The sequence below is a fragment of the Rutidosis leptorrhynchoides genome, chromosome 6 (assembly GCF_046630445.1).
Source record: "Rutidosis leptorrhynchoides isolate AG116_Rl617_1_P2 chromosome 6, CSIRO_AGI_Rlap_v1, whole genome shotgun sequence".
In the NCBI taxonomy this organism is placed as follows: Eukaryota; Viridiplantae; Streptophyta; class Magnoliopsida; order Asterales; family Asteraceae; genus Rutidosis; species Rutidosis leptorrhynchoides.
Genome location: NC_092338.1, coordinates 133,305,666 through 133,377,754, shown reverse-complemented (window position 1 = coordinate 133,377,754; position 72,089 = coordinate 133,305,666). Strand labels below are relative to the sequence as shown.

Below are 72,089 nucleotides of genomic sequence, written 5' to 3'. Positions count from 1 at the left end.
TAAATGGTGTTTAGGTGTAGAAATTTACCGTTTTTCTTGAGTAATTCCTTGATAGCATCCTTCTCAACATGATTTTAGTAAAAGATTTGATGATTAACGGTTAAAAATTGTGATTTTGAGAGGTTTTTTTCGGGTTTTTTCGCTGTATGTTCGTTGTATGTGTGGGTGGTAGTGTGGACTGATCTGTTCTTTACGTTTTATTTTTTTCTGAGTTTTGGTCCTCCCGCGAGTCGCGGTGTTTGGACCCTTCAAACTCCGCGACTCGCGAAGTTTGTTTTTTTTTTTTTTTTATAAACATCTTATACTAATTAAAACAATTAAGTAATTAATTTTAAAATTTTGTTTCCCTTGTTATTTAGGACGAGGTCGTTTCGGATCGATGTCCTAGTCCGTCCTTCGACAAAATTTTAAAATTTGTGTTTTTGTAGCGATTGTTTTAAAAGCTAAGATTTTTGGGTTTTTTAATGTTTTTGGCATACTTTAGTTCAATAAGATTAAAAATAATGATAATAAAAGTTCTCGTCCCTCCCTCGGGTAAAGCAATTTCGGTTTAAAGACCTAGTCTTCAACTTACGACGAATTTTAAAAATCATATTTTTAACTTAATGAGATAAAGTAAATTTTTGTTTTTAAATTCACACAATTTAAATATAAAATTCAAAATTAATATTAAAAATTCACACCAAACTTAAAATTTGAAATGCATAAAATTAAAAATTCATATTTTAAAAATAAAAAATTCACACCAAACTTAATTTAAAAATTCATATTATAAATTCACACCAAACTTATATTAATTTTTTAAATATTTACAATTTTAAATATATTGTTTTTACAAAGTTTACAATATTAATTTAAGATTTATATATTAATTTTAAAACATGGTAAAAATAAAATTAAAAATCTTTTTGGCTTTTTATCCCACTTTAATCAATCAAATATTATCAAAAATATGCGCCCCTCTTTTCGGTAAAGTAATTTCGGTTCCAAGACCTAATTTAACTCATGACGAATTTTTGAAATATTTTGGATTGATTGATTAAAGATATTTATACCTTAAGAATAAACGTTAAATTTCGCAGTGATGTAATAAATTTTTGAATGATATCAATAATTTCGGTCGCCAAACCTAATTTTATTCAATACCAATTTAATACTTTATAGCGAACAAATTAGCGTTTATTATCAAAAGGTTAAAAATAAAAAAAAAAAATAAAAACTGTACAATCATACCTGTGAAATAGATTTCTTAGTTATATGATCTATCCCATTCATAAGATAGTCGGTTTAATTAGTTTTCCATGGCTACATAGGCGTAACCTAGAGCATTCAGTGTCTTTTCTTCTAAACATATGAACGGTCCGTCTCTGCATAAAGTAACAAATTCGGTATTTTAATAGGTTTGATTATTTGAACATTTACCTCCATGTGACCATTTTCCGCATTTGTGACATCTTTCTAGGTTTCGTGCTCTTCTTTTCGCTGCGGATTTTGATTTTCCTTTACCAAATTGTAACTTATTATCTTCGCATTTGGATTCTTTTCTAACTCCGTCCATTCTTTCTCTGATTACTGATACTATTTCACTCGGTAGTGTGTCATTATTACGTTTAGTGATCAAAGCGTGTAGCATTAGACCATGGTTTAGTTCACAGGCAGTCTTCATTTCCTAAAAAAAATAAAAATTCAGAATGGGGGGAGAAGACTAGTTCTTTAGGGTCTGCTAGGGAAAGACCATTCGGGTTCCATTTTCGAGAACTACACGAAAACAGACAATCTAACTCTAACAGAAATACATATTATCCTTTAAAGACTTGATTCTCCCCACACTTAGTTAGCTGTGGTGTCGAAATTGTGATTAACTTCGTTGTCGACTTCCATCGGACTATCTATGTAGTGTTTAACTCTGTGACCATTAACTTTAAATTCAATCTCATTTGAATTTATTAATTCTATCGTTCCGTATGGGAAAACTCTTTTAACTATGAATGGTCCAGACCATCTCGATTTCAATTTTTCAGGAAATAGCTTGAATCGTGAATTGAAAAGAAGAACTCTGTCTCCTTCCTTAAATTCTTTTGAACTTCTGACTCTTTTATCATGCCATTTCTTCGTTCTTTCTTTATAGATTAACGAATTTTCGTATGCTTCATGTCTTAATTCTTCTAATTCATTTAGTTGACTTAATCGTAGACGTCCGGCTTCATGTAAATCAAGATTACATGTCTTCAAAGCCCAAAATGCTTTGTGTTCAATTTCTACTGAAAGATGACATGCTTTTCCATAAACAAGTCTAAAAGGTGTGGTTCCAATTGGAGTTTTGTAGGCTGTTCTAAAAGCCCAGAGTGCATCCACCAATTTAATGGACCATTCTTTCGGATTTGATCCTACGGTTTTCTCTAGAATACGTTTTAAAGCTCGGTTGGTATTTTCAACTTGTCCACTTGTTTGTGGATGATATGCGGTGGAGATTTTATGAGTTACTCCATATCTTTTAAGAACTTTCTCAAGTTGATTATTACAGAAATGAGTACCCCGATCACTTATTTAAGCTTTCGGTGTTCCAAACTTTGTAAAAAGACGTTTTAAAAAGTTGACTACAACTCGTGCATCGTTAGTTGGGAGAGCTTGTGCTTCTGCCCATTTAGATACATAATCAATGGCTACGAGTATATATAGATTATTATGAGATTTTGGAAATGGACCCATAAAGTCAATACCCCAAATGTCAAATACTTCACATACTTGGATGACATTTTGTGGCATTTCATCACGTTGACTTATTTTTCCGGCTCTTTGACAAGCATCACAGGATTTGCAAAGAAGGTGTGCGTCTTTGTAAATTGTAGGCCAATAGAATCCAGCATCATAAACTTTTCTTGCTGTTAGTTGAGGCCCATAATGCCCTCCTGTTGGTCCTGTGTGACAATGGTTTAATATTTTACTAGCTTCATCTCCAAATACACATCGGCGTATTATTCCATCGGGACAACTTTTAAACAGGTGTGGATCTTCCCAAAAATAGTGTTTTATATCACTGAAGAATTTCTTTCGTCTTTGGTACGATAATCCTTTTTCAAGGAATCCACAAACTAAGTAGTTTGCATAGTCTGTAAACCATGGAATTTCTTTATAATCTATCTTCAATAGATATTCATCAAGAAAGTTGTCTTTTATGGCCGATTCATTTAGAACTTCTAATTCGGGATTTTCAAGACGAGAAAGATGATCAGCGGCGAGATTTTCTGCTCCTCTTTTATCTCGGATTTCAATATCAAATTCTTGTAAGAGTAAGATCCAACGGATTAATCTTGGTTTAGCATCTTGTTTCGAAAATAGGTATCTAAGAGCAGAATGGTCGGTATAGACCACCGTTTTTGCTAGAACGAGATATGATCGAAATTTGTCAAAAGCAAAGACAATAGCAAGTAGTTCTTTTTCAGTAGTTGTATAGTTCGTTTGTGCTCCTTGTAACGTCTTACTAGCATAATATATAGGTTGAAATCGTTTTTCAATCCTTTGTCCTAAAACGGCTCCCATTGCAAAATCACTTGCATCGCACATTAGTTCAAATGGTAGATTCCAATTTGGTGTTATCATGATCGGCGCATTAGTTAGTTTCTCTTTAAGAATATTAAAAGATTTGATACACTCATCTAAAAAGATGAATGGAGCATCCTTTTCTAGGAGTTTATTCATAGGAGTGGCAATTTTAGAAAAATCTTTTATGAAACGTCGGTAAAAACCGGCATGCCCTAGAAAACTCCTAACTCCTCTAACATTGGTGGGATGTGAAAGTTTAGCAATTACATCTACTTTAGCTCTATCCACTTCAATTCCTTCTTTTGAAATTTTATGTCCAAGAACGATGCCTTCTTTAACCATGAAATGGCATTTCTCCCAATTAAGTACTAGATTTGATTGTTCGCATCTAATAAGCATTCGTTTAAGATTAGCTAGACATGATTCAAATGTATCACCGAAGACTGAAAAGTCATCCATGAAAACTTCCATGCATTCTTCTATCATGTCGTGAAAAATCGCCATCATGCACCTTTGAAAGGTTGCAGGGGCGTTGCAAAGTCCAAATGGCATGCGTTTGTAAGCAAAAGTACCATAAGGGCACGTGAATGTGGTTTTCTCTTGGTCTTCGGGTGCTATTGGAATTTGAAAATATCCGGAAAATCCATCTAGAAAACAATAGTAACTATTTCCGGCTAATCTTTCCAACATTTGATCAATGAAAGGTAAGGGAAAGTGATCTTTTCTGGTGGCGTCATTTAATTTTCTATAATCAATACACACACGCCATCCTGTTACAGTCCTAGTAGGAATAAGCTCATTTTTCTCATTTGTAATGACAGTCATGCCACCCTTCTTAGGCACGCATTGAACTGGGCTTACCCGTGGACTATCAGAAATTGGATAAATTAGACCTGCATCTAGCAGTTTAATAATCTATTTCTTAACTACATCTTGCATATTAGGATTTAGTCTTCGTTAGCATTGCACATACGTTTTATGACCTTCTTCCATAAGGATTTTTTGTGTGCAATACGAAGGACTTATTCCTTTAATATCATGAATCTTCCATGCAATGGCTGGTTTATGAGCTTTCAACACAGAAATGAGTTGTGATTTCTCATTTTCAGTAAGAGAAGACGATATTATTACAGGTAATTCAGATTCACCATGTAAATAAGCGTATTCCAAATGGTTTGGAAGTGGCTTTAACTCTAATTTCGGTGGTTCTTCTATCGATGATTTGTATCGATATCTGTCTTCTTCTTTTAGCATTTGAATTTCTTCTGTTGTTGGTTCATATCCATTAGCTATAAGTGTAGCTAACATTTCAGCTTCATCAATTGGTTCATTACCTTCTCCTAAAGAACATTCTCCTGTTCCTTGTAATTCTGGAAATTCTTCTAATAATTCTGCATGTGCATCTATAGTTTGAATATAATAACATGTATCATCTGCAGATTGTGGTTGTTGCATTGCTCTATCAACTGAAAAGGTAACACTCTCGTCCTCTATACTTAGGGTCAATTTCTTACCGAACACGTCTATCATTGCTTTAGCCGTATTTAAGAATGGTCTTCCTAATATGAGAGGAACTTGAGAATCTTCTTCCATGTCCAAAACAACAAAATCTACTGGAAATACTAAAGTACCAACTTTAACTAGCATGTTCTCCATTATCCCTCTAGGATATTTTATTGATCTATCGGCTAGTTGTATGCTTATTCTGGTTGGTTTCAATTCTCCAAGGTCTAGTTTAGCGTATAGTGAATACGACATTAGATTTATACTAGCACCTAAGTCTGCCAAAGCTTCTATTGAACTAAGACTACCCAGAAAACATGGAATTGTGAAACTTCCTGGATCAGATAATTTTTCTGGTATCTTATTCAACAGCACTGCTGAACAATTAGCATTCATAGTAACAGCCGAGAGTTCTTCCATTTTCTTTCTATTTGAGATTAGATCTTTCAAGAATTTAGCATATCTAGGCATTCCTGAAATCACATCAATGAAAGGAAGATTTACATTTATCTGTTTAAACATATCCAAGAATTTGGATTGCTCGGCTTCAAGTTTCTCTTTCTTCATTTTACTCGGGTAAGGAAGTGGTGGTTGGTATGGTTTAACATAAGGTTTAGCCTTAACTGTGTTATCTTCATTAACCTTTTCAACTACCGGTTCTTTTTCCTTATCTTGATCAGGTTGTAGTTCTTGTGGAGTAGGAATAGCTTCATCAGAAGTTACAGGTATTTCAGGTGGTTTAAGTGTTGTACCACTTCTTGTGGTAATGGCTTTAGCTGTTTCATTCTGGGGGTTAGCATTTGTATCACTAGGTAGACTTCCCGGTTTTCTTTCACCTATTAACCTTGCTAGGTTACTTACTTCTTGTTCCAGATTTTGAATAGAAGCTTGTTGATTTCTAAATGCTTGAGCATTTTGTTCATTAGTTTGTTTTTGAGATGTGAAAAACTGCGTTTGAGTTTCAACTAGCTTCGTCATCATATCTTCTAAATTCGGCTTTTTATCATCGGTTTGTTGTGGTGGTTTGTTTTGAAAATTAGGTCTTTGCTGGTTGTAAGTATTATTGGATACTTGTTGATTGCTAGGACCTTATTGGTTGTTGTATGGAATATTTCGGTTATAATTCTGGTTTTGATTGTAAATTGGTCTTGGCGGTTGATAATTATTCTGATAATTATTTCCAGGCCTTTGGTTTATGTATGAAATATTCTCTCTTTGTTCCATTGTTAATTCAATACTGAGACAATCTTTTGTCAAATGTGGTCCTCCACACTGCTCACAACTAATTCGTATTGAGTGAATATCTTTAGTCATCTTTTCCATTCGTCTCTCGACAGCATCTATCTTTGCGGAAATGGAATCTAAGTCATGGCTAGAATCGGCTCTAGCTGCTTTAGATGATCTAACGATATCTTTTTCTTGGTGCCACTCATGTGAGTGGGAAGCAGTGTTATAAATAATTTTGTAAGCATCAGTTTCGGTTTTCTTCATAATAGAACCACCAGCTGCTATATCTATGTCTTTTCTTGTAGTGATGTCGCATCCTTGGTAGAATATTTGTACTATTTGACAGGTGTCTAAACCATGTTGCGGACATCCTCTTAACAACTTTCCATATCTTGTCCACGCCTCATATAGAGTTTCATTTGGCTTCTGTGTGAACGTAACAATTTCTACTTGAAGTCTTACGGCTTTAGATGCAGGAAAGAATTGTTTAAGAAATTTTTCAACTAAAACGTCCCATGTATCAATCGCCCCTTCAGGTAACGATTTCAACCAATCTTTGGCTTCTCCCTTTAAAGTCCAGGGAAATAACATGAGATATATCTGTTCATCCTCCACTTCTCGGATTTTAAATAGTGTGCAGATCCTATTAAAAGTACGTAAATGTTCATTTGGATCTTCCTTCGGCGCACCACTAAATTGGCATTGATTAGTCACCATGTGTAGAATTTGTCCTTTGATTTCATAATCTGGCGCATTAATGTCTGGATGAGTAATTGCGTGACCTTGGCCAGTGCGTTTAGCTCTCATTCGGTCTTCCATACTTAAAGGTTCCAGATTCTCCATAATTGAATTTGTTGAATCGGAATCACTAGAGGATTCTGATTTAATGGTTCGTTCCTCAACAATCTCTGTTTGAATGATTGGTGGTTCCGGAGGAAAGTTTAGTGGTTCAGGATCTACGAATTGTTCCTGAATATTCTCCGGATTCTCAATTGTGAGGTCGGGTTCAAAAAATAGATTATCGAAAATTTGAACTGGAGTACTTGGTCGACTGGATGACGATTCTAAAGAAAAATCAACGGCAGTAATATTTGCTAAATGTCTTGATCTAGTTACAGGTGGTGATCGTACAAAAGGTGGTGAACGTCTTGCTCGGTGCATTCACTGAATATCCTATTAGATTTTAAAATGAAAGAAAAATTATAATAAGTTATCCAATCAATAGACTTTTCTGATTTTGCCCACGTTTCGAATAGCCAAAAGATGCAGCAGAGGGGCAGGATTCGTTTGGTCTCAATATAATTGAGGACTGTTTGGCTCCAATAACCCGGTCCACGTACAAATCCAACTATTACTACGAACCAGAAAATTTTGATGTCTATCAATTTAACCGCTTAAAATAAATTTTCGTAATTTTAAGAAATTTAGATAAGAAGTAGAATAAAAATCTATGTCCTAAAAACTAGAATAGCGAGAAATAAGAAAGAAAAAGAGTTCGTCAGAAAAAGGTCGAAAAAGAAAAATAGTTGAAAAATAAAAGGTGACGGAAAAATAAAAGAAACTTATAAAACTTAAAAATACTTGACTAACCTAACCTTATTACTGCAACTAACTTAAAATTATAATCGCAAATTGAGATTACTAATTGGAATGATAATTGATACATAGGTAAAAGTCGTCTAAAAATATTAAAGCTTACAAGAAAAACTAAATCCCAAATGGAAATAACTTAAAAAGAAACTAAAACTTAAAAAGGCGTCGCAAAATTCTAAAGCACCTAAATCTTAGTCTAAAGAAAAAGCACTTAAGGAATTCTACGGCAAAGCCTAAAAATCTAGAAGTAAAAATAACTATGGCAAAAAACTAAGTTTAAAACTAAATATGAGCGAAAAATACAAATATTACGCTAAAACGATTAAAAAGGGACAAAATATAAAAATATACAAAAAGTTGTAAAAATTAAAATTTTTGTAAAAATATTATTTTTATATTATTTATTTATTAAAACTACTAATTTTACAATTTAATTAAACTTAATAAACTAAATATACAAAATAATAAATAAAACTAAATTAATTAATTTAATATAAATAACCTAGTTAGGTTTTAAAGTTAATAATAATAATAAATACCCCGTATTAAATGCAGATTAGGGCTTATTGTCAACTGTGTCAGACGGCTCCGCGAGTCGCGGTTATCAAAGCAGAAAACTCCGCGAGTCGCGGGGATCCAGAATTCAACTCAGGTACAGTTTTAATTCGACGTTTTTTTTTTTTATATTTAGCGTTGCGCTTTCGGCGTTTAAGAGTTCCCCGGCAGCGGCGCCAAAAATACTTGATGTTAAAGCAAAGGGGTACAAAATAGTTATATATTTACTACGAAATACTATTAAATGCGATACAATTTTACACAAGATATTTATTTATTTAGAGAATGGATATACTTAAACCTTGCTACAACACTTATAGGCAGTGTACCTAATCGTACAGTAGTGTAGTTTTTAGTAAGTCCGGTTCGTTCCACAGGGAATCTTTTTAAACAAAGCTTAACGCTATATTAGTTTACTTTTATAAAAATACAAATATATATATAAGTAATATTATTATTATAAAGGGGGGTTTTTACCGTTTAATGACCGGTTTGTCGATTTTAAAACTTTAGTCGCAGTTAAAACCAAATGTAAAATATTAAAAATAAATACAAGACTTAAATTAAAGCGTAAAGTAAATAACGATAATGAAATTGCGAATAATAAAAATGCGATAAAATAAACTTGCGATAATTAAAAAGTACAATAATTAAAAGTACAATTAAATACAATAACAATAAAAAAGCGATAATTAGAAGTGCAATTAAATATAAAATAAAGGAAATTAAATATGAAATAAAAGAATTATGCTTATTTAAACTTCCGTAATCATGATGTTTGACGTGTTGATTTTAGTTTTATGCCCATGGGTTAATTGTCCTTTGTCCTGGATTATTTAATATGTCCGTCTGGTTTTTGTCCATAACAGTCCATCAGTCATAAATATAAAGTGCGAGTATCCTCGTCAAATTATCCTTATACCCGAAGTTAAATATTCCAACTAATTGGGGACTTAAACTGTAACAAGATTTTAATACTTTGTTTAATAATTACACCAGGATGTCGACTGAGTGTAACCCAAGGTTTTAATATTTTGTTATCAATTATGCCAAGTGTCCTTTTACATAATTTCACCCCTGTTTTAATTATTCTAGTGGCTATTAATCCATTCCCGTGTCCGGTTAAATGAACGATTATTCGTACATATAAATACCCCGCCCATCGTGTCCGATCGAGTGTATATGGTAATTTATAGGGACGCCCAATTGTAAATCTTTATATTAACATTAACAAACTATCATTTAGTTAAACAAATATAAAGCCCATTAATAGCCCATAGTCTAATTTCCACAAGTGTCGTTCTTTTGTCCAAACCCCAATTATGGAACAAAGCCCAATTACCCAATTTTAGTAATTAGCCCAACATCATGATTACTTCGGATTAAATAAGCATAATAATAACTTAGCTACGAGACATTAAATTAAAAAGGTTGAACATAACTTACAATGATTAAAAATAGCGTAGCATTACACGGACAGAATTTCGACTTACACCCTTACAACATTCGCTAACATACCCTTATTATTAGGATTTAAAATTAAAATTAAAATTAAAATATAAATTATATATATATATTTACGTATATATTGAGAGAGAGAGAGAGATATAATGATGATGAAAAATGATCAGAATTCGGTTGGCTTTATAGGGAATTTCAGAATTTGGGGCTCCGCGACTCGCGGCCTTTTTTGCCTTCAAACTCCGCGAGTCGCGGAGTTTGTAAATACAGCTCACAACTTTGGAGTCTTTCTTGCCGACGGATTTTTATTATTAATATAATATATAAATAATTATAAGAATTATTTAAATATTATATTATATTTATGTGCATAGTTGACTTGTAATTTTTAGTCCGTTGCGTCGAGCGTTGAGAGTTGACTCTGGTCCCGGTTCCGGATTTTCGAACGTCCTTGCGTACAATTTAATATCCTGTACTTTGCGTTTTGAATCTTGTACTCTTGTAATTTCGAGACGTTTCTTATCAATAATTGGAACCTCTTTGATTGTCTTTTGTACTTTTGAGCTTTTTGGTCGTTTGCGTCTTCAATTCGTCGAATCTGTCTTTTGTCTTCACCTTTTATTATTTAAACGAATATCACTTTTAAATAGAACAATTGCAACTAAAAGCTTGTCTTTCTTGAGGAATAATGCTATGAAATATATGTTCGTTTTTAACATTATCACATACTTATAATAAAATCATGTTAACTATATATATAACCATATATATGTCATCGCATAGTTTTTACAAGTTTTAACGTTCGTGAATCACCGGTCAACTTGGGTGGTCAATTGTCTATATGAAACCTATTTCAATTAATCAAGTCTTAACAAGTTTGATTGCTTAACATGTTGGAAACACTTAATCATGTAAATAACAATTTCATTTAACATATATAAACATGGAAAAGTTCGGGTCACTACATCCATAACCACTCACTCGCACGGTTCATAACACGGTTGATCACCCTAACCATACGAGTGAAGGCTCACTCGTGCGAGTGATGAAGAACAGTAGCAGCAGCTGTTTAAATGGGTTTCAACTCAATATGTACAACATAAACATCAATACATACAGTAAATTAACACATATCATCATATATTCACTATATGATAAGCCTACATCATAAACCCGATCATTATCGACGCTAAACGAGTACAAAACAAGACATACACAATAAAATCCCTTCTTATGACCAAAATAAATTTTGGTCTAGATTCTTAAAACCTTATCATTGTAAAGTACTCTTCAATATGATTCCAACGATATTTGATTCATCAAACACGGAGTTACGGTTTGAAAGTTACGCCCTTTTCAATTTTACCAAAAGCTGACCAGTGCTCACTCGCGCGGACGAGACCTCACTCGTGCGAGTGAGTCCTCAACCGCGTGGTTGAGCCTCAAATGCGTGGTCACTCGTACAAGTGACCTGTCAGAAATGTGGGAGCTGTTAGAACATTCCAGCTCGCTGTTTTCGCATTTTTTGACCCAGAATCATGATTTTTGCAAGATCTAACACCAAAACCACTTCCAAAACATCATATAAACCATATATAAGCTATTACTAACAACAATTGAGCATAACAAACACTTAAGATCAAGAATCAAGCCTCAAAACCTAACTTTTACTCAAGAACACAAAAACCCAATCTAAGCAAGAATCAATACATGAATCAAAGAGAAGCTTACCTTAAATTGACCACAAAATTACAGAGAACAAGAAGATATGAATAAATTGAGCTCTAGATCAAAGATTAGATTTTAGGGTTTTTGATTAGATGAAGATGAAGGTACGGGTTGTTTGGTGAATTTTCTAGAAAATGCAAGAAATGAACTGCACTAGGGTCATCTAAATGGGTTTAATTCTCACACTATGCAACACACGGGTATTTATCAGTTATCTGATATCTTTCGTACATCATTTGGCAACCCAAATGAAGTCCAATTTAAATAAACAAACATGTTCTGTGACCTTTGTCACAAACTGGTCCTAACCTCATCATTATTTAATAGTAAATATTAAATGAAAATAAAAGCATATAATAACACAATACTAATTTAAGGGCAATTTAGTAATCTTACAGCTAGGCCTGATTGAGGATGTTACACTTAAATATAATCGTTTTATATATATAATATATATTTATCAGAATGTATTAGAGTAATTAATATGAGTCATTTATTAATAAAAAATTTATATTAAAAATTATATATAATAAAAATATACTTCTATATATCTTAAGTAATAAAATTTATAAAGCTCACTTAATGTCATAAAAATATAGTGGTATGTATTATAAATGTAATTATATTACGTGTGATAAAAATATCTTTGTATCACATATTTATTTGATAAAATAATATTAATAATAATAATGAGTAAAAATTATATTACTTTGTGATAATAATAATATTAATTATAATAATAACAATATTTATATTTACTAACGATAATAATTTTGATAATTAATAATAATCTTTTATAATAATACTAATGTCATAATAATCATATTACTAATAATGATAAAAATATTATAATCGTATTATTAATAACAATTTTAAAACTTAACTAAGTATAGTTCATTTATGTGCTAGCGTTTATTTTAACTTCTTAACGTACTAATTGACATATCTAAATATCAATCGAATCAATAAGCGAGTGTTACAATCGTTTACTTAATTAATTTAAAATCAAATATATCTAATATACATAAACATGTTTTAAATACACGTTGCAAGTTATCTATATATTTAACAATCAATATTCCAACTCACGTTAATTAATCAAAGACATTTTAAATAATCAAGTTCCATTATAGCAAAAATCGTTTTCGTACATTTGTAACTAAATTAATTGATTAATATGAAATTTAGTCTTCCACTAACTTTTGTCTAACCTACATCAATTGACATATTTATTCTTACTTGTAAGTCACTTTACCATTTTTTTTCCGAATACCGTTAAAAAGAATAGATTTCTTAAATCATAGTGGACCTCACAACAGAGACTCGTAATCATAATTCAATGTATCTGATAATTCAATCATTTGGAATTATCTTTTAACTTCGTAAGTAAATATATCCAATAGGTATTCAAACCAAGATGTTTAATGTACGGTGACATATACCCTAAACATTTATTAACGCTCTCTAGTTATAATATATATATATATATATATATATATATATATATATATATATATATATATATATATATATATATATATATATATGTATATATATATATATGTATATATATATATATATATGTATATGTATATATATGCACAAAACAAGTTACATATATTGGTCCGTGAATCGTCGGGGTTCGGTCGAGGTTAAAGAATGCATGAACATAGTTTAAAATTTTTGAGATTCAACTTAACAAACTTTGCTTATCGTGTCGGAATATATAAAGATGAAGTTTAAATTTGGTCGAAAACTTCCGGGTTGTCACACAATTTAGTGGTTTTGGGTTGACTAATTTTCATAACTTTGATTGTAAATAACTTTTTTTTTGTGTTATATAATATATGATGAAAGTTATGCCAAATAAAAGCACATATAAAACTTAATTTATTCATATGAATTTCATCATTTATTAAGGAGTATAACACAAAACTAAAATTATTTAAAGTTAACGTTAAGAAAAAAAAGTCAATCCAGTTACCCAGAACTATTAAATTGAGACGGAGAGAGTAGTATATATTGTACAATAAAAAATTTTGTTGTTCAAAACAAAAACATATTGTACAATAACAAAACAATATAATTTGTAAAGGTTACGACCCTAAAATCGAATTCAAGAGATGCACGAGCCACGTGCTCTTCATATCTCGAGAATCTATAGCCCCTCACAAATATAAAGGGTTCACTACATGGGTATCTCCAAGTTTAAAATGAAAACCATGGTCAGAATTTAGCTAGCCACTATTTTTAAGCTTATAAAGGACTCAAATTTTCTTTATAATCTGATGTGGAACGTGTTGTTACGAACTCCCCCATCAGAATTCATACCTCATGAGATGCACGAACTGTATGCACGTCACACCTCAACCCAGGAGATGCACGAGCCTTTTGCATGTTACACTCCAAAAGGCTACCTTAGGAGATGCATGAGTCGGGTGCCCATCACACTCTGAGAGACTAAGACTCTAATAACTGAAAAGTCCCTCAAAGCAGAGACAAGAGATTCACAAACCGCGTGCTTGTCACACCACGAGTTTATCGCCCCTCACAGATAAATGAGTGGATTAATTGGTTTTCTTCAATATTGATTAGCCACTAGTTTTAACCTTAAGATGTACTCCAAATTTCCTTCACACGATATGAGACGGGTAGTTATAGTTTTCTTGACATAAACAAGGGTAAGGTGGATTGGATTTAAACATACTCTTGTGTATTCAGATTAATGTATTTGTTATTGTTTCTCTTCGACTATGTAGGCATTTTTATAATATAACTATCCATACTAGTGCTTTATTAGAATATATGATACGGAGGATTATCGGTATCATTCAAGTTATATGTTTTTGTGATGGGCGTGGAAATTTTGAAAGTGAAAATGGCCCATTTATTATAAAATTTGTACTGTATAAGACATAAATATGAGGATATTCTATGAGTAAGTCACTTCGTCATCTTGGAAAAAAATTTCACTCCATCTAAAGACTACCAACTCCCAAACCAAACAAACGAGAACACATGCACATAAGAAGATGAAAACAAGCATGAAACCAATAACATATACTTAATGGAATCCCCTTCGTCGTCCTTCATTTACTTCATATAATGGAGCTAAACCTCGATAATTCATCATCAAAAATTACCTTTAGAGTTGTCAACTTACATTTCACCATCTTACACTTGACCGAGCAATCATGGTTAGAACCCCGACCTTTTTGTTTTCTAGACTTCTTACCTGAACCCGAGCCTCCAAAGGAAAGCCATCACCATCAAGACCTTGATCAACAACCACCGGGCTCGCATCTAGTGCGTCTTTCTGGAGCTGACCATGGAATAAAATGTAGATCTTATATCTGATCTGTGAAATGAAAAATTAGCCTAGTGGTTGGGGTATGCAAGTTATGACCGCAGGATCCGTCCGTGCAACAGTCACATCCACACCTTTCTCAACTGGACTGAGAACACCCGGAGCAGAATTCCTTTGCACGAGTAAAGTTTTAAAATCAACGCTAACACTCGAATAAAATAAGATGTATCAAAGGCCTTCAGGCCTAGCGGTATCAAAGAGTCTTAACTTTGAGGTTATGAGTTAGAGTTCGATAGTGAAAAAAAATGAGCGTGTGCGTTTGTAGTTAAAAAAGTGCTTTCAGTCAATGATGCTGCTTATAATACTGCTGATACAAAGTAATGATCACATAATAATCGAAAGAAAAAATTACTTGAATGGTCCATGCATTTTACACCACGTTTCGCCGAGAGTCCCTGAATTTCTATTTTGACTTGACTGGTCCTTGTGATTTACAAATGTTAGGTACGTGGTCCCTCTGCCAAACGTCCGTCCAAGTTAACCGTTAATATTAGCATGTGCCAAGCACATGAGGGTAGTTTTGTCATTTTACCTCAAAAGTTACTTGAGTGGTCCCTGTGTTTTACCAAACATTTGAAGCAGAGTCCTCGTGTTATTTTTTGACTTAGGTGGTCCCTGTGTTTTACACAATATTTCATGTATTTTCGATTCGTGTTTTCATGTTTCGGTTCGCGTTTTCGGTTCCCATTTTCGATTCGAATTTTCGATTTCATTTCGTGTTATCGAATCGCGTTTTGGGTTCGTTTTATCATTTCACATTTTTTCCCATTTTCGTTTCGTGTTTTCGTTTCACGTTTTCAGTTCTTTTTTCTGGTTTGCGTTTTTGGTTTTCGATTCACGTTTTCAACGCGGATTTTCGATTTCACTTCTCGTTATCGAATCGCGTTTCCGAATCCCGGTATCGTTTCACATTTTTTCGAAAATGCCAATCGAAAACTCGAACCGGAAAAGAAAACATGAAACGAAAATGCGAAAAAGGTGAAACGATACCGGGAATCGAAAACGTGATTCGATAACGAGGAGTAGAATCGAAAATCCGCGTTGAAAAGCGATTCGAAAGCGCAAACCAAAAACGCGAACCGGAAAAGAGAACCGAAAACATGAAACGAAGATACTAAACGAAAATGCAAAAAAATGTTAAACGATAAAGCGAACCCCAAAACGCGATTCGATAACGCGAAATAAAATCGAAAATGTGAATCGAAACGCGAACCGAAACGTGAATCGTAAACGTGATAGAAAGCTCGAATCGAAAACACATGAAATATTGTGTAAAACACAGGGACCATGTGACGATCGCTCCAAATCCATATGGACGAACACGTAATTCATTGATTTCATTGCGAGGTATTTGACCTCTATATGATATGTTTTGTAAACATTGCATTCTTTTGAAAAGGCACACCATAAATGAATATTTAAATCAAAGGTTTTCGACATCTGATGATTTCTACATATAGACAATCACCGTAATATAATAGTTTACAATGATACTTCCGTTGACAATGCAGCCAAAATAAGATACATGGTGATGATTTGGTGAATGCAAAGTTTCCTTGATAAATATGTCATGTAAGACTCCATGCACATAACTTGTCTAACATATAAGCAAACAGCGAAAGACTTCTAGAAACCTGAGAATAAACATGCTAACAAGTGTCAACACAAAGGTTGGTGAGTTCATAGTTTTAGTGTTTCGCATAATCTGTATATAAAGGTGGACCACAAGATTTCAGTTGTTTCATCCAGAAACGTTTATCAAAATATTCTACAAGATTGAGCACCCTGGTAACTAAACTTAACGTATATATAATTTGTACCCTTTGTATAATCACCTTAATAATACACGCAAACCAACGTGTACGCTTCTCAAATAGCATACGTCCGTTAAAAGGCTAGCGCTCTAGCTCGGACGGGGATATCAAGCCCTATGGATCCATATACTACTACACGCGCCCACCAGTTCTTATAACTGGCAGTTACTAGTTACCAAAGCTAAGGGCTTTTCGGTTCAAACTCAGTGTAGAATTTAGTATGTACTTGTATCCATTGCGTATAAAATAAAGTGCATGTATTCTCAGCCCAAAAATATAGATTGCAAAAGCAATTAAAAAGGGAGCAAATGAAACTCACCTTAGCAATACATAAAGTTGTTCATCGTAATGTGACCGAAACTCGGATTACCAAATAATCGTAGATCTCAACCTAGAGAACATATGTTGGTCAATAAATGTCTATCAAGCTAGGTCAAGTCATAGTGTATCACAATCCTAATGCTCGAGATCGACATACAATAGTTATCCACAGTCATTTCAAAAAGTCAATTTTGACAGTTGCTTTAACAAAACGAGACGTGTTTTATATAAGGATTCATTTATTCGACTGGTAATATTCAAAAATCCAATTTATTAATCTTACAAACAAGTTGTTTAAATATCAATTGTAGATTCAAGAGCAATTCCAATTAATGTCAATCATAATTCAGTTGATCATATCTTTTAATCCGTTCATCGAAACTATTCGATATCTAAATGAAAAGTTATTGATTTTTCTCCAGCTTTCCAAAAACATGTATATCATATATCTTTTACCAGTAATATATGTATTTAATTCATGATTCATAATAAACTGTTTAACGATGAAATTAAGCATACAAGCATGCATAAATATTTATACTCGAGCACTAGACATGGATACGCTATTAATATATAAAAGATAAGATATGAATGCTTACGTATCAATATTGAGATTCAATATTACAGGAAAGTACGTAGACGCAACAGAGATGATAAACACTAGGTTTGACTTGCGAACAAAACCCTCGAACAATACCCATAACCTCCTTAGTAATAACTCATATTTTCCTTAGCTCTATCCCGCTCGAAAACTCATTTTTAAATTGTTTGGCCATAACCTCGTCGTAATATTTTATGTAAAATACTAATAATAACGGTAACGATATCTGATAATACTAATAATAATAAGATTAATATTATTAATCTTAATAATAATAATAATAATAATAATAATAATAATAATAATAATAATAATAATAATAATAATATAAATAATAATAATAATAATAATACAGAGATAGATAGAAAAGGAAATGAAAAACTGAAACGAACTCGTGCGAATTTATAAATGTGGCCAGATTTCAGACCCTATGCGATCGCATGGTTTTTGTGTGTAATGGCCATGCGATCGCATGGCCTAGGATTCCAGCTCACATTTTCTTAACTTTTTGCTTGTCGACATGTTTTTATATAATACATATAATATATTTAATTTAAATAATTAATTATATATTATATTAAATTCATGTGCATAGTTGATTAATAATTTTAGTTCCGATAAGTCGTACGTCATCACTCGACTTATGTCCCTGTTCCGGTTTCTCGAACGCATTTTCGTACGCTTAGAAAACTTGCATTTTACGTTTCGTGTCACGTACCTTTGTCAAAATATAGCCTAAAATTATCCCTAAATTATATCACTCGAATTATATCTTAAACTTTCGAGTATTTTGGTCATTTACTTCTATAAATCATCGTCTCGTTATATACATATACATATATACTTTTTTCATTTTAAAATAGTGTTTTACTGTAGCAAAGTTACTGTAGCAAAGTTTTTTTTACTGTAGTAAATAGTAATTTTTGAAAACACTGTAGCTTTTCGGGTACTGTAGCAATTCGAAAATACTGTAGCAAATTAGTGTTTTACTGATTTATCTTAAACGTTTTAGTTAACTTATCTAAATATCAATCAGATAATCAAACCAATAAGGTTAATGCACAGTATCATTTTCATAACACTTTGTTACGTTTTCAAGTTATAGTATATATATGTATCTATTTACATATAATTGTTCGCGAATCGTTGAGAAAAATCGAAGGGTATTTGAATAGTTTAAAATTTTGAGATTCAACTTCATAGACTTTGTTTATCGTGTCGGAAACGTTAAAGATTATGTTTAAATTTGGTCAGAAATTTCCGGGTCATCACAGTACCTCCCCGTTAAAGAAATTTCGTCCCGAAATTTGAGTGAGGTCGTCATGGCTAACAATAAAAATGTTTTCATGACGAATATGTGTTGATAAATAGAATTTTTATCACCGTTGAATAATATGGATAAAACAATCCAATTACTCAAATCGTATGAGGGAAGTTATCGTAATAGAGTGAAATGGAGAATAGAGATGCGTCTTATCTCTTGACGTAGTAATGATTGATTTCCGGAATTTAAGGAATAGAGAATCTTCATTATCTAAATAAGATTTGATTCTTCGGAATTTGCGGAAATTAGGATTTTCTTTGATTAAATGTGTAATCTGCCTCGATTGCTATGTCTGATATTTCGCTATAAATTGACCTCTTTCATTTCATTTATTTTCACCACTCCTATTATCTTTTCCCTTATTTTATACTTCCAAAAGATTGTGAAATGCTTCATCCAGTTCTGATTCTTGATATGCTCCTAACTTTCATATCTGTCATTCTTCTTTTTCATCTACCTCTAGAGGAAGTTATTTTCTTCTATCACTACCTTGGGGTTATAGTGTTTTTCATTCTCCCATGTCTTTATATTGCTATACGCATTGATATACACGATTTGTAAATTTATGTGTTTAATCGGGCTTTTTATTCTCAGTTATATTTCGAAGCTTCATGCTTTCGTTCTCTTTTCCCGCCTTCAAGTCAAGCGAATAATGGTCCAGAATTCGTAGGTATGGATTTTGAAATGAACATAGTTAATGTTCTAAGAAGGGAATTGTAATGGCACGATCTTGATTTGTCAAATTACTAGAATATTCGAAAAAGACTGAATCATCAAGAAATATATTTTCTTGATATATTTAGAGATTATATAGAATGAAAGAGCTATGTAACATGGTTCATAATGAGGGTGGGATCTGTGAACCTTTATCACGTTCCATTAGAAACTCAGCATGACTTACTGTAATATAATCACGTTGATCAAGTGTCATTATATTATACTAATTCATGCTTTAGTTCCCAACACTACTTCAAAATATTCATATTTTAAACTTGAAGGTTTCAGAATTTAGAAACTAAAATAGTTTCTTTTATGATGTAATACAGATAGCATGAAGAGGTAATGATTTCAGATAAGAATGATTTAGAAAAAATATCTTCAGAAATATGGAGAATATTTATAATGGAAGATAAGATAATATCTTAGAATATTTAAGATAAGATGATGATGAAGAATATTGTCCGCAAAGGTTTTAGAGTAAGGAGCAAGGTATTCGTTAATGACTTCAGCAGACACTGAATCATTTGGATTCTTTGAAGGCAGGTTCAGTCTTTATGATTTATCCACAACCTCCTTCATACTTTGCTCAATCTGTTTTCCAGTTCCAAACCTTCTATTTTTCTCAGCTTTACCACCATACTATTCTTTATCATCAAACTTTTGACTGTTAAGGTCGTTTACAGTTTTTGCTGCTTCATCAGCATTGTTCCAATTTCAGAGAACTAGTTCATAGTTTGGGATGTTTTTCATAAACTTCACATTCGAAGTATGTAAGTCTAGAAGATAGACATTATATGTATATATATAACTGTTGGCGTAGAATTGCTGCGAAATTCGAAATACTGATTGCTAATTCCCGGTAGTTGGTATGGCAATTATCGTTAGAAGATGTAGACGAGTATATGATAGGGTTTCAATGATTATAATGATTTTTCGGAGGGTCAAGGATCAATGAAGTTGTTGGTAAATTTACTGCTAATGTGGTGGAACATAAAAGATTCTCCAGTAACAAAAATGTATATGTCAAAGTTACAATATGGTTAATCTTGAAAAGTCGAAGTTAACTGGTTGGAAGTGTGATAAAAATGGATACTTTGAAAAGGGATTGCAAGATTATCTTCATTAAAAACAATGTTGAAGGATCTTGCACAGTTTTGAAGTCAAAGTATTGCTTCGAAAGATGTAAGGATCTAAGAATGATGTCACCGGTTCAGAGTTATGACTTGGATTCTAATCCATCAATATCAGAATATGTAATTGAATTTGTATGAAAAAGATTGTATATCGTTGTGAGCTTTGTTAAAAAATTTTGAATCAAAGTTGTACAGTGTAGCATATTAATTGCGAACTTAAATATTTCCCGAGTATTACCTACCCGTTAAAGATTTCACAAGTAATATTTTGTACCAAAGAATTTTTCATTACAGTCTTTATGAAAATATATGAATGTATATTTTCTTCAGATGTAATACAGATTTAATGAGTTAATATCATATTAAGCTCATTTGATTTTCGGCTTGACTTAGAAATAAATAATCTCTAAAATATTAGAGATTACATAATCTTTGCGGAGTATTTCTCTAATGTAATCAATACTTCATTATTTATTCTTATTGATATTCCTCGGTGAAGGATGTTGGTACTCGTGGAATTTTTTGTGAACCTTACAAGGCACAGATGACGTTTTCTGGAAAGTTTCGAGTACATCAAAAATGAAAATGTAAAATCAATTATGTAATTGAATAATACACTTGGTTTATTATGAAATAGAATTCATTAAGTTGAAATAGAGATTGTAGTTAACGAAGGTTAAGTTGTTAACAAAGGATGTACATCAAGCATATTAGTAATATGAATTTAACCGAGTAATATTTACCCTTTTTTTCAATTCATACATAATAGCTTAGTACGAAATAATTTATGATAGTTTTAAAATTTATATATATAAGATATACATATAAATTCTTTAGAGGAATTGAGTTAATACTTCATAACTCATTGATACAATATACTCGTTGTTGACTCGTATTGATGTCCACGGTACTTTCTTGAACTGGCAGAGCTTGTGATGTGAGAGGCGATGTTGACAGCACTGACTGTGCTGGTGAGGCTAAGGGTACTGTTAATGTTGTTGGTAAAACAAGTCTAGCTTGTACCTTACGCACCATTCTTGTCAGGGTTTCTACTCTTCCTTCTATCATTTTGGTTCACTCATCTGATTTATGGTTAGGGCTAGAATAGATAATCTCTAAGATTATAGATTATATAATCGCCGTAGGATATTTCTCCGATGAAGTTATGAATCAATACTTCATCATTTATTGTTATTGGTACTCCTTGGTACCTATGGTGAGTATGATGTCGATATCCGAAGTACAGTTTTTTTTTTTTTAGATGTGATATTGAGGTGTGGGATGTGGATGTGGTTGTTGGTGGTGGTAATGATACTGTTGGTGTTGATGATGGTGGTACTGGTTATGCTGCTGGTGCTGCTGGTGGTGTTTGTAATCCTTGCACCATATTCTCCAAAGCCACTACCCGAGCGCGAAGCTCGTTGACTTCTTCTATTATACTGGGATGATTAGCGGTTCGGACAAGTGGATGAATAAGATTTAGAATATTGGATATTACGTAGTCGTTGAGAGCTGTTCTGGAAATGAGGGTGAAAATGGTGTTACGAACGGGTTCGCCGGTAAGTGCTTCAGGTTCTTCGCCAAGAGGTGAATGTGGTGGATGGAAGGGATCGCCTTCTTCTTGTCTCCAATGATTAAGTAGATTACGAACCCATCCCCAATTCATCCAGAATAGATGATGGCTAATTGGTTGATCCATTCCGGTTACGCTGCTTTCGGAGCTCGAATGGAAATCCATATCGGAATAGCTGTCGGAATCTAAGGAATTTGAACTAGATACAGGATCCATTTTGTGTAATCAAAGAAAAGATTTTTGGAATGAAATAGATTATAGGACTAATTTGGTACTCCTCAATACATAGTTTACATATGTATTTATAATACCAGAATCCCATAAATTACGGAGGATTTTACGGAAGATGTCAGGCAAAGTTTATTGTAATAGATATGCCAAGATATGAATTTTGTATATACTATCTATGCAATCAATGCAATAAGACGCGTTTAGACTTAAGATGATAGACAGGTAATTTCCGATAAGAAATGATAAGCAAAACTTTTGACATGCAGACACGGTCGAAGTCCAGACTTACGAATGTATCCTAACAACTATTAGTTAGACACACTAATGCAAGACCTGGTTCACTAGGACCAACGCTCTGATACCAACTGTGACGATCGCTCCAAATCCATATGGACGAACACGTCATTCATTGATTTCATTGCGAGGTATTTGACCTCTATATGATATGTTTTGTAAACATTGCATTCTTTTGAAAAGGCACACCATAAATGAATATTTAAATCAAAGGTTTTCGACATCTGATGATTTCTACATATAGACAATCACCGTAATATAATAGTTTACAATGATACTTTCGTTGACAATGCAGCCAAAATAAGATACATGGTGATGATTTGGTGAATGCAACGTTTCCTTGATAAATATGTCATGTAAGACTCCATGCACATAACTTGTCTAACATATAAGCAAACAGCGGAAGACTTCTAGAAACCTGAGAATAAACATGCTAACAAGTGTCAACACAAAGGTTGGTGAGTTCATAGTTTTAGTGTTTCGCATAATCTGTATATAAAGGTGGACCACAAGATTTCAGTTGTTTCATCCAGAAACGTTTATCAAAATATTCTACAAGATTGAGCACCCTGGTAACTAAACTTAACGTATATATAATTTGTACCCTTTGTATAATCATCTTAATAATACACGCAAACCAACGTGTACGCTTCTCAAATAGCATACGTCCGTTAAAAGGCTAGCGCTCTAGCTCAGACGGGGATATCAAGCCCTATGGATCCATATACTACTACACGCGCCCACCAGTTCTTATAACTGGAAGTTACTAGTTACCAAAGCTAAGGGATTTTCGGTTCAAACTCAGTGTAGAATTTAGTATGTACTTGTATCCATTGCGTATAAAATAAAGTGCATGTATTCTCAGCCCAAAAATATAGATTGCAAAAGCAATTAAAAAGGGAGCAAATGAAACTCACCTTAGAAGCACATAAAGTTGTTCATCGTAATGTGACCGAAACTCGGATTACCAAATAATCGTAGATCTCAACCTAGAGAACATATGTTGGTCAATAAATGTCTATCAAGCTAGGTCAGGTCATAGTGTATCACAATCCTAATGCTCGAGATCGACATACAATAGTTATCCACAGTCATTTCAAAAAGTCAATTTTGACAGTTGCTTTAACAAAATGAGACGTGTTTTATATAAGGATTCATTTATTCGACTGGTAATATTCAAAAATCCAATTTATTAATCTTACAAACAAGTTGTTTAAATATCAATTGCAGATTCAAGAGCAATTCCAATTAATGTCAATCATAATTCAGTTGATCATATCTTTTAATCCGTTCATCGAAACTATTCGATATCTAAATGAAAAGTTATTGATTTTTCGCCAGCTTTCCAAAAACATGTATATCATATATCTTTTACCAGTAATATATGTATTTAATTCATGATTCATAATAAACTGTTTAACGACGAAATTAAGCATACAAGCATGCATAAACATTTATACTCGAGCACTAGACATGGATACGCTATTAATATATAAAAGATAAGATATGAATGCTTACGTATCAATATTGAGATTCAATATTGCAGGAAAGTACGTAGACGCAACAGAGATGATAAACACTAGGTTTGACTTGCGAACAAAACCCTCGAACAATACCCATAACCTCCTTAGTAATAACCCATATTTTTCTTAGCTCTATCCCGCTCGAAAACTCATTTTGAAATTGTTTGGCCATAACCTCGTCGTAATATTTTATGTAAAATACTAATAATAACGGTAACGATATCTGATAATACTAATAATAATAAGATTAATATTATTAATCTTAATAATAATAATAATAATAATAATAATAATAATAATAATAATAATAATAATAATAATAATAATAATAATAATAATAATATAAATAATAATAATAATAATACAGAGATAGATAGAAAAGGAAATGAAAAACTGAAACGAACTCGTGCGAATTTATAGATGTGGCCAGATTTCAGACCCCATGCGATCGCATGGTTTTTGTGTATAATGGTCATGCGATCGCATGGCCTAGGATTCCAGCTCACATTTTCTTAACTTTTTGCTTGTCGACATGTTTTTATATAATATATATAATATATATAATATATTTAATTTAAATAATTAATTATATATTATATTAAATTCATGTGCATAGTTGATTAATAATTTTAGTTCCGATAAGTCATACGTCATCACTCGACTTATGTCCCGGTTCCGGTTTCTCGAACGCATTTTCGTACGCTTAGAAAACTTGCATTTTACGTTTCGTGTCACGTACCTTTGTCAAAATATAGCCTAAAATTATCCCTAAATTATATCACTCGAAATATATCTTAAACTTTCGAGTATTTTGGTCATTTACTTCTATAAATCATCGTCTCGTTATATACATATACATATATACATTTTCATTTTAAAATAGTGTTTTACTGTAGCAAAGTTACTGTAGCAAAGTTTTTTTACTGTAGCAAATAGTAATTTTCGAAAACACTGTAGCTTTTCGGGTACCGTAGCAATTCGAAAATACTGTAGCAAATTAGTGTTTTACTGGTTTATCTTAAACGTTTTAGTTAACTTATCTAAATATCAATCAGATAATCAAACCAATAAGGTTAATGCACAGTATCATTTTCATAACACTTTGTTACGTTTTCAAGTTATATTATATATATGTATCTATTTACATATAATTGTTCGCGAATCGTTGAGAAAAATCGAAGGGTATTTGAATAGTTTAAAATTTTGAGATTCAACTTCATAGACTTTGCTTATCGTGTCGGAAACGTTAAAGATTAAGTTTAAATTTGGTCAGAAATTTCCGGGTCATCACAGACCACCTACGTCAAAAATAACACAAGGACTCTGCTTGAAATATTTTGTAAAACACAGAGACCACTCAAGTAATTTTTGTAAAACACAGGGACAGCTCAAGTAATTTTTCGAGGTAAAATGACAAAACTGCCCTCATGTGCTTGGCACATGCTAATACTTAACGGTTGACATGGACGGACGTTTGGCAGAAGGACCGTCTACGTAACATTTGTAAATCAAAAGGACCAATCAAGTCAAAATAGAAATTCAGGAACTCCCGACGAAACATGATGTAAAACACAGGGACCATTAAGTAATTTTTTCTAATCGAAATTAATAACACAAACTTTGATTTTAACATATTACTCTATATACTAATCCACAAAGTTGCCTACTATTCACTAACTATTCACCGGTAGCGACACATTTTGCGCATGACTTGTACGTTGCGCATAGGGAAGCTGTACCCACAAGGAGTACTGCACTATTCATCTACAGTAAAAAAAAATTACATTGTTCCTGTCATTCTCCCTACAAATTTTACTAAAGGACTGCATAAAGACGTTGACCCGTTTTTTCTTTAACTAAATTTCTTCAAAAAATCAAAACGATAAAGACTTTTTCCCCTTTCTTTTTCCCTACAATTTTTTCTACACTTTCGCCAAACTCAATCACATTGCCCAAAAATATTTACAAAACGGCGCGTCAACTCGCGTCCCCAAACACTAGTTACATACTACTACGGGAGTACTCCGTAATTCCGTATCATTCATCTCATTTTTTGTATAATTATTACTGTTCATGAATAACAGAGTTTGGTATCGTTAATAAAAATAGTAAAATGAACCGAGTTAGGTAAGATGTGGTTGTTGGTATGATTAGGCAAAAGAATTGACAGTCTTCAAACAACCTACCCCCAACACAACCCACCTACCTACTCCCCAAAATCTGAATGCAAAGTCTGCATACCTACTGCGTGTTCTGCGTGCATTTTCACACACTTAGCAACAACAACAATGGCAACAACTCACGTTAACAACGTTGCCCATGCCAATTTCACTTCCAATCTTTCAAAATCACAAACCCCATGTTTAAAGTCATCATCTTTTTTATCTTTTGGATCAAAATTCCAAACCCCAGCTACTCAATTCTCTGTTTCATCAAATAAAAACCTATCTTTCACCGTTTCCGCCGTTGCCACGACGGAGAAACCGTCGACGGTACCGGAGGAAATTGTGTTGCAGCCCATTAAAGAAATCTCCGGCACCGTTAATTTGCCCGGATCCAAGTCTTTATCTAATCGGATTCTTCTTCTTGCGGCACTTTCTGAGGTAGTTTTTGATTTTTTTTATATTAGACCTTCTTTGACTTTTGAAAGTCAAAGGTTTTACTTTTTGAGTTCATGATTGATACGGATTTTGATCAAATAGTTTTGTAATTTGGTAACTAGATTAAATTCATAATAATGATGTACTAATTAGAAGATTTTAATGTGAATGTCATGAAAATGTATGTGGATTTTGTTGGATTAGAAAGTTAATTATTTCATTTTAAAGTCAAAATGCTGTTCTTTTCTTTTTTCGAACAGGGGAAGCTTTTGACGTTGTTATACACGGAGTATAACTCGAATACTTTGTATCAATTAGATCATTTGCTATATATAAGTGTGCCAGTGTGTCAAACATGAAACTGATATCATAAGAAAAACAAAGACTATTATTTATATCTTCTATTGATCACATATACTTGTTTCTAAATCAAGTATATGATTATACTGAGTATAGTGTAATACTTTTAGGGTATGTTAGGTAAGGACGTATATAGAACTTTTCTTTTTGGAGCTTGTAGCTTTTATGAAAAAACTCTTATCTAATAAAAAAACGTCGGTTGGTTAAATGAGTTTAAAGCTTTTAGACGGAGGGAAAAAGCTAGAAGCTACTAGACCTAGCGTTTTGAGAAAAATCTCCTTGCTTTTTCTCAGTTTACTATTTTCTTAACACCTCCGGCTACTCTACCAAACACTAAAATACATATAACCAGCTACCGGCTACTTTTACCAAACATACCCTTACTTTATCCTCTTCTGTTTGGGAATGTGCCTAATTGTAAGGTGGACTATGCTGGATTACCTTTTATGAAGCCTGTATACTATATTTAGCTGACTTATGAATGTATAGGATTCAGCAACTTTAACGTGCTACTAAGTTTGAGATGGGTTATGGGTATGATTCAATTATGTTGGATAGAAAGCCTAAGTATGTTAAGATAGACTACTAAGAAGGAATGCTTTTTTTTCTTTTTCTTTTCTTGTTGTTGTGTTTTTCATTTGTTATGACAGTTTGTGTCTGTTGATATAATATTAAGTCAACTATAAATTCAGGAATTATATAATATTATCCTTGCAAAATGCAATGCCTGTTAAGAAGCAAATTATTGAACCGTGTTCCAATTCTAGTGCACGATTTCATGCCCAATATCCAATTTATTTTTCAGGGAACAACTGTCGTTGACAACTTACTAAACAGTGATGATGTTCATTACATGCTTGGAGCTTTAAGAACGCTAGGGCTACGTGTTGAGGAAGATGGTGCAATTAAAAGGGCGGTTGTCGAAGGTTGTGGCGGTGTGTTTCCGGTGGGTAGAGATGCTAAGGAAGAAATTCAGCTTTTTCTTGGAAATGCAGGAACCGCTATGCGCCCATTGACTGCTGCAGTCACTGCTGCTGGTGGAAATTCAAGGTTATTATTATTTTAAATATTTGTTTTGTATTCAAGAATGTAGATGATATGTTTGAACATCATAAATAGATTAGGATGTAGATTTAATATTCCCACTGTCGAATGGAAAGTGCTACTTTTCTATCTTTGGGAAGTCTTGACATGGGTTGACCCGTCAACACTTGTTTGTATTGTTTTTTTATCTTATTCTAAATAATTAATGTATCAAATACAATGGAATGACTACTCTTTAGAAAATAATCATCCCGGTCTTTTAAAAAAAAAAAAAAAAAAAAAGGTGTAGAAGCTTGCTTTCATTTTCCGTTTTTGTATATATGGGTCGAAATTGCCCCCTCCACCTTTACCCAGTAACGATCTACCTATCTAAAACTATGCTGAAAATATAGAAATGTCTATTAGGTAGAGGGAACACCACAAATTAATTTTTTTCTGTTATATCTTCATCTTTAACCGCAAAATAGTATCCTTTATTTTTTAAAAACATCCTATTTTTCTGGTCACTAATGAAAAATTTTCTTCAGTTATGTATTAGATGGAGTTCCTCGAATGAGAGAGAGACCGATTGGTGACTTGGTCACGGGTCTTAAGCAGCTTGGTGCAGACGTCGACTGTTTTCTTGGGACAGACTGCCCACCCGTGCGTGTTGTTGGAGCTGGAGGCCTCCCTGGCGGAAAGGTACATTTTTTTCTTTTTCTTTTTTTATTATCCGAATATAATAAACATGTTTTGTATCTTAGTTGTTGTATTACATCACCATCTGAATGTCAAATCAATTGTAAAGGCTCTGCCATATCAGAAGTTGATGAAAGTTGGTCCTAAAATAAACGAAATTAAAATAAAATGTTTTGCAGTTATACTAAAGTAAGTAGATCTTCTAAAATGGAAATTGGCCTACAGTATGTTGCGATTGTTCCCATATACCAAAGTTAAATAAATAGACACATTGACTCTTGATAAGCCTTATAGTTATATAATGTCATTATGGTTAAGGTTATCTGATTTATTGAAAGATGCAAAGAGGCACGAATGAATATCTTGGCGTATATTTTATAACAATAAGTTTGTGTTTTGATGTTTACAGGTTAAGTTATCGGGATCTATTAGTAGTCAATACCTTACCGCTTTGCTTATGGCTTCTCCCCTTGCACTCGGAGACGTAGAGATTCAAATCATAGATAAACTCATTTCAATACCGTATGTCGAGATGACGTTGAAATTGATGGAACGTTTTGGTGTCTCGGTAGAACACAGTGACAGTTGGGACCGGTTTCATGTTCGAGGAGGTCAAAAGTACAAGTAAGTCTATTTTTATTACAAAGAACCAAGTTCTCTCGAGGTATAAATTTCTCATCATAACTCATAAGGGTTGTTTCGAGTTATATCTGTATATATAAGTCATTTGTAATTTGAAAAATGGACAAACTTACCCATTTTTACCTGTTACCCAACTCGTCTGACCCGCCCATTTTATTGTTCTTTATGTAGATCGATTTATGAATTTATGGGATTAATTTGTTCAGGTCGCCGGGAAATGCATATGTAGAAGGTGATGCATCAAGTGCGAGTTACTTCTTGGCTGGTGCAGCCATAACCGGTGGCACCATCACCGTTGAAGGCTGTGGAACAAGTAGTTTACAGGTGCACCACAATTTACTTATATTATTGCAACTAATTGAAGTTAAAAGTAAAGCAATTGTGGTAATGTTAAAAAAAAAATTATGATCACATCTTCCATTAAAAAAACAATTGGTCGTTATATTAGCTCAAAGCCTGGTTTTTTTTACCTCAAAAGTATGAGTTTGAGGTGACAATGAAAATTTTAACCCATTTACATATAAAAGGGTCAGTTCATAAATTTCTGATGATGGGGCATAACAGATAATTATATAAAGCTAACAAAAAATAAAATGGGTTGTGATAAATAATAGATTTTGTGATGTAAAAAAGTTTCAATACATTATATACCAAATTTGTAGATAATGACATAAATGTACTAATGGGTTTGTTGATCTAACATTTAGGTTATCACATATAAATGACCCAATTTGACCCGAATCCATTTTGATATGTTATCCAACTTGTCCGTTTTGCCACCCCTCATCAAAAGCTCAAATCTATCTTCTCTAACCAACTTTTAGTACTTTTTTTTAACAACACACACACACACACCCCTTTTTTGTCCACGGCGGGACTCGAACTCACAACCTCAAGGTTACATATATGCTCTGTTTTATTTTCTTTCAAAATATAGGGTGATGTGAAATTTGCTGAGGTTCTTGGACAAATGGGTGCGGAAGTAACATGGACCGAGAACTCTGTGACGGTTAAGGGCCCACCAAGGACTGCTTCCGGAAGGGGACATTTACGTGCAGTCGATGTGAACATGAACAAAATGCCTGATGTTGCCATGACTCTTGCTGTCGTTGCTCTTTATGCCGATGGTCCTACAGCCATCAGAGATGGTACGATGGACGCTCCTTTGATAACATCCAAACAACCCATCTAAATGCCGTTTTATACGGATGCTAACTTTGTTATGTTTCAGTTGCAAGCTGGAGAGTTAAAGAAACCGAAAGGATGATTGCCATTTGCACAGAACTCAGAAAGGTATAAAAATAAGCATATCCACATTTATCACTCGTTTCCAACCGTCATGGTTAAAGGTGCCAAAATGGTTGGGTCGGCTGGGTTGGTTTAACAAGAAAAAAGCTATATCTATTTTTTTTTAAAAAAATTGGAATAAATTACGATTGAATGTTTTATAAGACATACTAAAGTTAATCTCTTTCAGTATTAATCTCATAGGTTTAGGCTGTTTTATGCTCCAAAAGTACACACTATGTGCAATCCTCGACCTATTTTCTTTCTAAGTTGCTTTCTATTTTACCATTTGATTGACCCATTAGACTTATGTAAATGGGTCGAATTTGGCATTGACAATATCTGGGTTATAAACTTTTCAGTTAGGAGCGACAGTTGAAGAAGGACCCGACTACTGTATAATTACTCCTCCAAAGAAGTTAAACGTTACAGAAATAGACACGTACGATGATCATAGGATGGCTATGGCTTTCTCTCTCGCTGCTTGTGCTGATGTGCCTGTCACCATCAAAGATCCTTCGTGCACTCGTAAGACGTTTCCTGATTACTTTGAAGTTCTTCAGCGATTCGCCAAGCATTAATGCCTCCACTACGGGTTCGGATGGCTCATTATAGTGAAGCTTTATGTTGCATTTACCAAGGTGTAAAATATGTGATTTTGATGCATAATTAATCTTTATTGTTATGAATATGTATTTTTTGATAAGATTTTTGAGTGTAATATTGTGCAATTTCAGTTGAAGTTATTCCGTTAGCTTATCAGAATTTGTTTAAAGCAATATTGAATCAGCCTACGTAGCGGGCTAGACTCGCTTCACTACTCGGCTAGGCGGGTTGGGGAAATTATTGAACCAAAGTGTTTTGGTTCAGTTTAATCTTTGTTGTTATAGATATTTATTAAAGAGTTAGAGGTTAGGATCATTAAGTTGGCCAGCATGCTCTAACAAGCAGAGCTACACTCCCACTTCATAAAAATATGTAGCAGATTCTTTAGTACAGAAACGGAATTTAATTTATCGTACGTTTGAATTGTTCTTGCTACGTATACGTAGTATTTAAACCCTATCTTGTACTCCATTTGCTATCAAGCAAATCTTCATTTTTTATTTATCTTGTACACAAAACACATGTCAGTATATATATATATATATATATATATATATATATATAATGAATAATGATAACCAATAGGAACATGGGCATTTATGAATTCCAAGGTGCATGAACTTCAGAGATATTCTTTTATTCATATTTATAGAACTTAATTAATATTACTATTATTATACTAAATTTTATTTTATTTTATTTTATATATATATATATATATATATATATATATATATATATATATATATATATATATATATATATATATATATATATATATATATATATATATATATATATATATCATTCACCGTTTCAATTTAGTAGTCTTGGGTTAACTTTTTTTCATAATTCACATATTAACTAATAGACAAAAGTTATGAATAGTAACTAGGGATATTTTTGACTTTTCACCTTTTTTTTTTTAATTTTAACTAAATTTTATTTTACCAACAAAGCCCCACACACTTTTTTGAAAAATTCAAATCGACCCTCCAAACAGGGGGGTAAAGTGTCAAATAACCATTTTCATAAAAAAAAATCTTAAATAAACTCCACCCAAATATTCAATGGGTCATATCTTCTCGCTCGCAACGAGTTAAATTTTTCCGACACCATCGTTAAACTCGAAATAATTTTAGAACACAATGTCACTAGCTATACGCAAAACGGACGCTTTTTAAAAAACGCTAAATATTTGGGGTACTTTTCATACACGTTGATTTTGCGTTAAATTTTTAAAAGTCGACAATTCCATAGCGAAACGCGGAGATGCACATATATTGTTAATTTAAAATAACATTTAAATCTCTCACGGGTTATATCTTTTAGTTCGACTCGAGTTGCGCTTCAACGACATCATCGTTAGCCACAAAATAATTTTACTAAACGCAATAAAATACATTGAAAATCGAACCCCCGGCGCGAAGCGAGGGTTCGATAACTAGTTTTGACTATAAATAAAAAAAAATTATATAATACTTGATAAAAATTATAAATGAAATCATATAAAACTTGAATTATTCATATAAATTTCATTATGTATTATATAACACAAAAGAATATAACACAAAAGAATTATTTAAAATAAAAAAAGCCAACTCGTGATTATTAAATTGAGACGGAGACCGTCTATATTATATTCTATACTCCGTACTATATATTATATTATTATTATATATCATAATTATAAAATTATATTATTATATAATTGTAAAAAGAGAAGCCAATGTACATGTATTATTCAACTATTCAAGTATGAAGGCATGGGACATGGTGCCAAGATTTATAAACAGAGAACATGGATGCCGCGACTTGTGAGTTGTGACTCAGATTTCTCACATGCTTGCATCAATTTTGTGACTTTAATATTTTTTTTTATTTCAAACATTTTTATTAATATAATATAATTAAAATATTAACTTATGGTTGATAAAACATTAAAACCTATAAAAAGTGATACTTTGTACGAGTATTTATCTTGATCAAAAATTACGATTACATCTTTGTGATCTTTAAAAGTTTTTATTATTATTATTATTTTTAGTAGATCACGTATGAATGAAGAAGCTATATGGTATATCAAAACTAATACTCCGTAATTACGAGTAGAATATATCAAAATTATCTTATTTTTTGGTTTAGAAAAATGATACCTCATACTAGATGCATATATAATCATTGTGTTGTTGATTCACTTCAACTCACTCTTCTACCAAGTTGTCCCAAAAAAAATAAAAAAATAAAAATACATTACTATTTATATATGTTCTAAAATAAATGTATTTTAATTAAAATAATCCTAAAAAATAATTAAAGTTTTAATTCTACCATATTCATATAAGAAACTCAGTAAAATTTTTGTCGATTTCAACTTTTTTCTACTTTGTTTTAGACATTAATGATTTATAATGATTTTATAAGACCATTCTCAAATATGACATCCTTACTTCGTATGATAGGCCGCCACACTAACTTTTGCTCTCCATTCCTTCTCCACTTCCTCCCCATCACTCTCATTACTAACCATGACATATTTCCTCCTTATCACATACCCAACAAAATTAATTAAATAAATTAAGGTACACGTGTTTAAGTTATAGATACAAGTCCAACCTAACAAATTCTCTCTCTAACTCCGTCCTCCATTATATTGAAAAGGAAAATTTTGAAGGCTAGGTAAATGAGGGCGGTTGAGGGCAAGTCGAGTGTAAAAGAATGCCATTGGAACCCTTGAGGGTAAGGTGAAGAGCGAAGGTGAGGGCGAGACCGATGTAAATGGTTTTAAGTAAAAGACAAAATGGACGAATTTACTTAACTATCATAAACTAGAGAACTTTTGTTATGAACATTTTAATCCCGAAGAGATGAGTATTTTCCCACTTCATTATTCCCAAATAACATTTATCTAAACACCGATTTAAATTCGTTACTACCACTACTCGTGCCCACCAAGAAACAACCCTTATTATTAAATAAACCCCCACAAAAATCATGTGAAATTAAGCTGAAAATGAATCCCTGAAATCAAAAAGATCCTCTTTAACTGCTGAAACCCCAAAGTTTAATTTCTTTACTCCGTAATCCAGAAAACGACACCCTAATTTTACCCAAAATAAACCCATGACCAATTTCAAAAAGATATTCAATACTCTTTCCCTTTTTACACTACGTACGCCCTTTGACTTTCTTAAAATCCTTTTATGTCTGAGTCCACCCTAAAATCACCCTTTTCATACAAAATTCTTCAAATTTAGTCCACCTTCCTCACCACTCTAATCCAATCCCTAATCATATTTTTTCTGCAATCTCCGTAAAACCAAAAAGATAAAACCCACACACTCAAAAACCTTCATATCCACCCCAAAAATCACAAAAATCCAAAATACACATGCAAAAAGTTTTGATCGTTCTATTTTCATACCAAAAAAGAAGAAAAACCCACCATTAAATCATCAAAATAAGAGGTGGGCTGTGTTCATTTCTTCAAGATTCCATTTTTTCTTCTTCAAGATTCCATTTTTTCTTCAAGATTTCTTTCAAGAAGAATATGAATCAAATGGATGATGATGATAATAGCCCATCAACACCTGGTAAATTCAAAATGGATAAAACCCCTTATTTTCTTCATAAGTTCAGACCACATTACATTTCATTCGCAAAACTCACTTTTTGGTCCTTTGTTTTCTTGGGTTTAATGTTAGTCTTCTTCTTCAAAACACCACCATCATCATCATCATCATACACATCATCACATACATCAGCATCATCATCATACCCATCATCATTATCATCAGATCGTTCTCGTAGATCATTAAAAACACGTTCTTGGGGCGGACTCGCTTGGGAAAAACGCGTCAGATCTTCAGCCCGGATCCGAACCCGAAATGGGTTTTCCGTTTTAGTCACCGGAGCAGCCGGGTTTGTCGGAACCCACGTCAGCGTTGCGTTAAAACGCCGTGGTGACGGCGTTTTGGGTCTTGATAACTTCAACGACTATTATGATCCGTCACTAAAAAGAGCTCGTCAATTGTTACAAGAAAGAAGTGGAATTTACATTGTTGAAGGTGACATAAACGACGTCGCATTACTTGAAAAACTATTCGAATTAGTCCCTTTTACTCACGTGATGCATTTAGCAGCACAAGCTGGTGTTCGTTACGCTATGCAAAACCCTAGTTCTTATATTCACAGTAACATTGCTGGATTTGTTAATCTTTTAGAAATTTGTAAAAATGCAAACCCTCAACCCGCAATTGTTTGGGCTTCTTCGAGTTCAGTTTACGGGTTAAATACAAAAGTACCCTTTTCGGAAAAAGACCGAACCGATCAGCCCGCGAGTCTTTACGCTGCTACGAAAAAAGCAGGCGAAGAAATCGCGCATACTTATAATCATATTTACGGGCTGTCGCTAACAGGCTTAAGATTTTTTACGGTTTACGGGCCGTGGGGTAGGCCCGATATGGCGTACTTTTTCTTCACTAGAGATATTTTGAAAGGGAAACCGATACCGATTTTTGAAGCTGCGAATCACGGGACAGTAGCACGTGATTTTACTTACATTGATGATATCGTAAAGGGTTGTTTAGGGGCGTTGGATACCGCGGAAAAAAGCACGGGTAGTGGTGGGAAAAAGCGTGGGCCCGCTCAGTTACGGGTTTTAAATTTGGGCAACACGTCACCCGTGCCCGTTTCTGAGCTTGTTCGGATTTTGGAAAGATTGTTGAAAGTTGAGGCGAAACGAATGGTGATGAAGTTGCCTAGAAATGGGGATGTTCAGTTTACGCACGCGAATATTAGTTTAGCGAGAAGGGAATTCGGGTATAAACCGAGTACTGATTTGCAAACTGGTTTGAAGAAGTTTGTTAGATGGTATATTAGTTACTACGGGTCAGGAAAGAGGAAGGATCCGTTGTGAAGAAAGATGGATTCTTTATACAAAAATTGTGGCATTTTACTAATTCTTGTTGAGTTTGATGGTTCACATTGATTGTTTTTGTGATACGATATAATGTTTGTTAACTGATTACTGATAATCTTGTTATTGAGGTTAGAAAAAGAAGATATTGTTTTGATTCGGGAGATTTTTTATGTTTACTAAAAATGGAAAGTTTGAAGCATATGTTTGTAGTTTATTGTTGTAGAATTTGAGAAAAAGTGACCCAATTCTTTTAAAAGATCGGATGCAATCTTAGTTTGTGTTAAACTATTAGAAAATTATGCTACTATTGTCATGGTTAAGCAAGATCGCTAAGCAAAATCTTTGGCTCATTATTACTCAGATTATCTCAAAACTAAACACAATACAATTTTAAAAGGTTGATATGTTTGGATTATAAAAGGCCTTTTGAATTGAAAGCTTATTTAAGGTATAACCAAAAAGCCTATTACTGATGTGATCGTTCAATCATGAAGTTGTAAGTTTAATTGTTGGATTGATACGAACACCTACAAATTCATGCGCATCTTTTTAATTCTTTTCAAAATTATATCCGCTACATATCATTTTAACAAGAAATTTCTAACAAAACTATTCCATGTCATTATACTATAACTAACCCAGTTATTATCACAATACCATTATCACAACCTTAACATGATCAGGAATTATTCTAGGAATCTAATATTGATTAGCACGTGCTACAACAACGATACCTAATCCAGTTGGTGATGGGGAAACACATGCTACAACTTTCATAAATAATCACTACTACAGAAATCAATATCAATCATCAATCATCAATCAATATCAATATAAAGAATAAAACTAAACTCATATATCACATCAATTATGTAGACGTGCATTAACATTTTCACAAAAGTAAATGTGGGGTTTTATTAAAAATCGTATTTTGTCCGTCCACTACTTAATACAAGGCACAACATATCTGATACATCATGAGAAGTCGAAGAGTTCAAGAAGTTCCAAGACTCGAGCATAAGCCGTTTCCTTGATCCCTTGAAATGAACCACCTGAATAACAACAAATCAAATCCAATGTTTTTATCCCATTTTTATGCACTTAACTCTGAGTTATTAACAAAATACTGTGAAAATACTTAAGCATTGAGTTTTTAACTCTGTTCCTTAGTAGAGCAATTCTGATAATAGGTGGATTATCACAATCAAAATTCATCACAGGCATAAAAAGGCAAACACTATTTTCTTTATATGTTACCCATATGAGTAGAGATCAAATACTGTAGAAGATTAGCAAGATCAATTATGTCAAAAATGTGATTTTAGGACAAAACATCCTTAAGTTTCAATCTTGACAACAAAGAATTTGCTGGGAAAAAACAAATCTTAATCAGCAGTTGTTTAACTTTGAACCATTATACTTAGACTTTTTGTTACAAACAAACCACCATTTTAATGATAATGTAACAGGGAATACTATATCATTAAAATGGTGGTTAGTTTGTAATAACAAGTCAAAAAGTACAATAAACAGTATAATGATAATGATGGTGAACATAAAAGGATTACCTTGACATCCAAAGGCATGCCATGAAATTGACCGGCACCTTCGGGTGGGGTCCAGTTGTAAACTTCACATGGCAAGAAGAGCACAGATGCACCATCGATGTCCTCAAAAAAAGGTTCGTGTGATCTAAACTTTTTAGGATCAAACGAAGCATGAGATTTTATGACATAAGCAATAGAACGTTGGTCTCCAAGCATTCGTGAAGCCTTCATGAATTTTGTAATATAAACTTTCAACACTTCCTCCAACAAAACCTTTGCTCTGTTAAAAAAAAAATTAATAAAATTTCTATTTCAGTAAAGTTTTTCTATCAAAATCAATCCACCTTGCACGAGTTACGTGGTTGGTCCTTCTCACTAACGACCGTTAGTTTTTCCGTTAAGGTTAGTAATGTGCTTGGCACACGAGAGTAATTTCGTCATTTCAAGTCGATATTACTGATTGATAAACATACCTTGAAATCCCATCAGTTGTACCCCTGACTGCTATAAACCCTGAATTCAACGGCTGCTCTTTATTATTACGAAAAGTGAGAGCCACATGAAAGTTTTTATTTTTTTTAAATATTTCCCCAACGTCACCAACTACCGCTATATCGGAATCGGTAAAGATAAAATGACTACTTTTTTTATTAGGATTCATAGTCAGATCTACAAGTTTTTCCTCCAAAAAAGCCTGCAAGAAAGTGACAAAATATGCTGATGTAGTAATACAAAAATAACATTAAAGAAATTCATCAATAAAAGTAAGTGGAAATGGAAAAATGGTGCATTTGACGGGTCGGGTTGACCCGAAACAATGTGTCCAAAAAATGGTGCATCGTGCTCTTACAATGTAAGACCTGATTCTTTGAAGCATCAACTTGTTGCGTGAATATTCACCTTGAATTGGATATACAGTCGCCCTGTTTTTCTTGAGTTGAAGGCTGCCAGCTGGATCTGTGATGATGATCACATTACTTTGAGGCATCATCAGCTGCACAATAATCATAATAGCGTTAAGAATTCACCTAAAACGGGTCAAATGGATCGGATTTGGTGAGGTATAATCATCAAATATTAACTAAAAGAGAAACGAGTCAAATGGATCAAACAGTTAAAGTCAACAATAGTGTTTGTTTGATGCTTAAAGTATCCACAACTGTTTTTTCTTGAGATATAAAACCGCTATAAAAAACTAAGCTTTGTGATTAAATTTTACGGCTTGATTACTATAGAAAATGGAAACATATACTGTTGTGGGACCCAATAACAAACAATTCAAACCAAACCCACCCGATATTACACCATGAATTGTCCATAAAATGTACCTGTATAAAATTTATGAAGGTATTTAAAATGGCCATTGAACGTTCCACCTTGTTGTATGAACGTTTCCCCACGGTAGTTAACTCAGTTGATCCACCATCAACACTCGAGTTATAAACCGTAAAAACGGTTACAAAAGTTACACCGTCACCTCCTCTGGAAACGTTAGAAGATGATATGTCAGCCTTATTGAGAGGCTTGATACCTAAAACAAATGGTAATACGTGTTTGAATTGTGTAAAATTACCAAAATGTCCTTAAATACAAAATTAATAGTTCATAGATTCTTGAAATACCTTCACATTGCAAACGATTTGGCAAACCTATACCAGCAGCGGGTCCCAAAACAAGATGATCAAATTTTTTGGTATTCTTTTGTGGCATACTTTTAACGTTTGAGTTCTGATGCAACTCCAAAACTGCGATAACAGAGCAGTTCGGTTCATTAAGATCAAAATTGATATAGAGCTTAGTTTTAACACATGTAAAATAAGATGATAACCTGAGAGAAAATGCATCAAAAAGAAGACAAGTGTCACAAACAAAAGAAACTGTCGCCATCCATAACACACTCTCATCCCTAAAGATTTGTTCTCAAAAGGGCCCCACATGCAAAATGACTTGTCTGCGTGTAAAGAGCAGAGATAACCTATATCATTTATCTCATCGAGAACGTTAAATATTTTACTTTTGATGATTGGGTAAAATCATAAAAAGATCAATTCATTTGTCGATTAACATAAAATAAGCTAAATGCATAACAAGGACAAAAAATAGGGAACTCAAGAATCAAATATGTATACATTACACGGTAGATAAAATTCGCTAGACACATGAATAGAACATATCGAGATAAGCTGAAAATAGTTTGGGATAGTAATATAAAATCATACAGTGCAAACTATGTTAAATTGGCACGCAATACTGAAAGCTTATTGTAAACATATCGAGATAAGTTTCTATTATTGAAGTAAGAATACGTGTAAGCATGTTACAATCATGCTGTAACATATGTATTTCGCTCATTATAAACCCTAATTTCACCAAACAAGAGTTGGTGCATACTATTTCTTCTTACTACACGTTAAACACACGTACGACGCCCGTACCATTAAACCAAATAATGTGCCACATTAACCCTTTAAGGTTTTCAACGTAAATCAATTTTAGGAAACGCTTTCCAATTACAAAATCTTGAACACTTTTCACGATTCTAAAGTGTATTGAACAAACGAATGCAATAACTATTTGACATGAATTTTAGAATCACGGCTTTACATCTTTATTAAATCCATGATCCAGGTAAAATCTTACTAACTCTATACACCTCATACTCAGTAAAAAAAATGGTTGTAACTTCATACAAGATATTGCTACACTCATGTTCACGTGATCATGTCTAGTTTATGTATTGTGATAAACTCCAAAGATTGATCAGCAGGAAATTGAAATAATGATAATCTAATAATTCTAATGATAGTTAACAATTAACAATAGTTTCAAACTTATAACAAAACTTCTTTTATCTTCATTGCTTGTATCACAACATTGATCTAACTGTAGTTTAGATGTCTAATTTCCTCAAAACCTTTCAATATGTATTTTTTTTATTAAAACTACTCAAAATATTACAGAGTTAGAAAAAGAAAAAAAAAATCAATTTATCCAGATTTCAACCGCTTTAAGCTCCAAGATTCACAATTTGAGCATGATTTATTCAATTAATAGAAAAAAACAAGATTTGTACAGACCTCAAAATTCAAACTTATATAAAGGGCTTAACAGTATAAATAAACATTAAAAATAATAATTAATAATAAAATATAAAATATGAAGAAGAAAAAAAAAAACTTACATAAAAGAGAGCCTTAGTTCCAATGTGCTAGTACCTTAAATAGAGAAGCGAACAGGTGGCGCAGATCAACGCAAAAGCTCGAGTTGAAGACGATTGATAATTCTTTCGATTTTGGTAATTATTTTATTTTATTTTATTTTTTGATTTTGAAGCTGAATCGTGTAGTTTAATCACTGATTAGAGCTTGATTTGAACTGAAAATATGTAAATGAAATTAAAGTCCTCCGCCGGTAGAAGTTATAATTACATACAATTTTTATCCTTAAAGTTTGAAAATTTCATGTTCAGTCCCTTGATTAGTTATTGAATTTCCAGCAAACGGGTGTTTTGAGAATTGAGATTGCATAAATCAGTGTTTATATGCTTACATGTGCTTATTTTGAGTTTTGGCAGCAAATAATTAGATCCACACGTTTTAAAAACTGCTTGTGTGCTTATTTAATAAAAAAATAAAGTAATTTTCTGATACCCAGTGCTTAGAAACAACTCTTATATACCAGTTTATATAAATATTGTTCGAGATGGATCGATTATAATCAATGATTGTTTGAGATCGATCGATCGATTATAATCAATAATAACATTCTGATAATAATAAGGGTCGTGTTCCAAAGTCAATTTCGTGTTTGCGGTATCACGAATCGATTATCCTCTTGTTCTACAAATAGTTTTAAAAAGATTTATGTTCCCGACACCTTAACAGGCCCACGCCGATGCCTTTAACCATCACGTGAGAGGTACACCGAGCTCACTAAGCGCCTCCACATTGGTCAATCAACTAATTACCTACCAATGAAGCACACCATCCATCCAGGTTAGATTCCTAGCTATGCCAAATCGTTCAGAAAGGGAGTTTGAGTGCACATAATGCGCAATTCACTCGGTACCAGGTCTCACGCTTGGTGGCTTGATTACCGGAGGTTTACGCTCTATGGGGAGCCAATGTGCTCATTCATAGGAGGGTTTTTGCTAATCCAAAAGAAAAAACTCGAAAATTGCTATTGATTTCTGATGGGTAGAGATATGAGGTTTCAGAGCCACCGCCATGCCTGAGCATAGTTCCTGATCGCTTTCAAATTTCAATGAGAATAAAACACATACATTCATTTTATAAACCAAACACAGATGATTCCCATTTGTTGAAATAAAATTTGGTTACAGCTCAAGTAGCATTGTAACCTAAGACTGCTTCAAGTGAATTGCATGCAGCAAAGAACTCAGACTCGCTGACATCATCAAAATGATCCGATAACATAACTACGAATCAGGTATAACATAGACGGCTAACCCCACTAATGAAAAGAGCATATAATAAGTTGATCAAAAAACATATTTTGTGAACCATAGATGTGAAATATTCCATCAAGAACTCAATCTATAAAGACACAACGAAATAGATGCCATACAGATTAAAAATTCGAGCTAAACAACAATAAAAGATTCCCACGCGATATAAAAAACTCGTTTTCCATCTAGTGCAAGAACAATTCTTCTCTAGGCCACGAGGGTGCTGGCTGTGGTCGACTCGCTGCAAAAAAAGATAATGTGAAAATGAGTACCATAGTACAGATTAAGGACCAAAAGGAAAAAGTTGTTTTCATAAGTAGAACATATAGAGCTAGCTAATGCATTTTTAAACTCAGCAAAAAAAAAAAGTCAATGAATAAATAATGAAACAACAGCAGTTCAGCTTATCAATTCGGGGATTACATTTGCAATCAAGAAGTCGGGGAAAAACAACTAAGCAAACAAGCTGCACATTCTTTAATCAGATACATGAAGTACTTGTAACTTACTACAAAAAGGACACCATGTTTTCTGCTACCTTAGGTTTTGTATGTATTACAAGTTTACAACTAAATGTGAACAAAAAAAAAAAAGACAACTTGCACACACAGGTGTGACAAAACGTATCATTACTGCGCCGCATAAACATACGGCGACTAAATACCTTTACCCTTTTCTAATATATTAAATATTAAATTTTAAAATATTTGATTAACAAAATTTCATCCTTCATTTATCAAAAGGTGAAAGGCAATCTGAGGAAAGATATAAATCCTATAACAATTAACACAATGAACTTTTTCATCCTAGCATATGATACATATATAGACATGGAAATAAACAGTGATAATAGAAGAAAAATATAACACGTACTATTTCCAGACAGGTGGCAGCTTCTTAGTCTTCTTGTAGTATCGAGCAAGACGATGAATTCTGCTCTCAACAAGAATCAACCTGAATTTTGAATCCTTATCCTTCCTGTTCCTCTCCAAATGCTTCCTGACGGCAACCGCCTTCTTAATGAGATGATATAAATCTTCAGGAATTTCAGGAGCAAGACCTATAAAAACATATGGATTATAAGGTTAACAAACTTTGATGTCTTTAGTTATTAACAAACATTAACATTAATGGATTAGTGGATGTATATTAAAGGAAAGAAAATGTATACCATGTCCCTTCAAGATACGAAGAATCTTGCTTCCAGTTACGCTATTCACCTGTGCAATACCGTGAGAATCACGAAGGAGAACACCGATTTGAGATGGTGTAAGACCCTTCTTGGCAAACTTGCAAATGTTGTCCTCAACCTGACAATTTATTAAGAAAATGTATTAAATAAAAAGTATGAAATTGAAATAAAATCATACATCAATTCATTCATCAGAAAGACAAGATATAACATTAAACCTGCCTTTACGTAAGAAAACAACTACAAAATGAATTTGCCACATTAAAATTCAGGAAAATAAAGCCAGTGATATAAAGTCATTCGACTGTGCATGCAAACAAATAGTCAATGCAATTGAACAAGAGGAATTTAATCTATCTGTATAACGGTGAGAAACTAAGCAAAAAAATCGTGAGTTCAAGCCTCGGCTAAGAGTGTTAAACGTGTAACTAGGTGGCTTTGTGAGTTCGTCATCCAAAACAAATACAGATTACAATTCATTTTATCTAAATGGCAAACGGAGAATTGCTAACAAGATCAAACGATAAAAAAAAAAATGATGCAAAAATTTTGGTTATTGATCATTGACCAATTTAATAAGCCTACAAAGTCAGCATTTTAGTTGGTCTACAGTCCATGGTTCAAAATGCGTACATAGTGAAGTCTGTATTCTGGGTTAGTTAACTAGTTTGATACACTACCGCACAAAAAACACATTATACAAAGTATATAACTAGCCGGAACTCAAACTAGAAGGGTAAAAAGATAGACACGCTTCAGAAAAGGGAAAAAAAAAAAAGATAAACAAGTTCCTTCAAAACACATTTCATTAGATAACAAATCAAACCTGCTCTTTTATCAAGTTCAGGCGTTAAATTGATTTTAATATAAATCAAAATTAATAACACAACTTTAAGCATTTTCTTCTTCTTCTTCTTCATTTTGTATTTTAGCAAAAAAAAAAACACCATCTCCTAGCAACTAAATTTGTGAAATGTTCTAAATTCCAATAAACTAAGACTACCAAAAATTAAAAAGAGAAATTGTAATATTACCACACTTAGTTACACCACTTAACCTTAGTTACACCACTTAACCTTATGTAAGCAATAAATAAATGACTAAAATAATAACAGACATGTAAATAACATTTTTTTTATTTGCTATTAATAATAAGGATAATATTGTACAATTGAATAAATGTCGGTCTAAAATTAATAATTAACATCTATGTATAATAGAATGAGCTTTAGTTTATGAAAATCATAAAAGTAATGCTGATAATAAGAGTAATAAAGACTAATTCATACATCCTGTGATGAAATTTTCAACCAGCTAGGAGGACTCCTCTTGTACGGCTTAGCTGACGCTGAGATACCCTTACTGAAATTTAAACCAAAAGTACAAATCAAAAATGCAAATCCAATTAAACACACATATCATGTATTGATAGAGATGGATAAAAAAAAGTACCCCTTGCTGTGCATACGACCCATGGCGACGGAGGAGATGAGTAAGCCGCTTGCGCTGTTTGTTGAAAAATACTGTGAACCCTAACGTAAAATGGAGACCAAACGGGTGGGCTATATTAGGTTTTAAAATATTTGTACTGTATTAAAAGTGGTACGGGCCCAACTTGTTGCTATTTAAATATTGGGCTCGATGAAACTTGGGTTTGTGCTGTTTGTTTTTTTTTTTTTTTTTTTTTTTAAAGTGAAACATGATACAGTATTGATATTTCCATCCCATTATATGTGTTTCGATTTTTGATTATGTGAGTGCTAATGTTAACTTATGTTTTTCTAAACAATTTTTTTTTTTAACGGCCAAAGAATAAAATATATAGAAAAAATGCTCCCTAGCAAGGCGCTAAGGGAGAAATTACAAAGGCATAGAGAGCCAAGTGTTCCAATTAGAAACTAACTTGCCTCTATGGTTTAACCAACTAAAAGAAAATAATCTAGTTACATGAAAAAGACTATCTCTATTACAAAAAGTATCTTTAAAAGCTACGCCGTTTCGAAATCGCCATAACACCCATAAAAGAGTAAACAATTAGAAATGACTTAAATGGATAAAGATGAAACTTAATTGGTTGACACTTTGACTGGGACTTTTAGTGACTATTTTACATTTTAGTTAGATTTATATTAGGTAAAACATGTGTATTGCGAAAAGCATATGACATATGTACGGTAATGTAGAATCCAAATTTGAAGTTCAATTCTTCATATTCGAAGTATACATAATTATTTTCTGAATTTATAGTAGTTGTTTTACCATGTCAATCATTATCTCATATATTTATTAGTATCATTTTGTTTTTAATATGGGAGATGATAAATTCACTTGGTTTTTTTATGCATCCACATTTACTATGCATTATCTACATGTACAGTACGACTCATCAATGCATAACATAAGTGAATATATCAATCCACTTTAATATACTAGTACTACTACTAGTTTAGCGTCACTTTGTTGTTGAAAACAACGAATGAATGGTGATTGTGGTAAAATATCGAAGACAGAAATTAATTGCCAAAATACCGAAAACAACTTGACATATTTATTTAGTCAATCCAGAGTAATAAACACCGGCTAAACTTCAATCTAATTTTCACATGACAGATTAACCTATAACTATTTACCGGGCCCTAAATCTATGTATTACAATCACTATGTAATGTACCCAAGGTTGGAGATCTCGGATCTCGGGGAGATCTCGTTTGAACATTTTTTGGGACATCTGGCATCTCGGAAAAATCTCGGAGAGATCTCGGACGTTGACTTTTTAATTTTTATAATATAAATATATACAAATAAATAAATATATTTATATTTATATACATTTTTATGAGGTTTTTCCAAAAAAAAAATCAAGAAATAAGCGAGAAAATTCGAAAAATTACGAGATTTTATAAGAAAATTCGAGAAATCGTGGATTTGACTAAGTTTGAGCCCGTTAACCGAAAAATCTCGTCTCGGCGGCTTTCCAAAAACGAGATATCGGGGAGATCTCGGGGAGAAATAAGGAGATTTACAACACTAAATGTACCTTTTAATAAAATATAGAAAATCGTACGTTAGCATTTGCCAGGAACTCAACTGGAGTACCAGATTATTATTTTTTTAAACAGCGATTGGGATCACCCGAGGGGGACTAAACCACCCGTTGTGAGGGGGACTAAACCACCCGTTGTGATCATCTCCCGTTTCGACTATGCCGATGCAGCGATAATAACCCTGCCTCCATCGCTGCTCGGGAGGAAACCTTGAAAACGATATGGGAAAGGTGTCATGGATGGATACCTCATGGCAGGGATGAAATTGTGTTTTTAATATGTAGCCAACGGGGTCGAACTCCTGACCTCTCCTAAAAAAGGCAGACCACCAACCGTTGGACCACATCACAACTTCGAGTACCAGATTGTTACTTTTAAGATTATAGAAACAACTGGTATACCAATCATGTGATTGGCCAATGGGCCATAAAACCCATTGATTCAATTTTCTAACAATGGTACATGTCCAAGAGTAACCATTCATTAAACTTTCTAAAGCTCCATCAAGGTTTATAAATGATCAGACATATATTTTTCATAGGGTCAATATGCATGTTCAATACGTAAAAAGGGGGTTTAAGGATCTTAGAACAAGGCTTTCCGGTCCGGCTACCGTGAATAACCCTGACCGACATGATGATGTCGGCGGGGTGGCCAAGTGATTAAGTCCACCTTCGACAACGGTCGTTGATCAGAAGGCCCCTAACAAGGTTGTAGGTGCTAGCTAATAAGAAACTAACTTGTAAACCTTGAGAAGATGAACGATGATAGTTTATTACGTAGGATGTGTAGTAGGTGGTGGTTACGTAATGTTGGTTGCTCCTAGAATGATAATTAGGGTTTGTATATATAGGCAAACCCTAATTCTAGAACCATCCAAGATAATGATAATCTCGTCCATAACTAACTCCCCCGAATCACGGATATAATTATGGAAAAGATATCGACTTGATGACCAAGTAACCGCCGTACCGAGAACAAAGGCATTCGATACATCACCGCATGCCGCATACCGCATATAAGGTACACGCATACGCATGATAGCGAGTGCCCGCATACGTATGGAATACGCATGCGGGTTGCGGTATCATTATGTCCCCCCAGTTTGATGTTATATGACGCAAGACATATGATATCAAACTATTAAGCGAAAAAGAAAAAACAAGAAAACGGCTAGCATTAAATTTTCCGCGTGCGTCTCGAGGTCATTAAATGTCTGTCACTGCAGAAGCCCATTCGGCTGACAAGACGTAAAGTGGCAGTTGGCAGGCGCGTGTTAGCCACGCGCTCAACATTGGGCACATCAAACTGACATCCACGCACGTGCAAAAAATGTCGATCGTTGATTGCGTTACACGTGTACAGCCATATATTCCGATCAAATCCCATATATTCCGGCCAACTACAAAAGGTTAGTAATTCTCTGATCACTCTTAGAAAATGACTAAGGCAAATGATAATTATGTAGATAGCGTAGTATCGGTAATAGAGCAAAAACATATAGATTCTTTAGTTAAACAATACCCGCCATTAGCACAGTATAATCCGGTGCCACCCCTTCCTAACTGTGACAACCCGGAAATTTTTGACCAAATTTAAACTTTATCTTTAAATGATTTAACGTTTCCGACACGATAAGCAAAGTCTATGAAGTTGAATCTCAAAATTTTAGAACTGTTTTATTACATTTGACTGCTCTCGACGATTCATGAACAATTATATGTATATATATATATATATATATATATATATATATATGTACAAGTAAAAACGAATTTCCTACAGTAAAACACTATTTTGCTACAGTAAACACTATTTGCTACAGTAAACACTATTTGATGTCGACGAACTAGCAAACAAAAACGGATAAGGCGGCCATGCGATCGCATGGCAAAAACACTGAAAACTCATGCGATCGCATGAGGTACTGTAGCAGGCCACATACTATAAAAGCTCGGTTCATTCCTCCGAATTATTATTTTTTATATTATTATTATTATTATTATTATATTATTATTATTATTATTATTATTATTATTATTATTATTATTATTATTATTATTATTAATCTTATTATAATATTATTATTAGTAGTATATATACCTAAAATACTACGACGAGGTTATGAGCGTGTCACCTTCAAAATGGGTTTTTGAGCGGGATAGAGCTAAGGAAATTATGGGTTATTGCCAAGGAGGTTATGGGTAATGTTCGGGGGTATATTTGTGAATCAAATCTAGTGTTTATCATCTCCGTTACGTCTACGTACTTTCCTACAATATTGAATCTCAATATTTATACGTAAGCACTCATATTTTATCTTTTATATATTAATTGTGTATCCATGTCTAGTGCTCGAGTATATATATATTTATATATGCTTGTATGCTAAATTTCGTCGTTAAACAGTTATAATGAATCACGAATTAAATACATATATTACTGGTAAAAAGTATATGATATACATGTTTTTGTAAAGCTGGCGAAAAATCAATAACTTTTCATTTAGATATCGAATAATTTCGATGAACGGATTAAAAGATATGATCAACTGAATTATGATTGACGTTAATTGAAATTGCTTTTGAATCTACAATTAAGATTTAAACAACTCGTTTACGAGATTGATAATTTGGATTTTTGAATATTACCAACCGAGTAAATGAATCCTTATATAAGGTACGCCTCGTTTTGTTAAACAACTGTCAAAATTGACTTTTTGAAACGACATTGGATAACTTTTGTATGTCGATCTCGAGTATTAGGATTGTGATACACTATAACCTGACCTAGTTTGATAGACGTTTATTGACCAACATATGTTCTCTAGGTTGAGATCTACGATTATTTGGTAATCCGAGTTTCGATCACATTTTGGTGAACGACTTTATATGCTGCTAAGGTGAGTTTCATTTGCTCCCTTTTTAATTGCTTTTGCAATATATATTTTTGGGCTAAGAATACATGCACTTTATTTTAAACACAATGGATACAAGTACATACTAAATTCTACACTGAGTTTGAACCGAAAATCCCTTAGCTTTGGTAACTAGTAACTGCCAGTTATAAGAACTGGTGGGCGCGAGTAGTAGTATATGGATCCATAGGGCTTGATATCCCCGTCCGAGCTAGAGCGCTAGCCTTTTAACGGATGTATGCTATTTGAGAAGCGTACACGTTGGTTTGCGTGTATTATTAAGATGATTATACAAAGGGTACAAATTATATATACGTTAAAGTTTAGTTACCTGGGTGCTCAATTTCGTAGAATATTTTGATAAACGTTTCTGGATGAAACAACTGAAATCTTGTGATCCACCTTTATATACAGATTATACGAAACATTAAAACTATGAACTCACCAACCTTTGTGTTGACACTTGTTAGCATGTTTATTCTCAGGTTCCCTAGAAGTCTTCCGCTGTTTGATTATATGTTACACAAGCTATGTGCATGGAGTCTTACATGGCATATTTTTCAAAGAAATGTTGCATTCACCAAATCATCACCATGTATCTTATTTTGACTGCATTGTCAACGGAAGTACTATTGTAAACTATTATTTATGGTGATTGTCTATATGTAGAAATCATCTGTAAGACCCGAATAATTGAAGTGTACACATGTGTATATAAGTGTATTGTGCGGTACTCGAATCGGGGTTTGGTTGTATATATTTAAAAAGGCAAAAGGAGCTGGACTGGGAGAGTCGCGCGCCGCGCGGCCTGGTGGCGCGCCGCGCCATCTGTCTGTGACAGATTCTCTCTTTCTTTTAAATTAGATATTTTGAGGGTATTTTGGTAAAATCACTTGGAGGCCGGATTTAATGCCTTAGATCAGTTTTGGGGAGTTCATTTACTCCTTCCACAACTACCAACACTTATCCAAATCAATTCTAGAGAGAGAGTGGCTTTTAGTGAGGGAAACCCCATTTTGGAGAAGAAGAAGAAGGTTTCTTGCTTAAGTCCAAGCATTAAAGTTGTTCGCCTTCCCTCTAGCTTCGTTGTGATAGTTGTGGTATGATCTAATCTTAATTTCTTTGTTTAATTTGATTTAGGGCTAGGGTTTGGGGTGAAGATGAACATAAAACCCATTTTGTTAGTGTTTTGGGTGTTCTAGGGTAATTTGAGTCATGTAGACTCAATATTGGGTTAACTAGGGTTTGGAAGAGTTACTTGTTGTTAGAGAACCCTAATTAGCTAGTAAAATTGCTAGAACACCATGATTTATGTAAATGGGTGTAAATGGGTTAGTGGTTGACCCAAAATGGGTAGGTTGACTTTGAAAGTGTCAAATAGGTCAAAATGAACCTAAGCTAATTAATATGTGTGGTTGAAGCCTAAAACTAGTGTTAAAATGTGTAATGAACCTACTTTGGTTAATGATAGGGTTTTGTGATGAGTTAACCCGATTTTAGGGTTAAGGGTGCAAATGGGTCGGATTTGCACCATGGGTCAAATTAACACTAGGAGTGAGCTTTAGAGTGTTGACCAACTCGAGTTGTGATTTTGATATTGTGATAAATGTAATAGGTGCGTTACATTGAAGTGTTCAAGCTCGGTTATCTTTCACCAAGAGATTTTGAGGTGAGTGGAATAATTATGCATTCGTGTATATGGCTTGTTTATTTGTGGGTGTTATGGTATGAACCATCGAGCCGGTAGTACCATAGCATGTGTGTAAATTGATGTGAACCACGAGCCGGTAGCATCGAGTGTGAACCACGAGCCGGTAGCACTATAAAATAATTGATGTAAACCACGAGCCGGTAGCATCGAGTGTGAACCACGAGCCGGTAGCACTATAAAATAATTGATGTGAACCACGAGCCGGTAGCATCGAGTGTGAACCACGAGCCGGTAGCACTATAAACAAAGTGTGAACCACGAGCCGGTAGCACTATAAACGAGTGAGACTCAATGCGTATGGTGTGAACCACGAGCCGGTAGCACCATAGCGTCATGGTTAACCATATTAAGATTTGTTGATATTTAGCATGCTAAATTATTTATGGTTGTGTTGAGTATATGCTAACTCGGTTATGTTATTGTATGACTTGTTAAGTGTTTGAGGTTGATGACATGCTTTTGTGTTACACGTTTCGTACGAGGTATCTTGTGTTGTGATTGCAAATAGATGGGCGATATATATGTATGTGTAATTATTGCATTCACTAAGCTTTGCTTACCCTCTCGTTGTTTACCACTTTTATAGGTTCGGTGTTGGACAAGGGTAAGGGCATCGTTTTGGACTAGGGATCCCGCTTGTTGCTAAGGGACGCTTTTGGTTTTAGTAGCTCTCGGAGTTTGATCGATAGTTGGGTAGTTTAATCCCAAACGCCATGCTCATTGTGTAGTTTGGAACTTAAACTTTTTGGTGGTCGAAACTCCTAAATTGTACTAAACTTGTAATTTGGGTCGTGTGGGCCCCGCTTGTAAAACTTTAATTTTATGTTTGAAACATGTTAGTTTTACATATTTGGTTGTATGGTAAAAAGCGTTTTGTCTAAAAGTGCCGGGAACTAGTCAATATTTTCGTGGTTAAAAGTCCCGGGGACAGCCAGATATGGCGTGGCGCGCGGGCCATATGGCGCGGCGCGCCGATGGTCTGCAACAGAATTTTTTTTTTTTATTTCGTATTTTCACAAGGTTTTGTCGGGTGTTGGTTTGGGTTGTTACAAGTGGTATCAGAGCATGGTCTAAGGGATTTAGGTGACTTGAGATAGGCGCCTAGACTTAGACTTTTGTGTGCGTGATTATGCGGGACTTGTAGGACTTTGGGTCGGATCGGAATGATTAGTGCATAGGTTTATGTGAACTAATCATGCGCTATTTGTTTGTGTTGTGTTTAGCAATCATCAAGCGAGATGGACGTTGTACTAGCGAGTTAGCGCGACGTGCTCGCGTAGTAATGACTAGCTACCATTACTACGGGTGCAAATCGGGTCAAACAAGCAATGTACGACGATTGTTGAGCGAGATGGGGTAGTGAGGCGTATATGTATGTAATTGTGTATATTTGCCCTTTCGTTTTGTGGTTTAAGCTAATTCGTTTTATAGAATGAAGACGAGAAACGGTCCCGATCACGATAACGGAAGTACACGTGAAGACGCCGAGTTCTCAACCAAGGTCGAGGCCGTCTTTAAGAAGTTGAAATCGGATTTTCTTGCGGACGTTCGAAAGGTCTTCCAAGAGTCGGTCGATGGGCAAGTGACCGAAATGATAAACGAACGAATGAAGGCCACTATTGAAGAGGCCCTTGATGCTAGAAACATTTATCCTCGAGGTGAAGGGGGTGATGGAAAGAGAGACTTCCACTACAAAAATTTTAAGGATACTCAACCTCCGACGTTTAATGGGGTGAGGGATCCGTTGAAAAGTACTTGTTGGATTTCGGACATCGAGGGGGCCTTCCGTACCGCGGAGTGTCCTCCCGAGAAGAAGACGAGGTTTGGGTCTAGCATGTTACGTGAAGAGGGCAAGTTGTGGTGGGATGATAAAATCAATTTGTATGGCGAAGAGCAATGCGTGGACTTGACATGGGAGGAGTTCAAGAAAGAGTTTTTCAAGGAATACCGAACTTCATCCGATCTTGATCGAATCCGGGACGAGTTGCATCATTTGCAACAAGGTTCCATGGATTTAGTTACCCTTAAGTCTACATTCTTGGCAAAGACTCGTTTTTGCCCGGAGTATGTGGGTGATGATCATAAGCTTATGAAAGATTTTTATCGTACCTTGAATGCCGACTACAAGAGCAAGATTAGCCGGGGTATGGCTAAGACTTTTGATGAATTGTTTGAGTTGGCTCGGGGTTTTGAGCCGGAGGTGCCTAGGAAGAGTGATTTTACTTTTTCGAAAAGGAAGTTTGAAGGATCGAGCCATTCGAATTTTTCAAACAAGAAGTCCAAAAGAGGCGCCGAGAGCGTTAATAGTGCGAAGAAGGGTGGTTCCGGGAGTTTTGGACCCACTTGCTTTAATTGTAATCAAAGAGGGCACATGGCTCGCGAATGTCCTAAGGCGTCGACCAAGGTTACTTGCTTTAATTGCGGCAAGGAGGGGCATAGGAAGCCGGAGTGTCCCGACTTGCGAAATGATAATGTGAAAAGGTTGGAGAGGGCGGCGGGTACGGCTAGGGGTCGCAACTATTTGATGACTAATGATGAAGCCAAACAATCGAACGAAGTTGTCTCAGGTACTTTTATGGTTAATTCTAATCCGGCGAGAATTCTTTTTGATAGCGGTGCAAATTTGTCGTTTGTTTCTCCTAAATTTGTGCCTAAACTTGATAGACCGTTAGCTAAGTTAAGTCGTCCGGTAGAAGTCGAAATAGCGGACGGCAAGACGGTGCTAGTGGTTGATGTGTGTAGGAATTGTGATGTTGTTTTTGGTGCCGAAACTTTTAAAATTAATCTCATTCCAATGACCTTGGGCGATTTTGATATTGTCGTTGGTATGGATTGGCTCGATCATTACAGAGCCGATATTGCATGCCATGACAAGTTTATTCGTGTTAAGGCCCCAAGTGGGGGAGAAATGATTATTCATGGTGATAAGAGAAGAAGAACGGTGCCGATATGCACTTTTGCACGGGCGCGTCGTTCCGTTGTTACCGGTGGCATGGCTTTCCTTGCTCATGTTGTTTATACTCGTAATGAGCCACCACCTATTCGTGAAATTTCGGTAGTTAATGAGTTTGAAGACGTTTTTCCAGATGAGTTACCGGGTGTTCCGGCGGAAAGACAAGTCGAGTTTCGCATTGAGTTGGTTCCGGGGGCTACCCCCATCGCTAAAACTCCTTATCATTTAGCACCAACGGAAATGCAAGAGTTGTTGAATCAAATTCAAGAGTTGCTTGAGAAAGGTTTTATCCGACCGAGTGCTTCGCCGTGGGGCGCTCCGGTCTTATTCGTGAAGAAGAAAGATGGTAGTATGCGTATGTGCATCGATTACCGTGAGTTAAATAAAGTGACGATCAAGAATCGTTATCCGTTACCTAGGATTGACGATTTGTTTGATCAACTTCAAGGCGCGACGTATTTCTCTAAGATCGACCTACGGTCCGGCTATCATCAAATGCGGGTCCGTGAGGAAGACATTGAGAAAACGGCTTTCCGAACGCGTTATGGGCATTATGAGTTTGTGGTTATGCCTTTTGGTCTTACGAATGCACCGGCGGCATTCATGGATCTTATGAACCGGGTGTGCCAACCTATGTTGGACAAGTCGGTCATTGTGTTCATTGACGACATACTAGTCTACTCGAAAAGTATGCACGAACATGAACGTCACTTGCGTGAAGTTTTGAAGACATTAAGAAAGGAGAAGTTGTATGCAAAATTCTCTAAATGTGAATTTTGGCTAAGAGAGGTCCAATTTCTTGGCCATATTGTGAACGAAGGCGGTATCCAAGTGGATCCGGGGAAGATTGAGACGGTGAAGAGTTGGGGACGACCGACTACGCCTACGGAAATCCGGAGTTTTCTCGGGTTGGCCGGTTATTATCGTCGGTTTATCCAAGATTTTTCTAAGATCGCTTCTTCGTTGACGAAATTGACAAGGAAGAATGCGAAGTTTGTTTGGGAGAACGAGCAAGAAATTGCTTTTCAATTGTTAAAAGAGAAGTTATGTCAGGCTCCGGTGTTAGTGTTACCGGAAGGTGTCGAAGATATGGTAGTTATTGTGATGCTTCCTTAAATGGGCTCGGGTGTGTTCTTATGCAAAGGGGTAAAGTCATTGCTTATGCCTCTCGACAATTAAAGGAGCACGAGACGAGGTACCCGACTCACGATTTAGAGATGGCGGCGGTTGTGCATGCGTTTAAAATTTGGCGCCATTACTTGTATGGTGTCAAGTGTACGATATATTCGGATCATAAAAATTTGAAACATCTTTTCACTCAAAGAGATTTGAATTATCGTCAACGTAGGTGGATGGATGTGGTGAAGGACTATGATTGTTAGATACTTTATCATCCGGGTAAGGCGAATGTGGTCGCGGATGCGTTAAGTCGAAAGACTCAACATCCGGCGATACGTGTAGCATCGTTACGTTTGGTTATCACTAACGACTTTCTTGAAAAGATGGGTGAAGATCAAATAGAGGCTTATGTTCACAATAAGCATGCGGAGCGAATTGTGGGCCAATCGGAATTCATTACTATGGGCCCGCGGGGTTTATTGTCGTTTCAAGGAAGGGTGTGGGTGCCTAAGATGGGTGATTACCGACGGGTGCTACTTGACGAGGCACATAAGTCAAAATATTCTATTCATCCTGGCGCGACAAAAATGTATCACGACTTGAAGAAAGACTATTGGTGGCCGGGCATGAAACGCGATGTTGTGAAATATGTTGAACGATGTGTTACTTGCTTGCAAGTTAAAGCCGAGCACCAAAAGCCGTATGGTAAGTTGCAACCGTTAGAGATCCCGAAGTGGAAATGGGAGCACATTACCATGGATTTCATCACTAAGTTACCTAAGACGGCGAGGACTCAATATGATTCGATTTGGGTTATAGTTGATCGGTTGACGAAAAGCGCTTTGTTTCTTCCCATTAAAGAAGCAATATCGTCGGAGACCTTGGCTAAGTTGTTTATCAAGGAAGTGGTCGCTCGTCATGGGGTTCCTATATCTATTATCTCGGATCGAGATACCCGTTTTACATCTCGATTTTGGGAAAAGTTTCATGAAGATATGGGTACGCAATTAAAGTTGAGCACGGCGTATCATCCTCAAACGGACGGTCAAACCGAACGTACGAACCAAACTCTAGAAGATATGTTACGGGCGTGCATTATTGATTTTGGTGGTAGTTGGGACGAGCATTTTCCTTTGGTGGAATTCTCGTACAATAATAGTTATCATACTAGTATCGGGATGCCACCGTATGAGATGCTCTATGGGCGTAGATGTCGAACTCCCGTTTGTTGGGGAGAAGTGGGTCAACGAGAGATCGGGAGTACCGATTTGGTTTTGGAGACGAACAACAAGATTGATATTATTCGGGAACATTTGAAGAAGGCTCAAGATAGGCAAAAGTCGTATGCCGACAAACGTAGGCGAACGATCGAATTTCAAGAAGGCGACATGGTGATGCTTAAAGTTTCGCCATGGAAGGGTATTATTCGATTTCGAAAACGGGGAAAGTTAGCTCCTCGGTTTATTGGGCCATTCAAGGTTTTAGCTCGTGTTGGCGAAGTTGCATATCGATTGGAATTACCCGAAGAGCTTGCGGGGATCCATAATACATTCCATGTTTCCCACCTCCGTAAGTGTCTTGCGGATGATTCCTTATGGATGCCTTTAGACGAGATCGAGCTAAACAACAAGTTGGAATATGTCGAAGAACCGGTCACCATACTCGATGAGAAAGTTAAGAGGTTGAGACATAAAGAAGTGAGGACTTTTAAAGTCCAATGGCGGCGTAGCAAGGGTTCCGAGTTCACTTGGGAACCCGAAGAGTTCGTGTTAGTGTATCTTCCCTCTTATCATGCGGCTTGGATTGCGAGGGCGCAATCCGAATAAGTGGGGGAGAGTTGTAAGACCCGAATAATTGAAGTGTACACATGTGTATATAAGTGTATTGTGCGGTACTCGAATCGGGGTTTAGTTGTATATATTTAAAAAGGCAAAAGGAGCTGGACTGGGAGAGTCGCGCGCCGCGCGGCCTGGTGGCGCGCCGCGCCATCTGCCTGTGACAGATTCTCTCTTTCTTTTTAATTAGATATTTTGAGGGTATTTTGGTAAAATCACTTGGAGGCCGGATTTAATGCCTTAGATCAGTTTTGGGGAGTTCATTTACTCCTTCCACAACTACCAACACTTATCCAAATCAATTCTAGAGAGAGAGTGGCTTTTAGTGAGGGAAACCCCATTTTGGAGAAGAAGAAGAAGGTTTCTTGCTTAAGTCCAAGCATTAAAGTTGTTCGCTGAAAGGACCCGTTCATATACATTATAAACGATTCACAATAGTTGATTACATCGCGAGGTATTTGACCTCTATATGATACGTTTTACAAACATTGCATTCGTTTTTAAAAGACAAACTTTCTTTATATCAAAAATTGACGGCATGCATACCATTTCATATTACATCCAACTATAATTGACTTAATATTAATCTTGATGAACTCAACGACTCGAATGCAACGTCTTTCAAAGTATGTCATGAATGACTCCAGGTAATATCCTTAAAATGAGCTAATGCACAGCGGAAGATTTCTTTAATACCTGAGAATAAACATGCTTTAAAGTGTCAACCAAAAGGTTGGTGAGTTCATTAGTTTATCATAATCAATCATTTCCGTAATAGTAATAGACCACAAGATTTCAGTTTCCATAAATATCCGTACACTCGCAAGTGTTTAAAGGTATTCTATAAGTTGTAGGCACCCGGTAACAAGCCTTAACATTCATGTTTTACCCTCTGAAGTACACCAGATCAGGTGTGTTTAAAATAACCTCGAAGTACTAAAGCATCCCATAGTCAGGATGGGGTTTGTCAGGCCCAATAGATCTATCTTTAGGATTCGCGCCTACCGTACATAGACAAGTAGTTTAATGTTACCAAGCTAAGGGTATATTTCTGGTTTAAACCCACATAGAATTATTTTTAGTACTTGTGCCTATTTCGTAAAACATTTATAAAACAGCGCATGTATTCTCAGCCCAAAAATATATATAAAAAGGGAGTAATGAAACTCACAATACTGTATTTCGTAGCAATTATGTATATGACGGCACTGAAAATGATAAACGTTAGGTTGACCTCACAAGCAATACCCTCGATCAATACCCATAACCTCCATAGCTATAACCCATAATTTCCTTAGCTCTATCCCGTTTGAAACCTTATTTTGAAATCGTCCGAGTATAACTCCGTCGTAGTATTTTATGTATACTAATAATATCTTGAAATAATAGAAAAAAATATATATATGTAATTCGATTGAGAGAGTTTAGAGAAATATATTTTCAAGTTTCTATGAAATAATGAAACCTGTTGAATTCTATTTATAATAGATTTTTGAATTATTAAAGTGAATTATTAAAGTGAATTATTAAAGTATGAATTATTAAAGTGAATTATTAAAGTGAATTATTAAAGTATGAATTATTAAAGTGAATTATTAAAGTGAATTATTAAAGTATGAATTATTAAAGTGAATTATTAAAGTGAATTATTAAAATATGAATTATTAAAGTGAATTATTAAAGTATGAATTATTAAAGTGAATTATTAAAGTATAAATTATTAAAGTTAAAGTAAAATAAAAGTAAAGTAAAGGTAAAGTTAAAATATAGTAAAAGTATAAAACTATATACGTATAATACGCGTATAAATATATATTATATTAATTTAAATCGTTATATGTATTTAATAAAATAAAATATAAATATCGTTATCTTTATCATACTGGTTAAGTAATGAGTTGTCAAAAGTGGTTCTAGATATTTATAAAAGATATATACGTTTTAATAATAAAGTTCTTTTTAAACTGAAAACGTTTTTTACTTTTGAAACTAAATCAAATAAATATGATAATTTTGTTTTCCAAAACTAAATATATTTAAGAATCATTTTGTTAAAAGGTTAAAATAATGGAAATCGTTATACCACAAAACATTTTAGAAAAGTAGAATTATATATATTCATAATTGGTTTCAAGTTTTTAAATTACAGTCTGTTGGTGAAGCGTGGGATAAAGTCCAAAGGTTAAATAAACGTATGAAATCATCTTAATGAAAAATGTCGAGTTACTTAACTTGTCGATATCCAACATCTAAGTTATTTACACTCCACGTTCTTATTTTCATATTAAATAAAATGAAAGTTAACATAGTTATCTTATCAAGGTCACGAGAAAAATATTATAAAACATGCCTTGGAAATTAAACAGGAATTTCCACTAACCCTTGTCTAGTTCCCGTTAATTGACACATTTGTTCTTATTTATAAATCACTTTACCATTTTCCGAATGTTGTCAAAAAGAATAGATTTCTTAAATCACAGTGTACCTCATAACATAGGCCCGTAATCATATCATAATGTATCTGATAATTCAATCATTTGATATTATCTCTTAATTCTGTCGATAAATATATCGAAACAAATACGTTCATGTAAAGTATCATATATCTAATACTTTGTTAATGTTTTCAGTTAATATTATATATTATATATACATATCTATATACTCATAATTGTTCGTGAATCGTCGAACACGGTTAAAGGGTAATTGATTACATGAATGTAGTTCCAAACTTTTTGAGATTCAACATTACAAATTCTGCTTATCGTGTCGGAAACATATAAAGGTTAAGTTTAAATTTGGTCGGAAATTTTCGGGTCGTCACAGTACCTACCCGTTAAAGAAATTTCGTCCCGAAATTTGATCGAGGTCGTCATGGCTAACAATAAGAATGTTATTATGACGAATATAAGTTGATTCATAGGGTTTTATCATGATTGTGAAATATGGATAAAATAATTCGATTACTCGAAACGTATGAGTGAAGCTATCGTAAAAGAGTGAAATGAGAAAATAGGGATTCGTCTTATCTTTTGACGTCATCACGGTTGATCTCCGGGTTAAAAAAAATCTTTGTAATCTATATAGGATTTGATTCTTCGATGATTAAGGAAATTATGATCCTCTTCGATTTAATGCGATGATTCATCTCGATTTTTCTGTCGGATATTTCACTATAAATCCACCTCCTTTGTTTCCTTTTAATTCATACCTTCTATTCTTTCTCCCTCAATTCTTACTTTATAATTATTCGTCAATATGCTTCATCCAGTGCTGATTCTCGATATACTCCTCACTTTCATATCTGTCGTTCTTCTTTTTCATCTACCTCCGGAAGAATCTGTTTACTTCTACTATACTCTTGGTTTTATAGTGTTTTTTGTTCTCCCGTGTCTTTATATTGCTATATGCATCGATATATACGGTTTATAATTTCTGGGTTGTTGTTGGGTTTTATATCTTTCCTTATATTTCGATGTCCCTGCTTCTGTCTTCTATAATCATTGTCATCCCCAATTAATGCTCTCTTTTATTTGCTGCGATTTATACCCCAATTTCTATTTCGGAGTTTTGTCCTTTCGTTTCTTCTTCTTGCGATTAAGCACTGCTTGTAATGGTCCAGAATTCGCATATATGAATTTCGGAATGAACATTGTTAATGTTCTAAGAAGGAAATTGTAATGGCACGATCTTGACTTGTCAAATTACTAGAATACCTCGGATAAGGCCGAATCATCAAGAAATATTTTCTTGATATTTTAGAGGTTAAAGAGAATACAAGAGTCGTCTAACATAGAACATGATGACATTATAATCTGTGAATCATCACGTTCCATTTAGAAACTCAGCATGACTTACTGTAATATAATCACGTTGATCAAGTGTCATTATATTATACTAGTTCATGCTTCAGTTCCCAACACTACTTAAAAAATATTCCTATTTTAAATTCGAAAGTTTCAGAATTTAGAAACTAAAATAGTTTCTTTTATGATGTAATACAGACAGCACGAAGAGGTAAATGATTTCAGATAAGAATAATTATGGAAATATCTTCAGAAATATGGAGGATATTTATAATGAAAGATACGATGATATCTTAAAATTTCTAATATCAGAGGATGATGAAGAATATTGTCCGTAAGGGTTTAGAGTCAGGAGCAAGGTATTCGATAATGACTTCAGCAGACATGGAATCATTTAGATTCTTTAAAGGTAGATTTCGTCCTTGTGATTTATCCACAGCCTTCTTCATGGTTTGCTCAATCCGTATTTTTCAGTACCAAATCTTCTCTTTTTCTGAGCTTTGCTAACACACTACTCTTTATCATCAAACTTTTTACTATTAAGGTCGTTTATAGTTTTTGCTGCTTCATCAGTATTTCGAGAACTAGTTCGCAGTTTAGGGTGTTTTTCAGAAACTTCACATTCAAAGTATATAAGTCCAGAAGATAGACACATATAATTGTTGGTGTAGACATGCTACGAGATTTCAAAATACGGATTGCTAATTTACGATGATTCGTATGGCAATTCTCGTTACAAGATGCAGATGAGTAAATGATGGGGTTTTGATAAATATAAAGATTTTTCGGAAAATCAAAGATCAATGAAGTTGTTAATAAGTTTACTGCAAATGTGGCGAGATATGAAAGGTTCCCCGGTAATAATGATGAAGGGGTAATCATTATAATAAGGCTTATTCGATTGAACAATTTAAGTTGGTTTGTGTGACGACCCGGGAATTTCTGACTAAATTTAAACTTAATCTTTATATGGTTTCGACACGATAAGCAAAGTCTATTTAATTGAATCTCAAAAATTTTGAACTACTTCATGAAATCATTTGGCCTTCGACTATTCTGACGATTCACGAACAATAGTTGTAAATAAATATGTATATATGTACATATATAAATATAGATATAAGTTTATATAATAAATTGAACTGATGAAAATACAATTTAATTATCAGAGTTAAAAATGTAAAAATAATATATAAAAATAAGTTGTAATTAAAATGAATAAGCTATAGGAATTATTATTATTAATATTAATAGAATGATTATTATTATAATATTTGCATTTATTTATTTCAAATTAATAACAAACGTGTTTTATATATATAAAAAATATAATAAATCCAGTTTCCTATCCTAATCAAATTGTGTTCGATTCTTTTGTCCTGTCTCCAATTCGTTACCTATCTATATCGAACGTACCAATCTATTAAACTTTACAGCTTGATTTTATTTGGTTGTATCCAATTTTTGTTCTGATTGAATATTCGGTCGACCAACTATCTCTTTATGATTTTGTGTAATTGTCAAAGTTTGTTACATGTCCTTCTCAATCACCACTAACTACATATTAATATTATTAATTGATATTAGTAACTATTACGTAGTATTATTATACTCTATATGATATATAGATAGATCCATGAGAGTTTAGGATCCCCCACACACACCATCTTTTCTTCTACATCACCTCCTACTACAACCTTCTAACCCACCACCCTTCTAAAAAAAAAAAAACAAAAACAAAACAGGAAACCCACTTTCATTAAACGATTGAACACCACACTAATCACCACCACCATCGTGTACTCTCTTATGTTTCTGTGTCAATCGTGAGCCTTTACTCTAATCAACAACCATGCACCACTATTTTCTTTTCTGTTTCTCTTGTTCGGTTGAAAACACCAACACAGCCATCATACACCATCTCGCAATCACCACTTCATCACCTTTGTAATCATCAAAGGTGATCACCATTTGAAACTCAATACCACCATCACCACATTTAAATCGAAAATCTTGAAACAACAAATCATCACCACACCTCATTATCTTAAACGATTGATTAACAAGAACCCCACAACTAGTCGTGAACGGCAGTTACGGTAATCATTTTTTTCTGTCAAGCTCAAACACGAACCACCATTAAAGGTCACTAGCTGCTGCAGCTGCGTGTACCTTGTTAATGTTGCTGCTACACAATCGAGTTATACCACATTCAATTCTGTTTTGTTGCTAACCATTTCCTATTATACAATAAGCAAATAACGATGATGAATGTTAGTTTATTTAAAGTATTGGCAACTTGGATATAAATTATATATATGTCGCTTTATCAAATAAGTTTGTGGAACAAATTAGCACAGCATAGTTGACCAAAGGGATTTCATAAAGTGACGTTTTACAATGCTTTTTAGAAAGTAATATTAGATATTAGGATATGATTGAGTTGATGATAGTGGGACAATTCACAAGTTGTTTGTCGATGATATGGGGTAAAGAGTAAACTGGATAATTTTTTTTTATATTTGATTTAGCTAGAGGGATCTAAACAAACTGCCATTTTAAAATATGGGTCGATATCTTGCTTTTCTAGGAGGACCGAAGTATATTGGGCCCAAATGATAAACCTGCTGCAGAACTTATACTTCGAGTTATGATCGAAATAAGGATAACAAAACTGGATAATGATGATAATGATAGCAAGAGTAAATTAAGATGGAACGATGTAGGAAGATGATGATGTATGTGATGATACCGCAAATACATCTTGCGTGTTTTATGTTTCAAGAACAAGGATGATGACAATGAAGTATTAAGGAAGAAACATGAAATAACGAATGATGTTCGATGATAGATAATGATGTTAATATAATGATAATTACGTGATATTAGATATGATGATGAAAATGTTAAAATGAGTTTTAGTTTAAGAGAAAGACAAACAGTTTATACGTATTAAATGTTTAAGCGGGCAGAGTATAACAAGAAGTAATAGACATAACAGATGGTTTAGGACGGGTCCTTTCAGTTTGCTGGAGCTGTGACAAAACCGTCTATTTTTAGAAGGGATTGAAAAGTTATTTTAGCTAGTAAATGTCAAAAGGTCTGACATGGATACATGTTAAATTATGACTTTAGTTTCAAGAGTTTTTCAGGTACGTAACTGTGGATAACATGTGGTTGGATCATCATCTCGATTGTTCATTATTTGAAGTGTCTTCAGGTATTTCGAAGGGTTTGAACACAGATTATAATCGTTAATATACATACGATGTTCTAACACAGTTTTGAAGTTAAAGTATAGCTTTGAAAGATGTAAGAATCTAAGAGTGATGATACCGGTTATAACTTGAATTGAATTTGGCAATTTCAAAATCAGAATATGTAATTAGATTTTTGAATGAGTATGGTTGTTTTGATTTCTATAAAAGAATGTATATTGTTGTGAAAGTAGGGAGTATAATGGATGATCTGCTGAATCAGATTCGAAGAATGTAACATATTAATTGTGAATTTATATATCTCTCGGGTATTACCTACCCGTTAAAAAATGTCACAATTAATATTTTGTACAAAAGAATTTTATTACAGTCTTTATGGAAATATATGTGTATATTTCTTCAGATGTAATATAGATTTAATGAGTTAATATTAAATTAAACTCACTTGATTTATGGTTAAGGCTAGGATAGATAATTTATAAACTTTAGAAATTACATAATTGTCGTAGAATGTTTTCCCAATGAAGTTATGAATCAATACTTCATCGTTGTGGTATTCCTTAGTATCTACAGGGCGTATGACGTCGATGCTCATGGGACAGATTGTGAAGTTGAGGTTTGCGATGCGGTTGTTGTTGGTGGTGGTAATGGTACTGTTGATGTTGTTGATGGTGGTACTTGTTATGTTGCTGGTGCTGCTGCTGGTGTTTGTAACCTTTGCACCATATTCTCCAAAGCCACTACCGGAGCGCTAAGCTCGTTGACTTCTTCTATTACACCTGGGTGATTGTTGGTTCGGACGAACAGATAAATAAGATCTAGAATTTGGTGTAGTATATAATCATGACGAGATACTCTGGAAATGAGAGAAAATGGTGTTTCGAACGGGTTCGCCGGTAAGTGCTTCAGGTTCATTGCCAAGAGGGCAATGTGGTGGATGGAAAGGATCGCCTTCTTCTTGTCTCCAATGATTAAGGAGGCTACGAACCCATCCCCAATTCATCCAGAATAGATGATGGATGATTGGTTGATCCATTCCAGTCACACTACTTTCGGAGCTTGAGTGGGATTCCATTTCGGAATCCGAGGAACTTGAACTGATGACGAATTCCATTTCGGACGATTTGATAAAGGATTTTTCGATACAAAATGATTTTCCGGCTATCGGGTGGTATTCTAACTACATAGAATATCTATATATAAAGATCAAAAGATTTCATAGATTACGGAGGAATTTACGGAATATGTCAGGCAAAGTTTACGGTAATAGATACGATAAGATATGATTTAGCAGATACGCTAAGATATGAATTTTGTCTATACACTATTCATGCAATCAATGCAGCAAGACGTGTCTAGACTAAGAATGATAAGCAGGTAATTTCCTAAGGATGGTAAGTAGATGATTTCCGACTAAAAATGATAAACAAAACTTTTGACATGCAGACACGGTCGAAGTCCAGACTCACTAATGCATCTTAACAACTATCAGTTAGACACACTAATGCAAGACCTGGTTCGCTAAGACCACCGCTCTGATACCAACTGAAAGGACCCGTTCATATACATTATAAACGATTCACAATAGTTGATTACATCGCGAGGTATTTGACCCCTATATGATACGTTTTACAAACATTGCATTCATTTTTAAAAGACAAACTTTCTTTATATCAAAAATTGACGGCATGCATACCATTTCATATTACATCCAACTATAATTGACTTAATATTAATCTTGATGAACTCAACGACTCGAATGCAACGTCTTTCAAAGTATGTCATGAATGACTCCAGGTAATATCCTTAAAATGAGCTAATGCACAGCGGAAGATTTCTTTAATACCTGAGAATAAACATGCTTTAAAGTGTCAACCAAAAGGTTGGTGAGTTCATTAGTTTATCATAATCAATCATTTCCGTAATAGTAATAGACCACAAGATTTCAGTTTCCATAAATATCCGTACACTCGCAAGTGTTTAAAGGTATTCTATAAGTTGTAGGCACCCGGTAACAAGCCTTAACATTCATGTTTTACCCTCTGAAGTACACCAGATCAGGTGTGTTTAAAATAACCTCGAAGTACTAAAGCATCCCATAGTCAGGATGGGGTTTGTCAGGCCCAATAGATCTATCTTTAGGATTCGTGCCTACCGTACATAGACAAGTAGTTTAATGTTACCAAGCTAAGGGTATATTTCTGGTTTAAACCCACATAGAATTATTTTTAGTACTTGTGCCTATTTCGTAAAACATTTATAAAACAGCGCATGTATTCTCAGCCCAAAAATATATATAAAAAGGGAGTAATGAAACTCACAATACTGTATTTCGTAGCAATTATGTATATGACGGCACTGAAAATGATAAACGTTAGGTTGACCTCACGAGCAATACCCTCGATCAATACCCATAACCTCCATAGCTATAACCCATAATTTCCTTAGCTCTATCCCGTTTGAAACCTTATTTTGAAATCGTCCGAGTATAACTCCGTCGTAGTATTTTATGTATACTAATAATATCTTGAAATAATAGAAAAAAAATATATATATGTAATTCGATTGAGAGAGTTTAGAGAAATATATTTTCAAGTTTCTATGAAATAATGAAACCTGTTGAATTCTATTTATAATAGATTTTTGAATTATTAAAGTGAATTATTAAAGTATGAATTATTAAAGTGAATTATTAAAGTATGAATTATTAAAGTGAATTATTAAAGTGAATTATTAAAGTATGAATTATTAAAGTGAATTATTAAAGTGAATTATTAAAGTATGAATTATTAAAGTGAATTATTAAAGTGAATTATTAAAATATGAATTATTAAAGTGAATTATTAAAGTATGAATTATTAAAGTGAATTATTAAAGTATAAATTATTAAAGTTAAAGTAAAATAAAAGTAAAGTAAAGGTAAAGTTAAAGTATAGTAAAAGTATAAAACTATATACGTATAATACGTGTATAAATATATATTATATTAATTTAAATCGTTATATGTATTTAATAAAATAAAATATAAATATCGTTATCTTTATCATACTGGTTAAGTAATGAGTTGTCAAAAGTGGTTCTAGATATTTATAAAAGATATATACGTTTTAATAATAAAGTTCTTTTTAAACTGAAAACGTTTTTGTACTTTTGAAACTAAATCAAATAAATATGATAATTTTGTTTTCCAAAACTAAATATATTTAAGAATCATTTTGTTAAAAGGTTAAAATAATGGAAATCGTTATACCACAAAACATTTTAGAAAAGTAGAATTATATATATTCATAATAGGTTTCAAGTTTTTAAATTACAGTCTGTTGGTGAAGCGTGGGATAAAGTCCAAAGGTTAAATAAACGTATGAAATCATCTTAATGAAAAATGTCGAGTTACTTAACTTGTCGATATCCAACATCTAAGTTATTTACACTCCACGTTCTTATTTTCATATTAAATAAAATGAAAGTTAACATAGTTATCTTATCAAGGTCACGAGAAAAATATTATAAAACATGCCTTGGAAATTAAACAGGAATTTCCACTAACCCTTGTCTAGTTCCCGTTAATTGACACATTTGTTCTTATTTATAAATCACTTTACCATTTTCCGAATGTTGTCAAAAAGAATAGATTTCTTAAATCACAGTGTACCTCATAACATAGGCCCGTAATCATATCATAATGTATCTGATAATTCAATCATTTGATATTATCTCTTAATTCTGTCGATAAATATATCGAAACAAATACGTTCATGTAAAGTATCATATATCTAATACTTTGTTAATGTTTTCAGTTAATATTATATATTATATATACATATCTATATACTCATAATTGTTCGTGAATCGTTGAACACGGTTAAAGGGTAATTGATTACATGAATGTAGTTCCAAACTTTTTGAGATTCAACATTACAAATTCTGCTTATCGTGTCGGAAACATATAAAGGTTAAGTTTAAATTTGGTCGGAAATTTTCGGGTCGTCACATTCGCCTTCCCTCTAGCTTCGTTGTGATAGTTGTGGTATGCTCTAATCTTAATTTCTTTGTTTAATTTGATTTAGGGCTAGGGTTTGGGGTGAAGATGAACATAAAACCCATTTTGTTAGTGTTTTGGGTGTTCTAGGGTAATTTGAGTCATGTAGACTCAGTATTGGGTTAACTAGGGTTTGGAAGAGTTACTTGTTGTTAGAGAACCCTAATTAGCTAGTAAAATTGCTAGAACACCATGATTTATGTAAATGGGTGTAAATGGGTTAGTGGTTGACCCAAAATAGGTAGGTTGACTTTGAAAGTGTCAAATGGGTCAAAATGAACCTAAGCTAATTAATATGTGTGGTTGAAGCCTAAAACTAGTGTTAAAATGTGTAATGAACCTACTTTGGTTAATGATAGGGTTTTGTGATGAGTTAACCCGATTTTAGGGTTAAGGGTGCAAATGGGTCGGATTTGCACCATGGGTCAAATTAACACTAGGAGTGAGCTTTAGAGTGTTGACCAACTCGAGTTGTGATTTTGATATTGTGATAAATGTAATAGGTGCGTTACATTGAAGTGTTCAAGCTCGGTTATCTTTCACCAAGAGATTTTGAGGTGAGTGGAATAATTATGCATTCGTGTATATGGCGTGTTTATTTGTGGGTGTTATGGTATGAACCATCGAGCCGGTAGTACCATAGCATGTGTGTAAATTGATGTAAACCACGAGCCGGTAGCATCGAGTGTGAACCACGAGCCGGTAGCACTATAAAATAATTGATGTGAACCATGTAGTGACCCGAACTTTTCCATGTTTATATATATTAATTGAGATTGATATTTACATGATTAAATGTTTCCAACATGTTAAGCAATCAAACTTGTTAAGACTTGATTAATTGAAATAGGTTTCATATAGACAATTGACCACCCAAGTTGACCGGTGATTCACGAACGTTAAAACTTGTAAAAACTATATGATGACATATATATGGTTATATATATAGTTAACATTATATTATGATAAGTAAACATATCATTAAGTATATTAACAATGAACTACATATGTAAAAACAAGACTACTAACTTAATGATTTTGAAGCGAGACATATATGTAACGATTATCGTTGTAACGACATTTAATGTATATATATCATATTAAGAGATATTCTTACATCATAATATCATGATAATATAATAATTTAAAATCTCTTTTGATATTATAAACATTGGGTTAACAACATTTAACAAGATCGTTAACCTAAAGGTTTCAAAACAACATTTACATGTAACGACTAACGATGACTTAACGACTCAGTTAAAATGTATATACATGTAGTGTTTTAATATGTATTTATACACTTTTGAAAGACTTCAATACACTTATCAAAATACTTCTACTTAACAAAAATGCTTACAATTACATCCTCGTTCAGTTTCATCAACAATTCTACTCGTATGCACCCGTATTCGTACTCGTACAATACACAGCTTTTAGATGTATGTAGTATTGGTATATACACTCCAATGATCAGCTCTTAGCAGCCCATGTGAGTCACCTAATACATGTGGGAACCATCATTTGGCAACTAGCATGAAATATCTCATAAAATTACAAAAATATGAGTAATCATTCATGACTTATTTACATGAAAACAAAATTACATATCCTTTATATCTAATCCATACACCAACGACCAAAAACACCTACAAACACTTTCATTCTTCAATTTTCTTCATCTAATTGATCTCTCTCAAGTTCTATCTTCAAGTTCTAAGTGTTCTTCATATATTTTACAAGTTCTAGTTACATAAAATCAAGAATACTTTCAAGTTTGCTAGCTCACTTCCAATCTTGTAAGGTGATCATCCAACCTCAAGAAATCTTTGTTTCTTACAGTAGGTTATCATTCTAATACAAGGTAATAATCATATTCAAACTTTGGTTCAATTTCTATAACTATAACAATCTTATTTCAAGTGATGATCTTACTTGAACTTGTTTTCGTGTCATGATTCTGCTTCAAGAACTTCGAGCCATCCAAGGATCCATTGAAGCTAGATCCATTTTTCTCTTTTCCAGTAGCTTTATCCAAGGAACTTAAGGTAGTAATGATGTTCATAACATCATTCGATTCATACATATAAAGCTATCTTATTCGAAGGTTTAAACTTGTAATCACTAGAACATAGTTTAGTTAATTATAAACTTGTTCGCAAACAAAAGTTAGTCCTTCTAACTTGACTTTTAAAATCAACTAAACACATGTTCTATATCTATATGATATGCTAACTTAATGATTTAAAACCTGGAAACACGAAAAACACCGTAAAACCGGATTTATGCCGTCGTAGTAACACCGCGGGCTGTTTTGGGTTAGTTAATTAAATACTATGATAAACTTTGATTTAAAAGTTGTTATTCTGAGAAAATGATTTTTATTATGAACATGAAACTATATCTAAAAATTATGGTTAAACTCAAAGTGGAAGTATGTTTTCTAAAATGGTCATCTAAACGTCGTTCTTTCGACTGAAATGACTACCTTTACAAAAATGACTTGTAACTTATTTTTCCGACTATAAACCTATACTTTTTCTGTTTAGATTCATAAAATAGAGTTCAATATGAAACCATAGCAATTTGATTCACTCAAAACGGATTTAAAATGAAGAAGTTATGGGTAAAACAAGATTGGATAATTTTTCTCATTTTAGCTACGTGAAAATTGGTAACAAATCTATTCCAACCATAACTTAATCAACTTGTATTGTATATTATGTAATCTTGAGATACCATAGACACGTATACAATGTTTCGACCTATCATGTCGACACATCTATATATATTTCGGAACAACCATAGACACTCTATATGTGAATGTTGGAGTTAGCTATACAGGGTTGAGGTTGATTCCAAAATATATATAGTTTGAGTTGTGATCAATACTGAGATACGTATACACTGGGTCATGGATTGATTCAAGATAATATTTATCGATTTATTTCTGTACATCTAACTGTGGACAACTAGTTGTAGGTTACTAACGAGGACAGCTGACTTAATAAACTTAAAACATCAAAATATATTAAAAGTGTTGTAAATATATTTTGAACATACTTTGATATATATGTATATATTGTTATAGGTTCGTGAATCAACCAGTGGCCAAGTCTTACTTCCCGACGAAGTAAAAATCTGTGAAAGTGAGTTATAGTCTCACTTTTAAAATCTAATATTTTTGGGATGAGAATACATGCAGGTTTTATAAATAATTTACAAAATAGACACAAGTACGTGAAACTACATTCTATGGTTGAATTATCGAAATCGAATATACCCCTTTTTATATAGTCTGGTAATCTAAGAATTAGGGAACAGAAACCCTAATTGACGCGAACTCTAAAGATAGATCTATTGGGCCTAACAAACCCCATCCAAAGTACCAGATGCTTTAGTACTTCGAAATTTATATTATATCCGAAGGGTGTCCCGGAATGATGGGGATATTCTTATATATGCATCTTGTTAATGTCGGTTACCAGGTGTTCACCATATGAATGATTTTTATCTCTATGTATGGGATGTATATTGAAATATGAAATCTTGTGGTCTATTATTATGATTTGATATATATAGGTTAAACCT

The 72,089-nt window shown here is 33.7% G+C and overlaps 4 protein-coding genes across 7 annotated transcripts; 2 read left to right on the top strand and 2 right to left on the bottom strand.

Annotated features, from left to right (window-relative positions):
- The first annotated feature begins 26,656 nt into the window (after positions 1–26,656).
- LOC139855523 (3-phosphoshikimate 1-carboxyvinyltransferase 2) lies at positions 26,657–31,828 on the top strand. The gene is made up of 8 exons (XM_071844759.1): positions 26,657–27,114; positions 28,277–28,521; positions 29,043–29,196; positions 29,603–29,817; positions 30,042–30,159; positions 30,773–30,983; positions 31,067–31,128; positions 31,485–31,828. Exons 1-8 carry the CDS (start codon positions 26,800–26,802, stop codon positions 31,701–31,703), a joined length of 1,539 nt encoding a protein of 512 aa, XP_071700860.1. The 5' UTR covers positions 26,657–26,799; the 3' UTR covers positions 31,704–31,828.
- A 3,450-nt stretch (positions 31,829–35,278) lies between these two features.
- LOC139851777 (UDP-glucuronate 4-epimerase 3-like) lies at positions 35,279–36,802 on the top strand. Of its 2 annotated transcripts, XM_071840939.1 has the most exons (2): positions 35,279–35,420; positions 35,493–36,802. In XM_071840939.1, the coding sequence occupies exons 1-2, from the start codon at positions 35,279–35,281 to the stop codon at positions 36,644–36,646; spliced, it is 1,296 nt and encodes a 431-aa protein (XP_071697040.1). In that variant the 3' UTR covers positions 36,647–36,802. The 2 variants fall into 2 exon arrangements, with proteins under 2 accessions (XP_071697040.1, XP_071697039.1); XM_071840938.1 differs by having other exon boundaries at positions 35,279–36,802.
- A 704-nt stretch (positions 36,803–37,506) lies between these two features.
- LOC139851778 (uncharacterized) lies at positions 37,507–41,539 on the bottom strand. 3 transcript variants are annotated; one of them, XM_071840941.1, is made up of 8 exons: positions 41,378–41,539; positions 40,025–40,171; positions 39,819–39,941; positions 39,525–39,727; positions 39,047–39,190; positions 38,670–38,890; positions 38,218–38,476; positions 37,507–37,701 (listed from the first exon to the last, which is right to left on the bottom strand). In XM_071840941.1, the coding sequence occupies exons 2-8, from the start codon at positions 40,131–40,133 to the stop codon at positions 37,567–37,569; spliced, it is 1,194 nt and encodes a 397-aa protein (XP_071697042.1). In that variant the 5' UTR covers positions 40,134–40,171; positions 41,378–41,539; the 3' UTR covers positions 37,507–37,566. The 3 variants fall into 3 exon arrangements, with proteins under 3 accessions (XP_071697042.1, XP_071697041.1, XP_071697043.1); XM_071840940.1 differs by having other exon boundaries at positions 40,025–40,147; XM_071840942.1 differs by lacking the exon at positions 40,025–40,171.
- Positions 41,540–42,572: 1,033 nt separating this feature from the next.
- LOC139852711 (small ribosomal subunit protein uS15-like) lies at positions 42,573–45,420 on the bottom strand. Its single transcript, XM_071842040.1, has 5 exons — positions 45,309–45,420; positions 45,146–45,218; positions 43,836–43,974; positions 43,538–43,724; positions 42,573–42,905 (listed from the first exon to the last, which is right to left on the bottom strand). The coding sequence occupies exons 1-5, from the start codon at positions 45,329–45,331 to the stop codon at positions 42,872–42,874; spliced, it is 456 nt and encodes a 151-aa protein (XP_071698141.1). The 5' UTR covers positions 45,332–45,420; the 3' UTR covers positions 42,573–42,871.
- Between the last annotated feature and the right edge of the window lie 26,669 nt (positions 45,421–72,089).

Bases quoted from the DNA above. Each gene is read 5' to 3' on its own strand.
- LOC139851778 (XM_071840941.1), bottom strand. From the start codon at position 40,133: ATGTGGGGCCCTTTTGAGAACAAATCTTTAGGGATGAGAGTGTGTTAT. The intron at 39,942-40,024 runs GTTATCATCTTA...CTGTTATCGCAG, and splicing joins TTTGATGCATTTTCTCTCAG to TTTTGGAGTTGCATCAGAAC. The intron at 38,891-39,046 runs GTAAGAGCACGA...ACTTTCTTGCAG, and splicing joins AAAGAATCAGGTCTTACATT to GCTTTTTTGGAGGAAAAACT.
- LOC139852711 (XM_071842040.1), bottom strand. From the start codon at position 45,331: ATGGGTCGTATGCACAGCAAGGG. The intron at 45,219-45,308 runs GTACTTTTTTTT...TTTAAATTTCAG, and splicing joins GGTCGTATGCACAGCAAGGG to TAAGGGTATCTCAGCGTCAG. The intron at 42,906-43,537 runs GTACGTGTTATA...CTTTTTTTGCAG, and splicing joins CTGCCACCTGTCTGGAAATA to CGAGTCGACCACAGCCAGCA.
- LOC139851777 (XM_071840938.1), top strand. From the start codon at position 35,279: ATGAATCAAATGGATGATGATGATAATAGCCCATCAACACCTGGTAAA.
- LOC139855523 (XM_071844759.1), top strand. From the start codon at position 26,800: ATGGCAACAACTCACGTTAACAACGTTGCCCATGCCAATTTCACTTCC. The intron at 27,115-28,276 runs GTAGTTTTTGAT...TTTATTTTTCAG, and splicing joins TTCTTGCGGCACTTTCTGAG to GGAACAACTGTCGTTGACAA. The intron at 31,129-31,484 runs GTATAAAAATAA...TAAACTTTTCAG, and splicing joins TTTGCACAGAACTCAGAAAG to TTAGGAGCGACAGTTGAAGA.